Below are 72,089 nucleotides of genomic sequence, written 5' to 3' on the forward strand. Positions count from 1 at the left end.
GTGTCTATTATACAAGCTCCGTGACAGGGCATAAGCCCAGTGAGTGCATATAAGCTCCGTGAAAGGGCATAGCCCACTGTGTCTATTATACAAGCTCCGTGAAAGGGCATAAGCCCACTGAGTGTATTATACAAGCTCCATGACAGGGCATAAACCCAGTGAGTGCATACAAGCTCCGTGAAAGGGCATAGCCCACTGTCTCTATTATACAAGCTCCTTGAAAGGGCATAAGCCCACTGAGTGTATTATGCAAGCTCCGTGACAGGGCATAAGCCCAGTGAGTGCATACAAGCTCCGTGAAAGGGCATATCCCACTGTGTCTATTATACAAGCTCCATGAAAGGGCATAGCCCACTGTGTCTATTCTACAAGCTCCGTGACAGGGCATAAGCCCAGCGAGTGCATACAAGCTCCGTGAAAGGGCATAAGCCCACTGTGTCTATTATACAAGCTCCGTTAAAAGGGTATAAGCTCACTGTGTCTATTATACAAGTTCCGTGACAGGGCATAAGCCCAGTGAGTGCATACAAGCTCTGTGAAATGGCATAGCCCACTGTGTCTATTATACAAGCTCCGTGAAAGGGCATAAGCCCACTGAGTGTATTATACATGCTCCGAGACAGGGCATAAGCCCAGTGAGTGCATACAAGCTCCATGAAAGGGCATAGCCCACTGTGTCTATTATACAAGCTCCGTGAAAGGGCATAAGCCCAGTGAGTGCATACAAGCTCCGTGAAAGGGCATAGCCCACTATGTCTATTCTACAAGCTCTGTGACAGGGCATAAGCCCAGTGAGTGCATACAAGCTCCGTGAAAGGGCATAGCCCACTGTGTCTATTATACAAGCTCCGTGACAGGGCATAAGCCCAGTGAGTGCATATAAGCTCCGTGAAAGGGCATAGCCCACTGTGTCTATTATACAAGCTCCGTGAAAGGGCATAAGCCCACTGAGTGTATTATACATGCTCCGTGACAGGGCATAAGCCCTGTGAGTGCATACAAGCTCTGTGAAATGGCATAGACCACTGTGTCTATGATACAAGCTCTGTGAAAGGGCATAAGCCCACTGTGTCTATTATACAAGCTCCGGGAAAGGGCATAAGCCCAGTGAGGGCATACAAGCTCCGTGAAAGGGCATAGCCCACTCTGTCTATTCTACAAGCTCCGTGACAGGGCATAAACCCAGTGAGTGCATACAAGCTCCGTGAAAGGGCATAAGCCCACTGTGTCTATTATACAAGCTCCGTGAAAGGGCATAAGCTCACTGTGTCTATTATAAAAGCTCCGTGACAGGGCATAAGCCCAGTGAGTGCATACAAGCTCTGAGAAATGGCATAGCCCAATTTGTCTATTATACAAGCTCTGTGAAAGGGCATAAGCCCACTGAGTGTATTATACAAGCTCCGTGACAGGGCATAAGCCCCCTTAGTGTATTATACAAGCTCCGTGAGAGGGCATAAGCCCACTGAGTGTATTATACAAGCTCTGTGACAGGGCATAAGCCCACTGAGTGTATTATACAAGCTCTGTGATAGGGCATAAGCCCACTGAGGGTATTATACAAGCTCTGTGACAGGGCATAAGCCCACTGAGTGTATTATACAAGCTCTGTGACAGGGCATAAGCCCAGTGAGTGCATACAAGCTCCATGAAAGGGCATAGCCCACTGTGTCTATTATACAAGCTCCGTGAAAGGGCATAAGCCCAGTGAGTGCATACAAGCTCCGTGAAAGGGCATAGCCCACTATGTCTATTCTACAAGCTCCGTGACAGGGCATAAGCCCACTGAGTGCATACAAGCTCCGTGAAAGGGCATAGCCCACTGTGTCTATTATACAAGCTCCGTGACAGGGCATAAGCCCAGTGAGTGCATACAAGCTCCGTGAAAGGGCATAAGCCCACTGAGTGTATTATACAAGCTCCATGACAGGGCATAAGTCCAGTGACTGCATACAAGCTCCGTGAAAGGGCATAGCCCACTGTCTCTATTATACAAGTTCCTTGAAAGGGCATAAGCCCACTGAGTGTATTATGCAAGCTCCGTGACAGGGCATAAGCCCAGTGAGTGGATACAAGCTCTGTGAAAGGGCATATCCCACTGTGTCTATTATACAAGCTCCGTGAAAGGGCATAGCCCACTGTGTCTATTCTACAAGCTCCGTGACAGGGCATAAGCCCAGTGAGTGCATACAAGCTCCGTGAAAGGGCATAAGCCCACTGTGTCTATTATACAAGCTCCGTTAAAAGGGTATAAGCTCACTGTGTCTATTATACAAGCTCCGTGACAGGGCATAAGCCCAGTGAGTGCATACAAGCTCTGTGAAATGGCATAGCCCACTGTGTCTATTATACAAGCTCCGTGAAAGGGCATAAGCCCACTGAGTGTATTATACATGCTCCGTGACAGGGTATAAGCCCTGTGAGTGCATACAAGCTCTGTGAAATGGCATAGCCCACTGTGTCTATGATACAAGCTCTGTGAAAGGGCATAAGCCCACTGTGTCTATTATACAAGCTCCGTGAAAGGGCATAAGCCCAGTGAGTGCATACAAGCTCCGTGAAAGGGCATAGCCCACTATGTCTATTCTACAAGCTCCGTGACAGGGCATAAGCCCAGTGAGTGCATACAAGCTCCGTGAAAGGGCATAAGCCCACTGTGTCTATTATACAAGTTCCGTGAAAGGGCATAAGCTCACTGTGTCTATTATACAAGCTCCGTGACAGGGCATAAGCCCAGTGAGTGCATACAAGCTCTGTGAAATGGCATAGCCCAATGTGTCTATTATCCAAGCTCTGTGAAAGGGCATAAGCCCACTGAGTGTATTATACAAGCTCCGTGACAGGGCATAAGCCCCCTTAGTGTATTATACAAGCTCCGTGACAGGGCATAAGCCCACTGAGTGTATTATACAAGCTCTGTGACAGGGCATAAGCCCACTGAGTGTATTATACAAGCTCTGTGATATGGCATAAGCCCACTGAGTGTATTATACAAGCTCTGTGACAGGGCATAAGCCCACTGAGTGTATTATACAAGCTCTGTGACAGGGCATAAGCCCAGTGAGTGCATACAAGCTCCATGAAAGGGCATAGCCCACTGTGTCTATTATACAAGCTCCGTGAAAGGGCATAAGCCCAGTGAGTGCATACAAGCTCCGTGAAAGGGCATAGCCCACTATGTCTATTCTACAAGCTCCGTGACAGGGCATAAGCCCAGTGAGTGCATACAAGCTCCGTGAAAGGGCATAGCCCACTGTGTCTATTATACAAGCTCCGTGACAGGGCATAAGCCCAGTGAGTGCATATAAGCTCCGTGAAAGGGCATAGCCCACTGTGTCTATTATACAAGCTCCGTGAAAGGGCATAAGCCCACTGAGTGTATTATACAAGCTCCATGACAGGGCATAAACCCAGTGAGTGCATACAAGCTCCGTGAAAGGGCATAGCCCACTGTCTCTATTATACAAGCTCCTTGAAAGGGCATAAGCCCACTGAGTGTATTATGCAAGCTCCGTGACAGGGCATAAGCCCAGTGAGTGCATACAAGCTCCGTGAAAGGGCATATCCCACTGTGTCTATTATACAAGCTCCATGAAAGGGCATAGCCCACTGTGTCTATTCTACAAGCTCCGTGACAGGGCATAAGCCCAGCGAGTGCATACAAGCTCCGTGAAAGGGCATAAGCCCACTGTGTCTATTATACAAGCTCCGTTAAAAGGGTATAAGCTCACTGTGTCTATTATACAAGTTCCGTGACAGGGCATAAGCCCAGTGAGTGCATACAAGCTCTGTGAAATGGCATAGCCCACTGTGTCTATTATACAAGCTCCGTGAAAGGGCATAAGCCCACTGAGTGTATTATACATGCTCCGAGACAGGGCATAAGCCCAGTGAGTGCATACAAGCTCCATGAAAGGGCATAGCCCACTGTGTCTATTATACAAGCTCCGTGAAAGGGCATAAGCCCAGTGAGTGCATACAAGCTCCGTGAAAGGGCATAGCCCACTATGTCTATTCTACAAGCTCTGTGACAGGGCATAAGCCCAGTGAGTGCATACAAGCTCCGTGAAAGGGCATAGCCCACTGTGTCTATTATACAAGCTCCGTGACAGGGCATAAGCCCAGTGAGTGCATATAAGCTCCGTGAAAGGGCATAGCCCACTGTGTCTATTATACAAGCTCCGTGAAAGGGCATAAGCCCACTGAGTGTATTATACAAGCTCCATGACAGGGCATAAACCCAGTGAGTGCATACAAGCTCCGTGAAAGGGCATAGCCCACTGTCTCTATTATACAAGCTCCTTGAAAGGGCATAAGCCCACTGAGTGTATTATGCAAGCTCCGTGACAGGGCATAAGCCCAGTGAGTGCATACAAGCTCCGTGAAAGGGCATATCCCACTGTGTCTATTATACAAGCTCCATGAAAGGGCATAGCCCACTGTGTCTATTCTACAAGCTCCGTGACAGGGCATAAGCCCAGTGAGTGCATACAAGCTCCGTGAAAGGGCATAAGCCCACTGTGTCTATTATACAAGCTCCGTTAAAAGGGTATAAGCTCACTGTGTCTATTATACAAGCTCCGTGACAGGGCATAAGCCCAGTGAGTGCATACAAGCTCTGTGAAATGGCATAGCCCACTGTGTCTATTATACAAGCTCCGTGAAAGGGCATAAGCCCACTGAGTGTATTATACATGCTCCGAGACAGGGCATAAGCCCTGTGAGTGCATACAAGCTCTGTGAAATGGCATAGCCCACTGTGTCTATGATACAATCTCTGTGAAAGGGCATAAGCCCACTGAGTGTATTATACAAGCTCTGTGACAGGGCATAAGCCCCCTTAGTGTATTATACAAGTTCCGTGACAGGGCATAAGTCCACTGAGTGTATTATACAAGCTCTGTGACAGGGCATAAGCCCACTGAGTGTATTATACAAGCTCTGTGATAGGGCATAAGCCCTCTGAGTGTATTATACAAGCTCCGTGACAGGGCATAAGCCCACTGAGTGTATTATACAATCTCCGTGACAGGGCTTAAGCCCAGTGAGTGCACACAAGCTTCGTGAAAGGGCATAGCCCACTGTGTCTATTGTACAAGCTCTGTGAAAGGGCATCAGCCCACTGAGTTTATTATACAAGCTCCATGACAGGGCATAAGCCCAGTGAGTGCATACAAGCTCCTTGAAAGGGCATAGCCCACTGTGTCTATTCTACAAGCTCCGTGACAGGGCATAAGCCCAGTGAGTGCATACAAGCTCCATGAAAGGGCTTAGCCCACTGTGTCTATTATACAAGCTCCGTGAAAGGGCATAAGCCCACTGAGTGTATTATAGAAGCTCCGTGATAGGGCATAAGCCCACTGTGTCTATTCTACAAGCTCCGTGAAAGAGCATAAGCCCACTGAGTGTATTATACAAGCTCCGTGACAGGGCACAAACCCAGTGAGTGCATACAAGCTCTGTGAAAGGGCATAACTCACTGTGTCTATTCTACATGCTCCGTGAAAGGGCATAAGCCCAGTGAGTGCATGCAAGCTCCGTGAAAGGGCATAAGCCCACTGAGTGTATAATACAAGCACCGTGAAAGGGCATATGCCCACTGAGTGTATTATACAAGCTCCATGAAAGGGCATAAGCCCAGTGAGTGCATACAAGCTCCGTGAAAGGGCATAAGCCCGTTAAGTGTATTATACATGCTCTGTGACAGGGCATAGCCGACTGTGTGTATACAAGCTCCGTGACTCCAGTTCATAGTGATAAATTAATATGGATCACGAGAATGAACCAAGAGGAAAGCAGAAACAACAAGCAAATGCTAGCATTGCAGCGGCTGGAAGTCCATCACTTTCATCTAAAGCTGATGCTCAAGGGCGTAGAGGCTTTAAAAACTTAGGGAACCTGAAATCAAAAAATTTAGATTTCACAGGGGTAAAGACAAAAAAAAACCCTCTAAAGACTACTACTACGGTATTACAGAAAGACAGAAAATTGGCAACATACCTTTCACCACACGTAGCGGCAAGGAAAGACTCAGGCTTTGCCTTTTATTTCTGAGTGGTGGTTCTGCAACTGTCAGTAAGGCATCTTGTGCCTCTCATGACGATATAAGACCTTTTCAAACAGACTATAGAAGTGTGAAAATATTTAAAACCAATAAGGCAGTAGATCAAACTGTGTTTTTTGAAACACAAATGTCAGAAATCCCTGAGGAGAGTCTAGGTGGGTCCACGAGTGGCATTGCTATTTGTAAACTTTCAGAGAAGCTGCCCTCCACAGTTTCTTTTCCATCTGTAGTTGTGGGGATGAGCAGTATTGCCGAGGACATAGAAATTGAGGATACAACCCTGGAATTGCAAGAGGATGAGGGGAATATATGTGCAGCTGACCTTGGCACTAATGAGGATGTTGAGGATGAGGATATTGTTTGTATAAGTCAGGCACCAGTGGAAGCAGCTCTTGGCCAAGATAAGAAGGCCATTGCCATGCCTGGGCATAGAACCAACAAATCCACATCTTTTGTGTGGAATTACTTTTACCCAAACCCTTACAACGTTTGTCAAGCCATTTGTAGCCTCTGTGGGACCACAGTTAGCAGAGGTAGGGACGATAAGCATCTAGGAACCTCCACACTATTACATCATCTGCAGCGAGCTCATAACAGGTGTTTGATAACAGAAACTACTGCTAAAAAAATAACAACAAGCAGTCCAGCATTAGCTAGATGCCTTCTCTCTACTAAATCCCAGCACCTGCAATCTCCGCCGACAACACCTTCTTCCTCAATATCCTCAGGGATGATCAGTGGTAGTACAGCATCCAATTTGTTAATGCTAAGTCACGGTGACTCCTCCACTTTCCAGGACACCTCAGAAGAAACTGAATCTTTGAGCGCTAGGCCTGCTTCTGCTGCTGCTGGTGGATCTTCATCCCAGAAGTGGACCAAGAAGATTACTAGTAGTATACCAAAAAAACAATTGACTGTTAAAGAATCTCTTGCAAGGGGAAACAAGTATGACAGCTCTCACCCTGTCGCACAGCGGATCACTGACGCCATGACAGCTATGCTAATATTAGATCTGCGTTCAATATCCGCAAATAATGCAGTGGGATTTACACAGTTAATTGAGGTCATGTGTCCCTGGTACCAAATTCCATCTCGGTTTCATTTTACCCGAAAAGCCATTCCTCAGCTTTACCAGGACGTTAAACAGAACCTAATTATTGGCCTGCAAAATGCTATTGTACCCACTGTCCACTTAACCACAGATATGTGGACAAGCGGTAGTGGACAAACTAAAGATTACATGACTGTGACAGCCCACTGGGTGGGTGAATCACCTTCAGCAGCAGCAGCAGCAGCAGCAGCAGCAGCAGTATCTAACAAACAACACCAGCTCATTCAGAGGCAGGCAACTCTGTGCATCACTGGATTCAATAAGAGGCATACCGCTGACAACCTCTTAGAAAAACTAAGAGATGTCATTGAAACATGGCTTACCCCACTTGGGTTCTTGTCAGGATATGTGATTTCTGACAACGCTACAAATATAGTGAAAGCATTACAGCTGGGTGAATTCCAACACATCCCCTGTTTTGCTCACACAATAAACTTAGTGGTGCAGGGTTTTTAAAAAAAACGACAGGGGCGTGCAGGAGATGCTGTCTGTGGCCCGAAAAATTTCAGGACATTTTCGGCATTCAGCAACAGTGTGCAGGAGATTGCAGTACCTGCAAGAGCAGTTTAATTTGCTCTGCCATCAACTGAAGCAAGAAGTGGTAACGAGGTGGAACTCAACCCTGTATATGCTTCAGCGGATTTAGGAGCAGCAAAAAGCCATCCATAGCTATACGACAAGCCATGACATTGGGAGAGGAGGGGGAATGTACCTTAGCCCAGCACAGTGGAGAATACTTTCTGTCTTGTGCAAGGTGCTCAAACCATTTGAAGTTGCCACATGTGAAGTGAGTGCTGACACTGATAGCTTGAATAAGGTGATTCCCCTGATTTCACTTTTGGAAAAGCAGCTGGAGAAATTGAAGGATGAGATTAAACAAAGTGATTCCGCAAAGTATGCTGGACTGATAGATCAAGTCCTTTGTTCGCTTCGCCAGGATCCACGGGTGGCCAAGATCTTGAAATCTGATCATTATATTTTAGCAACCATGCTTGATCCTAGGTTCAAGTTGTATGCTGTGTCTTTCTTTACAACTGACACAGATCTTAAAAGAACCAAAGCGTTCCTGGTGAGCAAGTTGGCAGCTGAAGTGACACATGGCACTACGATGACGTCTCCTCCTTCGGTTTCTCCAGCAGCAGCCAGAAAAAAAAATCACCTTTTCCAAAAGACCCAGTGGTGATGCAGATAAGTCAAATCAACATTTTGACATCTGGTCAGGTCTAAAAGATTTGCCCAACACCAGTGACACCTCTGCCGTAACTCCATCTAATACGATTACCATCCAAAGAATGGTGGAGGATTATTTTCAGGACACCATACACGTAGACATGTCACAGAGTCCCTTCGAATATTGGAAGAAAAAAAAGGCAATTTGGAGACCCTTGTATAAACTGGCTTTGCATTACTTAAGCTGCCCACCCTCCAGTGTGTACTCGGAGAGAGTTTTCAGTACAGCCGGGAACCTTGTGAGTGAACGACGAAGGAGGCTACTTCCACAAAATGTAGAAAAAATGATGTTCATTAAAATGAACTGGAAATTTCACGAGGAAAACCTTTCCCGTCAATCACGTCACAGTACAGATACTTCTGTAATGGTGGATTCCAGCGGGGATGAACTGATATTGTGTGAGGAATCGGATGATGTACACACTGATGAGGGAGAGTATGGCAATGATGGCAACAATGATGATGTAGACCTGTTGCCTTTAGTAGATTGGAAGATTTTTATGAGGGGGCCCAAACAAACCAAGCACTTCAGCCACAAAGTGCCAGTACCTGTCGCTGAAATGCTTGGTTTGTTAAAGTGTGCATGTCCTTTTTAAGATCCAATATAAGGGTGGGTGGGAGGGCCCAAGGACAATTCCATCTAGCACTACCTTTCATTTCTGCCACTGCTGTGTGGCATAGTTTCATAGATGTGCTTTAAACTGTGGTGTCTGTGCCACTGTGCCGCTGCTCTGACGCTTGGTAATCAGTCAGCTCACTGCAACCCTTGGCCAATAATGTTGAAAACAATAATTTATGCTGTGAGGTGGTCTAAATTGACTGTAAATTACTGGAAATTAATGTTATTGAGGTAAATAACACTCTAGGAAGAAAAAAAAGGCCAATTTATGTAATTTTCGATTTTTTTGCCAATTTTGGCAAAAAATCCAAATCCAAAGCCAGTCACCGCAGTTTGGCAAATCCAAATCCAAAGCCGGACGATGAATTAGAACCAAATCCAAATCCGGCAAAAATGGTCCGGCGCTCATCCCTAGTAAATAGCAGACATGCGGAGGGGGGGCAGCAGCAGTGGGGGCAGCAGCAGAGCCCTGGAATGCCCCTAGGCATTCCAACTGTCCTAGGAATTTGCTTAGAATGCCTATGCCTAGGGCCGGGTCTGAGTGCGGGACACACTGTAGATTGAATACACTGCAGGTCGAATACAGTGCAGGGTTCAGTGTGAGTCAATTACAGTGCGGGTCAGATACAGTGTGGGTTGAATACAGTATGGGCGGATACAGTGCAGGATACATAGTGGGTTGGATACAGTGCAGGTTGGCTATAGTGTGGGATACAATGCGGGTCTGATATAGGCCATCATTCAGACCCGCTCGCAAGTGCTATGCGCTCACAAACGATGGGGCACTGCGCGTGCGCAAGCTCCGGTGCGAGAGAGAAATTCTCTCGCTCCGGGGTTCACTACAAATGGAATGGCTGTAGATCGACAGCTCGCCCCATTTTGAAGGTGGGGAGGGGGGTGCCTGGCCAAACGGAGGCGTTCCCGAAGGAATGCCTGCCATTTGGGGGGGCCCTACTGACATCACGAGTGATGTCAGTAGTGAGCTTCCAGCTCTATTAGAGCCGAAAGCTCACTGGGGCTTGCGGCAGACGTGACCCTACCACAAGGGTCTTGTTGCAAGCCCCAATGGTCGCGATGGTCAAGGTGTCAGTAGTGCATGGGTGCCAGTGGTGTCCTCAATGCAAAGTGCCAGCAGTGTGGGCAGCATGGGGGTGGTGTTGGTGTTGGCAGTGGGGGTGCCGGCAGCCAGCAGTGTTGAGGAGCAGCGTTTGCAGACAAGGGGGCTGGGCGGCATCTTCCTTCCCTCCTGTGCCCTTTGAATTCAATGGGCTTAACGCTAATTGGGTGAGTGCCTTGACAGACGGCTCTCTCATCCAATCAGCGGTAAACCCATTGAAATTAATGGGACTCTGTAAAATGGCCGCTCAAGGCAAAACCTTGAGATCCAACAGCGGGATTGTGAGGTTTTGCCTCGATTAGGGATTCGGGTGGGCTCAGTTCTCTGAGAAGGAAGCCCGCTCATCTCTAGTTGAAAGTAAATCCCAAGAGATGTGATTTTTAAGGGTTAGGCATAAAGAAAAGTATTTGTATTGTTATTTATTTGAAACTACTATACTTTATATCCTTTAATAAAATTACACACACCCTTTTTGTGTACTTGTGTATTACATTATCTTATCTATTGGGAGAAAGAAGAAACAAAGTTCGCTACATTTACACAATACACTATAGAGATTCATTGTTCTGATTCCTGATGAAACTCCCTTTCCTTGGAAGACATAAGATAGCTCATGTGGGGGCACTGCCAAGAAGAAATTCATCCATAAAAATCCCATAGTTAATCCCACAAATCACAATCTTTAGAATAAGCGACAAAGTGTGTGTGTGTGTGTGTCTGTTTGTCCTTTATGCACGGCCAGAGTTTTGTATGCAGCTCTATCAAATTGTGGTGTTACTTGACAAGAATTAGGTTTTGGGCTATGTTTGAAGTTCAGCAGCGCTATGGAGGTCTACATGGTGCCTGCCAAGTAGGCTGTGGAGTCTCTGATTTGAAATTTTTATTTAAGCAAGTTAGCTCAGGATGTCTTCCAGTGCCTAAAACTGCACTGATCTGAAGGCACAGGCTGATATGTACCAGTGGGGGGCAGCGCCAACAGAAAAGCAGTGAGTCTGAGGATCAACTGTCACACTGCACCTGCACTGACAGTTACTAATTTCCTCCAAGCACATTTTCATATGTCATGGTAGTGTTGAAATGCTCACCTGACTAGTTTCACTGTAAATCCAGCAGCTTTTTCAAGGGATATAGGCCCTGATTCAGAGCCGAACGCTCTGACCAGAGCGCTCGCTCTGAATCAGGGCCCTCCTCCATTAAAATGGAGCGTCCTCCTGGACGCTCGTATAGCTGTGGGTCACCACCCACAGCATATACGAGCATCCAACAAGATGGTCGCGATGGTCTTGAGCCAAAATCACTCCCACTGACATCACCGGCTTCAGACGGTAGGTGTTCCCATGGGAACGCCTCCGTCTGGCAGGGACACCCCCGGCACGCCCACCAAAGGGGGCATGCTGTCAATCAACATCAACAGCATGCCCCCTTTGGTGTGAGACCCAGAGCAATGGAAAGTCCTTTGCTCGCCGGGTCTCGCGCATGCGCACGACGGAGCTCCCTCCGTCGTGCGCATGCGCAGTGGGGACCATCGACCCACTTGCGAGCATACTGCTGCTCGCGAGTGGGTCTGAATGACCCCCATAGAGTGAAACTAGTCAGTTGGGCAATTTGACACTATGGGACAAATGTAATAGGGTGAGAGTTTAGAAAATGTGAGAGTTTAGCAGTAAACTCTTACACTATTACATTGGTCGAATTGTATTTTCAAAATGGGAAAACATCTGGATGAGAGTTTATTACGTGAGTTTTCTAGTCTGATAAACATGCGAGTTTGCATGTTCTCTGACTATTATATTGGCCGAGTAAAAAAAGTGTAAGAAAACTCTCACATTTTCTAAACGCTCAGTATAGTATATTCTAATTAGAGATGTGCAGGCTTGGATAGGTTAGAATTTTCCCGCCAAGTTCGGATTTTTCCCACCAAAAATCGGGTCTCAGAAAGAGGCAAAACGTCATCTTTCATGTACAAACTTCATCTTCCATGGACAAAATTCATGGTGTGTCATTTTATATAATTTTTTTTATCACAGTATGATATGTTAATATCTGTCTATTTTATGAGATTTAATATGAAGAATGCCCCCCCACACACACACACAGAAAATTAAATGTGAGCAACGAAGGCGCGCTGCAAAAAATGGGTGTGGTCACATACCCGTTTCTCATCACTCTGGGAACATTCCTTTCCATATGAACCTTAGCTATATGGTGGTTTCTCACAACGTGGAACCACTGAAGAATTGTATCCTTCCTGTGAAGACGGCGTCTTCAGTCGGTATTCACTATTCATGTAGGTCACATCATCTGGAAGATGCCTCTTTATGTAGAAATATTAACAAGGACATCATCATACAATATCATTTCAACCTTACTTGTGCCCCTTGTGTAACTTCCTGCCCCCTGCATCTCTCAGCCACACCATCTCCCCCTGCATTGTCTCTCAGCATACCATCATCACCCCCCTGCAATGTCTCTCTGCACACCATCACCTCCCACCCTGCATTTCTCAGCCACACCATCATCTCCCCCCTGCATGTCTCAGCCACACCATCTCCATCTCTCAGCCACACCATCTCCCCCCTGCATCTCTCAGTCACACCATCTGCCCCCTGCATCTCTCAGCCACACCATCTCCCCCTTATGTCTCTCAGCCACACAATCTCCCCCTTGCATCTCTCAGCTACATAATCTCCCCATTGCATCTCTCAGCCACACAATCTCCTTCTTGCATCTCTCAGCCACACCATCATCTCCCCCTGTGTCGTCTCTCAGCATACCATTACCTCCCAACTGCGTTGTCTCTCAGTCACACCATCATATTCCCCTCTGAATCATCTCTCAGGACACCATCATAACCCCCTACATTGTCCCTCAGAACACCATCATCTACCTCCCTGCATCCCCCCCACTTCATTCTATGTTTCTGTATGTCTCTCCTCCCCCCTTCATTCTATGTCTCTGTGAGTGTTTCTCCCCTCTTCATTCTATGTCTCTGTGTGTCTCTGAGACCCATTTATCATTGCATATTTCCTGCTTAATCCCTGAAAACAACCGTATTCGGGGGTTTACCTCAATTATTAGGTTTCCACTAGATGTATGAAGGAGAGATAACAGCAGGTATCTCCGATACCTGCTATGATCCCTCCATTCCGGCAGGCAGCCGCATCCCCCACAGGTTTCTATGGGGGATGTGATGCTGCCAGATTTCGGATATTGCATTCCGAATATTGGCCCCTGCAACTAACGCCATCTGAAGATGGTGTTAGCTACTGTAACCTATGTGCTGCACTGCACATAATTAGCCAGCGGAGGGTTCCTCCTGAACCCTCCCCCGGCAATGGCGGCCATGCATGTGCAGTCCACAGGACTGTGCATGCGCAGCATCCCCGGGAGCACTCAGGGCACATCACACTTTCGGAGCCCCTGTCCCTGCATGCGCCAGATGGTACATTCATGTGATATGATCACATCTTGCAATGCGATCATGGGCGGTGCTATCATGCCCAGATCGCATTGCAAATGCAATCAATAATAAATGGGCCCCTCAGTGTGTGTGTCCCCCCTTCAGTCTATATGTCGCTGTGTGTCTTCTCCCCCTGTTCAGTCTATGGGCTGTATTCAATTAGAGGCGAGAAGCCATTTTCGCCCATTTTTTGGAGATAATTTTGCCTAAAAATGTATCTCCGTAATTCAATTCCAGTCCGTTTGCGCCTAAGCGAAAAGTCAATGCACTGAAATATGTAACAAATAAAGAGCGCTTGTGAATAAACATGTATGAATGTAACGCAATACCTGTAAAAAAAAAAAAAAAAGGGGATTAGTAAAAGATGTTTAAAACCCTTTTTTAATATTTAGGGAAGTCCATAATTGACATCAGGGTTCCGATAACATGCCTTGCAGTGCGGTGTGATACTGGAGTCAGACGTGAAAAACTAACTGTCTCTCCCTATATCTGCCTACCTTTAACGGCTTCCGCTCCGTCCGGCTGGTTCCCTGCACGGGGTGATAGTCTTCTTCGTCCGTGTAAACGGCCCGATGCTGCAAAGGTGCAGTGTGATGACGTCACTATGTCTCCGCTGTGTGTCAGATGTGCGCTAAAACCAACGCGTTTCAGGCTCCTGGCCCTTTTTCAAGGATAGCGTTCCATCCTGTGTGCTCCATTTTATTGAAAGATTTAATTGATTCAATTAAAAACCTAATTCTATAATTAGGTATAATTAGGTATAATTTCCTTTTAGAAATAAATAAAAATTAAGGTATTGCTTTTTTGTGTTTTTATTATGAGAATGGTATTATATTTTAAAAAGTGATGTAAAAATTAGAGAAATTTAAGCAATGTATAGAATTAATTGATTAATAGGTATTTAAAGGAAAGCATTTATCTCTATATCCATATTTAAACCTGCAGGTTGCAAGGTTTGCATCCAGAAAATCCATTTTGTTTCCTTTTTTCTCAATTCTTTTGACATGTCACCTCCTCTCCAGTTAGGGCAGATTTTCTGTATGCCCATAAATGACAAACCAGAGGGATTTCGGTTGTGATGGTCTAGAAAGTGTTTGGACACGCTATGTGTCTGTAAACCTTTCTTGATGTTGAAAATATGCTCAGCAATTCTTATTTTTAGTTTTCTTTTTGTCTGACCAATATATTGGAATCCACAGGGACATTCAAGTAAATAAATTACTGCTTCTGTATCACAAGTGATAGTATCCATAATTTTGTAACTCTTATTTGATACATTTGATTTGAATCCAGTTAATGGTTGTGTCGATTGTTTTCTTAAAGTTTTGCATGGTAAACAGTTCAAACAGAAAAAATGACCTTTCTTTTTGTTCCCAAAGTTGGCTCCATTATTTAAATGATTATGACTTTTCACCAATTGATGCTTGAGGTTGCATGCTTTTTTGTAAATAATTTTTGGTTTTGTTGGAATGACTGATTTCAATTTATTGTCCAGAAGCAATATATGCCAATGCTTATTCAATATATATTCAATTACATTATGTTGACTATTAAATTGTGTGACAAAGGCTATATTGAAATCCTCCTTTGTATTGCGTTCTTTATACAAAAGTGTATCCTTCCTCTCTTTAAGCGATATCTCTTCTAAGGCCTCTTGTAATTTCTGTTCATCATATCCTTTTTTCAAGAACTTGTTTTTCATTGTTTCACTTTGTTGTAAAAAGATGTCATGTTGTGAACAATTCCTTTTTAATCTACTAAATTGTCCTTTTGGGATATTCTGAATCCATTTCGTGTGATGATTACTGGTATATAACAAGGTATTGTTTCCACTGATGTCTTTCGTGTGGGTTCTTGTTTGTATGGTGTTATTGAAAATGAAGATTTCCAAATCCAAATAAACTATCATGTTCTTGCTAAAAGTTGAGATAAATTCAAGCCCAAAACTGTTATTATTAAGATACGAGAAGAAATCAGCTAAGAGATCCTCAGGGCCATCCCAGATGAAAAATAAGTCATCTATATATCGTTTCCAAGATATGATGTTTTTCTGATAGGGGTTATTCTGCCAAATGTATTGCTCCTCCCATTTTGCCACAAAGAGGTTGGCGTAGCTGGGTGCGAAAGCGGACGTCATCACACTGCACCTTTGCAGCATCGGGCCGTTTACACGGACGAAGAAGACGATCACCCCGTGCAGGGAACCAGCCGGACGGAGCGGAAGCCGTTAAAGGTAGGCAGATATAGGGAGAGACAGTTAGTTTTTCACGTCTGACTCCAGTATCACACCGCACTGCAAGGCATGTTATCGGAACCCTGATGTCAATTATGGACTTTCCTAAATATTAAAAAAGGGTTTTAAACATCTTTTACTAATCCCCTTTTCTTTTTCTTTTTTTTACAGGTATTGCGTTACATTCATACATGTTTATTCACAAGCGCTCTTTATTTGTTACATATTGAAATTATTTTATTAGGAGCTGCTTTCAAAATAACATCCATAGCGCAGAATATATATTTTTTTATCAATGCACTGAAATAGGCAAAAATTTTCTCCACAGAATAGCAGGAGAAACTGCAAAATCTATATTTTGGGGTGCAGATGTTGGGAAACCACCCAGAACCCTTAGTACACCCCCCCCAAAGGACAATTCAAAAGGAAAACAAACTCCCAGAACACCCCAAAAAAAGTATTTGAAATTTGGGCCGAAAATGAAGAAAGTGGGGGACAACTTAAAAAACTAGCGAAATAAGCTTCTGGGGGTGCTTTAAGAAGGGGCCAAGTGTTTTGGGGGTTGCAGGTGCTTGTATGATGGAGGAATTTCACTTTTTATAAAATTTCACTTTAGAGACATAAAGATATGCTAGTACCCATTTTCAAGCACCCCAAATTTGATGGGGCTACTTATTTTTCCAAAAAACACTGCTTTATGCCATTCTTCAACACTTTTACCTAGACGCTAATAGCAACCAATTACCACCACTTATATACCCTAACTAGTTCCATTATGGCTAATACTAAACTTCCATAATGATTTCCGAAGTCAGACCATCTTTTTCTGGGGTACAGAGTGATTCCCCCAATTCATCCTGCACTTTTCGCCTGGTTCACATTCGCCGGGTCCCTTTTTCGCCTGTTTGGGAATTGAACTTGGAGTAAATCGGGAGCGTGCATGAAAAGTTTTCGCCTCCAAAGCAGGCGAAGGCGGCGAAAGTCGGGTAGGCGGAACTTTATAGCCGAGGCAAAACTAATTGAAACGGGCCAATATGTCTATTTGTGTGTCCTCCCCTCAGTCTATAGCTCTCTGAATGTGTGTCTTCTCCCGCTCCCACCTCCCTTGGCTCATTTTTGTCTCTGTCTCTTCCCGGGTCTCCCCCCTCTCCTTCTCTGTCTCTCCTCTGGTCTTCCCCTCTACTTACCTTCAGTCGGGAGCCAGCGGGGACAGCGAGGCCAGGCAGCGCCGCTGCAGGCTGAAGCTCTGGGTCCAGGGAGCGTGACACTGGCATCGCGGTCACGCTCCCGGCAGCAGCCCCATTAGTGTGTGCTGCTGCACTGCAGTAATGCTGCCAAGCATGGTCCTTGCACAGCGGCAGAATGGGGGCGGATGGCTGCGGCAGAATGGTGGTGGGGGGTGGGTAATGATGCCCTGGTCGGCGATGCCCCCCTCTGCTGGACCGGCTACGGCACCCAGGGAACGTGCCCCGCTTGACCCCTCCTGGTTACGCCACTGCTTAAGAGTGAATTACTTTTATACAGCCGCTTTTAGAGAAACACCCTAAGCAGTCGCTTGGAAAGTTATCTTGCATAACCCCTTTCTGTTACACTGAGAGGGGGCTTGCCAAGGCTCCTGCGTTTGAATCAAATGATGCCCAAGGTCATACTTGGTTGGGGTTTAAGTCATGGACTGGCTTGCTAAGAAGCATATATTCATCTAACAAGCCAAAGAACAGCTGTGGACCCATCCAGTAAGGGCATTGCCTTTTAATTGGAAGGATAAACGGTAAGAGAAGGGTGATAAGCATATTATTACAGTGCACCTACTTCCAATACAGAAACATTTTTGCGCCTATCACACAAACAGCCTCCCTCGCTGCCTACTCCTCTCTGTCTTGGCTGTTCTGGTCTGTGATTCTCTTGTCTTAGAATAGAGTGGATTGTGTGAGACTGAGCCATACTAAGCTTGCCTATACATTAGAGAAGTTGTGGCAGCCTAAGCGCAGAGAATACTCCATGCCCTCCATTGCCATCTCATTTCCCAGGAGGACTCTTTCTCCCATATAACAAACCTCACCATGGAGAAATCATATTGAAGAACTTCATCACAGGCACAGAAACCAAGGCATTTGTATAACTGTATTTATTAGAAGAACATGCTGTAGAATCAAGGTACAGACTGAGCTCTAATGTAAATGCAATGGCGCAGGACCAAGTATTTCGCTCACTATGTTAAGTTGAACTCCTAGTAATAGTTATTTTTCCATACACACTGACAGCTGCTCAGTACCACTTTTTTTTTGTTTTCAGCGTTGCTTGTGCTGTTCAGCATTTTCTCTGGACAAGTGCTCTGCACAACACCTATTGTCTGGAATGCCGATTTTAGTTTTTGTTCTGCATATAAGGACAGGTGCAAGGGCATTTTAATAGAGGAGAGGTCCATGTGCAGCCTCCGATTGGGCCCCCTCCTCTCTGTCGGTGCAGTAGATTCTGGCTCATACCAAAATGTACTGTGCATGCGCGAGTCACTGGGAAAATGTCCGCCACCATTTTCCCTGTGATTTTTTGCTGCTCAGCAGCGCCATCCGAGGCTGCAGAGCAGGACACCGGAATCTGCGGAGAGGTAAGTATAACTAACTATGGGTGCAGGGTGTGCGGTGTGGGCCCCCCTGGACCCAGGGGCCCGTAGGCACCCATTATAAATACGCTCCTGGACAGACGGCTCATTAACTTAAAAAGTATGTCACAACAAATCATTTTTGTTTATTATTGCAATGCCCTACTAATTGGGGAATACTTTTATATTAATATACTACATTAATATAAAAGGAATGAAATTATATAGACTGTTGGTATACAGACCTTATGAAAATGTGCATTTATGTTCAGGATACGTAGCGCAATGCATATACTTGTAAACATATAGCATTTGAGAGACAGAAGTGGTATGATTGACTATGAGAGCACCAACATTGTAACTTATTTTTTAAGTCATTTAACTGTATAGATGATAATAATATGTAAGTATTGATTTATCTTTATAGATTTACTGAATTAAATGAATACTTCAAAGCAGCAATCCTATGAAAGAATGTGTTTTAACTTTTTATTGTAAATCACTGAGTATTTTTCAGTTTTCCGTGATTTGTTCTGCAGGCTGCTATTTTCAGAATTATGCGCAGTGTTATGGCAACCACAGTCACACTGTTTCAAAGTGGGCGGCTCTCTTCTGAAGCAGGAATGAAACAGTCAACCACCTGATAAGATCGCCACATTTTGTAATGCGCCATTCAATAAGTTAGACGGAAAAACATGCATAAGATGACAGATGGGCAATATTTATCACTATATATCGACGTGAACAGTGCAAAATAAATCTGTGGGGGACTCAAGAGTTCCACAGTCTAGAAAAGGTGATATTGCCCATAGCAACCAGACATTTACTGGACTTCCAATTTTTAATCTGTTCTAAAATATGTCACACTCTGGTTTCTATTGACAATTTCTATGAATGTTCAGAATATGTTTCATTCTACAAATGTACAGTATTTCATTTGCTTTTTAGTGTCATCAATTTCAATAAATAGCTCATAATTATGATTTTTTAATTCAGTCTAATGAGCCGGTGGAGAAAAGCTGCTGCTATATTGGCTACTTAGTAAGCCTTGTCCTGCCCTCCCCCCAGCCCCTGGTCTCCCCTATGCACACAATTTTACATATAGAATGATGTACCAACTCATTGTTTCATACTCTAGCAGTGTTTTTCACTTTGGCCTGTTTACAACAGATGCCAGGGGCAATCACCCCCTTATATGGGGTGCAGGTGGAAAGGAGCCAGGTGACAAACAACTCATCTCAAAGTCTCCATCCTGTTTTCATCCTGTGTGTAATTTAAGTCATGGTGTGACTGGTGCACTCTAGAATTAGCTACCCAGATTTTATTTCTACATGACCAATAGGGTCACCATCAGAACTGATAATGATTGAGCCAGGATGGGTGCTGCTATAAATGAGCTTATATCTCTCATAACTCTGGTGACCCTTGGTTTAAGGAATTGATCCAAAGAAGTCCTTGGTCAAATAAAATGAAACACATTGTGTTTCTTAAACTCATCTCCTAACCGAGGAAATAATGGTAATTCAAGAGGAAGCACAAATTTAGTATTCGGTAATCAGAGTAAACAAAAATTTTTTTAGTCGTATGCTCTATTTTAGATGCATTTGCCCATTGTGTTTTGTAAAAGGTATGGAAGATCATTAATTTGACCCTTGCTGTTCTATTGCTGGGTACACACTAGACGATATATATCGTCCGATCCGGTAGATCGGTGCAACGTATCTGGCACATCATCTAGTGTGTACACGCTATCTTGCTGACGATATCGTTAAGGAGGGCCATGCTTCTGATGCAGAAGGGCCCTCCGCCATCGCTCCGTCGCTGCCGGCATCGACAAGTGTGTATGCACTTGCCGATACCGGTTCCCCCCGGTAAAGATGTCGGGCACACAGGCACACTAGACATTGGCTAGTGTGTATCCAGCTTTAGCCTGATTACAGGTGCCCAGAATTTCCCTAAACCAATTATGCTCAAAAGATGCCAAGATATTAGAAACAAACAACACTTATAACTAAATGAGCATTACAGCGCTCTTCCATTCAAATCAAACATTTATTGTACAAAGTTTACAATACCTATGTGTATAAATAAAATTGATATGTAGCATCTGATGAAAAAATAAGGATTGAATGGTGCCCTTAAATTTCGTTTCTACCCCTGTGATAGCTCCGATTGCATTTGCGTTCACCCCTGCCGTACCACATCTCAGTGAGTAAACACAGTAGTATTAATTTTGACAAAAAGAGCACACAAGAATCCTTCCTTGTAATGAATTAGTACAGGCTCACATTAATCATAGCCAGTAAATGCAGACACATATATACTATACGTACAAGCCTTATTTGATGGAAGACTTTCTTATACAGTACTATCTAGATTTAAAATCTTCCAAACTGCACAGAATGGCTTTTACCTAGTACTTTTTACTGCTGACCTTATCCAACCCTAAAATAATGTTTGAGTCTGGGTTCTGTTATGCATATAGGGGTGGGCTGTGTGATGTGCAATTTAACATTCTGTAGCATTAAAATAGTGCGAGGCATTTTGTAGAATCTGGACGTAAGAAACTAATTGGCTACAGAGACGGTAAACTGGAGCCAAACTTACAGTGAACTTTTAAACAAGTGACTTTAGTGAGAGTGGGGGCAAAATAAAGACATCTTTGTTCCTCGGTCAAATTAGCTGATTAAAAATACAAACTTTATATGTCTTAAATGTAGTATTAATTATTTATGTGAGAAATAAAGCCAGTGCATGTGAATTACTTCTTGTATTTCAATTAAAAGTTATGGGAATAATGATCCTTCGGCTTCTAAACTTCACTCCATTAAATGAATTTTGGGCTTTAAGGGCTCCATTCATTGAAACAAAATACGTTTTAGTCACTTCATATTTTTCCTGGGATGTTTGTGAACTGGCAATTTGGTTGATGCTAAAACCAATTTGTAGTGAAAAGAGGTTTCCTACTTTCAAACAGTAATCCAATGCATAAACTACAGTATGTTATTTTTTTCCCAGATCCTGCTTACTTAGATAAACAGATGTCAAAATGAAATATCACAAAAAAATGTTTATTTTTAGTGGATGTGAATTATTTTCTAATTAACAGAGACCCGCAAATACCTTGTGGTGGCTTGTGAACTGTCAAGTGTGTGTTCAGACTTTTAATGTGTCATATTCAGTCCTGAAGATAGAGGTGTCTGGGCCCCAATGCAAAGCTGGCATACTGTATCCTCGTAGGTCCTGGAATGTTTTCATAAGCCATATGCAGCTGTACAAGGTTGAATATGGTATCACAGCACAGATTATAATTCACAGGTATAATCTAGAAATCAGATTAATCTATATCACATTAAGAGAAATAGAGATCATATACATTTTTAGTACATACTGCATGCATCAAGGTAAACACAATACAGGCCTGTATGGACATATTCGTATGAATGCCTATTCGTATGAATGCAGTAAAAAGATGACCAATAATAAACAGATCACAATGAATTCAACATGTACTGGATGTGTTGCTAAATAGGGTTGACTAACAGGCCCTAATGTGTTTTAAAGTTATCTAGCTGATTGGTATGAATGCTCAAATGGATGGAACTTATCTAATCTCGTCAACAGGTAGGATTGGTCCATGTGTGGGCAGATAAAAGACGACTAGAAAATGCAAATGTTAAAAGGTAAAAAGAAGACATGCATGCTCAAACAATTTTAAAATCTTCATCTGTGAGTTACAAGAAATGCAAATTTGATTTGACTAAAATAGAAAATTAAAATCAGGTTACTAAAGAGAGCAATATAAATGTACGAGAACTTCTTATATAACCATATCAATAGTTAAGAAACAAACATTGACCACCAAAAACCTTAAAATACAGCATTGGCCATAAATGACAATGAGAAAGTAAAGTCCTTAGATGTATTTTTGTCTTTCTATATAAATGAACATGCTGGTGTTGACATGTTACAACACCAAATGTACCACAGTGACTGACAGAAGTTGGTCCCCTCCCTCCACGCAATTCCTCCCACTTTCATTCTCTACAATCTGGGTTCTTCCACAAATTCCACACTCACACCCTTCACTTCAGTGGCCTCTGTTTGCTTCCAACCCATTCACCTGGTACCTCAGTGTCTCCACCTTTGGCCCATCATTAGCTCCACTATCACTATGTGTTGGAGTCCCACTATATTCTACTTGCGGCCCTCATTTTTTCACTGTATACCTCTCCCACAGGGGAACTAGTTAGCTCATTCAGCCTCCAGTAGCCCCCTCCTAGTTGATGTCACCCAAATCTAATATATTGTGTAACCAACTGTCCCTCTGCCATATCCACATCCTCCCCTCCACTACCATTTTATCTAGTAGGGTACCAGTAGTTCTCTTCTTAGCCCGCTGCTTGTTACTTTGTAAAGTATACCTCTTTGCTTGGTGACCTAATTCTTTAATTTGTTCTCCAGTAGCATAATCTACCACTCAGCTATTGCCTTGTGTAACCAATTGTCTTTATATCTACATTGATATTGCCAACATACCTACAGCTCAACATATCAAAAACAGAGCTCATCATCTTCCTTCCTTCCAAAGTCACTACCTTCCCTCAATATCCCTCACAATAAACCACACCACAAATCCTTCAGTCTCCCAAGTCTGCTCCTTTCTGTCACCCTTGCCTTCACTCTCTGCTTTACACCTCACATCCATTTCTCTTGTACCGATGACACCACTTTCAAAATATTGCTAAATATTTTTTTTTACCTAAAATTCAACCAAATCTCATCTATATTCTAATCTCCCACTTTAACCTCTAATGATAGCACACACAAGTAGAAAGGCAATGAGTGGCTTTCTACCCCTATGTATCATAGTTTACAGAATTTGTCCTAGTACATTTCACAACTTGCAGGTAATGATCATCCAATATAACTATAACATGGCATCTCACTCATTGGTTCTTTACTCTATTGTCTGGATGATGCTATATGTACGCTATGTATTATTACACTACTGTGTGTAATGATTTTTTGTCATGGATATTTGCACTGTTGTTCACTAGAATGTTTGTATATGTGGCACTTGATGCTTCAATAAAAATAAGTTTTATAAAAAATAAAGAAGGGCAATGAGTGTACACACAGACAAATAAACAATGAGTAGACACCATCAGCAAGTTAAGTGGCAGGTTCAACAGGAGTAAATATGCTGATAACAAGAGGAACATGGACTGCAGGGATGGGGATAAAGAACCTTCAAGAACCAAAGTAAGACAAAACGTCCTCACATATTGCATGTGGCACTCCCTAGTCTAACAGGATAGGTAGGCTCTCCTGGGGATAAGGAATGGAAGATGACACGCCCTACTGGACATTGTTATAGGAAAGGATACTTTATGGTCCAGGGTGCTTTAACTGTATTATTTATACTGATGGACATAGTCATACATGGCATTAATTGGGTTGATTGTGGAATAATCACTCTTATGTGACACTACAGTCAGAGAAGGCTACAGTTTTATTTCTCTCTTAAATTGGAAAATAAACAGGGACAGGAACCATTGGGATTCACCACTGATGTAATGGTACAGGACTCTGTGCTTGAGTACAAAACTCTACTACAACATCAGTAGTGTTGTCCAGCAACAGATGGAAGTTTTTATGATAGCAGGGCCCAGTCCCAAGCCTCTTACCGATGGTAAAAATTGGCCATGAGTTGTTCCTCTCCTCCTCTGCCATCTAAATCTGCAGGGGGCTCCTTTTGTCCTTACTGCGCAAAGCTGCTGTCCGCTGTGAGGCGTTATCACTTGCAGACGCAGGTTACTCACAATGGGGGAGATGTATTAAGCCTTACAAAAAGTGTAGGAGTGAGTGGAGAAGTTGGCCTTAGAAACCAATCACCTTTGAGATAGCATTTGGTAAATACAGTCTAAAAAATGATAGGTAGAAGCTGTTTGGCTGCTATGGGCAACTTCTCTACTTGTCCCCTTCTTAACTCTTTAGAGGCTTGATAAATCTCCCCCAATAACTGGATGTTCCTGGAAGTCCCTGACACAGATGCCACAAATCAGTGGAGCACCGGCAGTGTGTTAGATCAGATAAATACACCTTCATCACAGAACTTCTTAAAATAATACTGCCAGTGGTAATACCCTTGTTTTAAACAGTAATACATATGCTTTTCTCGGTGCATACATATAGTCTATTTAACTATTTGTCAGAGTACATATTTCCTTTCTGCCCCTTTTATGTGACTGCACAACTTGACCTTGGCTCACGTCAGCCTTCTGCTTCCAAGCATAGCCTTTTTTTAGCTGCACTATACCATAGAAAGTTCATTATTCATAAGTCCATCAAGAAGAAGTTGTACAGTTTAAAAAACAACAGCAACTCAACAACTTTACTCTGTTAACTATATATAAATATACATATATACACATACTATATATATTATATATATATATATTAGGGGTGTGCACCGGCCACTTTTCGTGTTTTGTGTTTTGGTTTTGGATCTGGATCTTTCTTCGTGTTTTGGATCTGGATTGGTTTTGCCAAAACCACCCTTCGGTGTTTTGGGTTCTGATTTTGTGTTTTGGATCTGTATTTTTTTTTAAAAAAGCATAAAAACAGCTAAATTCACAGAATGTGTTGATTTTTCTGCTCCTATATTATTATTAACCTCAAAAACCTTAATTTCCACTCATTTCCAGTTTATTCTGAACACCTCACACCTCACAATAGTGTTTTTATGTCCAAAAGGTTGCACCGAGGTAGATGGATGACTATGCTAAGCGACACGAGTGGGCGGCACAAACACGTGGCCCATCTAGGAGTGACACTGCAGTGGCAGACAGGATGGCAGTTTGAAAAACTAGGCCCCAAACAGTACATAATGCAAAGAAAAAAAAGAGGTGCAAGATGGAATTGTCCTTGGGCCCTCCCACCCACCCTTATGTTGTATAAACAGGACATGCACACTTTAACAAACCAATCATTTCAGCGCCAGGGTCTGCCACACGACTGTGGCTGAAATGATTGGTTCGTTTGGGCCCCCACAAAACAAGCTGGCAATTAATCTGGCCCTGCACAAACTGGCTCTATGGAGGCAAGATGTCATCCTCATCCTCCTCATTCACCGATTCCTCACCCTCTTCAGTGTTGTGTACATCCTCATCCTCACAGAGTATTAATTCATCCCCGCTGGAATCCACCGCCACAGGTCCCTCTGTACGTTCTGGAGGCTGATCTCCCTGGAAAAGTTGATAATTAATTTTTATGAACATCATCTCCACATTTTGTGGAAGCAACCTCCTACGCCTTTTGCTGACAAGGTTCCCGGCTGCACTAAACACTCTTTCGGAGTGCACACTGGAGGGGGGGCAACTCAGGTAAAATAGAGCCAGTTTGTACAGGGGCCTCCAAATTGCCTCTTTTTCCTGCCAGTACATGTACGGACTGTCTGACATGCCTACTTGGATGCTGTCACAGATGTAATCCTTTAACAGACAGACGCACGCTTGTCGCTGCTGCTTTGAGGATGAAGGTGCGGCTACAGCCCACAAAATTCACAAAGACAGGAAAAAAAAGAAGAATTTTTTTATTGATTGTGGAGCGCACTTTGAGGGTTACACCACCCTTTAACAGACAGACGCACGCTTGTCGCTGCTGCTTTAAGGATACAGGTGCGGCTACAGCCCACACATTTCACAAAGACAGAAAAAAAGAAGAATTTTTATTTTGTTTGTGGAGCACACTTTGAGGGTTACACCACCCTTTAACAGACAGACACACGCTTGTCGCTGCTGCTTTAAGGATGCAGGTGTGGCTACAGCCCACACATTTCACAAAGACAGAAAAAAAAGAAGAATTTTTTTATTGTTTGTGGAGCGCACTTTGAGGTTTACACCACCCTTTAACAGACAGACGCACGCTTGTCGCTGCTGCTTTAAGGATGCAGGTGCGGCTACAGCCCACACATTTCACAAAGACAGAAAAAAAAGGAAGAATTTTTTTATTGTTTGTGGAGCGCACTTTGAGGGTTACACCACCCTTTAACAGACAGATGCACACTTGTCGCTGCTGCTTTGAGGATGAAGGTGGAATCTAGACGGATTTCTAACCGGGGACACACTACCTCCATCAATTGTCTAAATCTCACTGCACTAATGGCGGATACCGGACGCACGTCTAACACCAACATAGCAGTCAAGGCCTCAGTTATACGTTTTGCTTCTGGATGACTGCTGTCGTACTTCATCCTCCTCGCTAGGGACTGTTGGAGGGTCAATTGTTTAGTAAAAGTAGTGGTGTTCCTACTTCCTCTCTGGGATGATGAACAACTCCCAGCAGCAGCAACAGCACTAGGAGGAAGTGGTTCTTGATCTTTCCCTATTTTATTTTTATCGGAGAAAGTTTGGTCCTCCATTTATGTTATATTGATATATACGTGCGGCTAAGGCGCACACAAACGCAGAAAATATTTTTTTATTTTTGCTGGAGAGTAGTGCACTTTGTGGGTTACACCACCCTTTAAGAAATGAGCCAGCCGGCCCTTTACTTATGGGACACAGGCGCACGCTTGGCACTACTTTGTTGATGCACGTGCGGCTACTGCGCACACAATTCACAAACACAAAAAAATATATTTTTTTATTTTGTTTGGAGTGCCCTTTGGGGGTTACAGCACCCTTTAGTGGTCAATCCAGCCAGCCCTTTATTTATGGGACACAGGCGCACGCTTGGCACTACTTTGTTGATGCATGTGCGGCTACTGCGCACACAATTCACAAACAGAAAATATTTTTTTATTTTGTTTGGAGTGTACTTTGGGGGTTACAGCACCCTTTAATGGGCAAGCCAGCCGGCCCTTTACTTATGACACAGGCGCACGCTTGGCACTACTTTGTTGATGCACGTGCGGCTACTGCGCACACAATTCACAAACACAGAAAATATATATTTTTTTTGTTTGGAGTGCACTTTGGGGGTTACAGCACCCTTTAATGGTCAAGCCAGCCGGCCCTTTACTTATGACACAGGCGCACGCTTGGCACTACTTTGTTGATGCACGTGCGGCTACTGCGCACACAATTCACAAACACAGAAAATATTTTTTTATTTGGTTTGGAGTGTACTTTGGGGATTACAGCACCCTTTAACGGTCAAGCCAGCCGGCCCTTTACTTATGACACAGGCGCACGCTTGACACTACTTTGTTGATGCACGTGCGGCTACTGCGCACACAATTCACAAACACAGAAAATATATATTTTTTTGTTTGGAGTGCACTTTGGGGGTTACAGCAACCTTTACAAGCCAGCCGGCCCTTTACTAATGGGACACAGGCGCACGCTTGGTGCTGCTCCTTTGTTGATGCACGTGCAGCCACAGTGCACACAATTCACAAACACAGAAAAAAAATATTTTTTTTAGCACTTGGGGGGAGCACCCCTGACGACAGAGCACCCCCTGGACAACACTACTGCATCCCTTTAGGACTGGGGCACTGCACAGGACTTTGGAGTGGACACAGCCCCTATGGACAACTGACTGCACAACACAGTCCAGCCAGCCCCTATGGACTTTGAAGTAGTGGACACAGCCCCTATGGACAACAGCAGCACAGCACAACACAGCCAAGCCCCTATGGACTTTGAAGTAGTGGACACAGCCCCTATGGACAACAGCAGCACAGCGCAGCACAGCACAGCACAACACTACTCTGCACTACACTACACAGCCTAGCCAGCCCTAACTCCCACCCTCCCTCTTCACTGTCCACAGCCGAGTGAGAAAATGTCGCCGACGCACATGTCGCCGACGCAGTCCAGCCAGCCCCTATGGACTTTGAAGTAGTGGACACAGCCCCTATTAACAACAGCAGCACAGCACAACACAGCCAGCCCCTATGGACTTTGAAGTAGTGGACAACAGCAGCACTACACTACACTACACTACACAGCCCAGCCAGCCCTAACTCCCACCCTCCCTCTTCACTGTCCACAGCCGAGTGAGAAAATGTCGCCGACGCAGGTACCTTATATAGGATCCAAAACCCGCGAGACCCGGAAGGCGGGATGATGACGTTTTGCCTCGATTTCAGATCCGAGTCAGGTGGGAAAAGTCGAGCCTGACTCGGATCGGCCTCGGATCGGGGGGGCTCGGGGGGGTTCGGATTTCAGAAATCCGAACCCGCTCACCCCTAATATATATATATATATATATATATATATATATATATATATGCATAACAATGGATGTCACTCGGATAAAAGACCATATAACAAACTGTGGTAGATCAAGACACACAAACAAATAAACACATACCTTATAAAGTCTCCATACAAAGTGCTCCCCGTTCACCAGTCCAAGCTGCTGCTCCCGTCTGAGACCCGATGACGTCACGTGTGCGCCGTAGCGCTGGCGTCTCGGTCGTCTCCAGGGGGGTGTGGTTAATCACCATGGTGACAATGTCAACTAAAGAAAAACAATAACAATAAATAACAATAAATAATCAAGATACTAAGCTGATACATAAAAACCGTAAAACTCAAAAACAGAAGGGGACAGAATTCCCAGGTCAGAAGTATCTAAACCATGCTGAGGAAGACAACTAACCGGACCTACTAATATATAAAGAAGCAGACAAAAAGACTCTGCTCTGTGTTATGTGTGGAAACATGCATGCTGGGACAAAGGAGAACAGATGGAATGCTAGGACTAATTAAAGAAAACTAGAAAAACTAAGTATTTCATTAAGTCCATGAGGATTCACAGTCTGTAAAGATCCACCATGCTTCTCTTTGTAAAAGTAAGCAGTCCCTATTACCTCCTCTTCCAATCGATCATTTTATATCTAATTGTAGATAAATGCTTGATTGTGCGAAAATGTCTCGCAACTGGATGGTCCGACGGTTTGCCTTCCAAGGCTGCTCTAATATTAGACCTATGAAGGGCCATCCTCTCTTTAAATTGTCGTGAAGTTTTTCCGATATAGAGGAGACCACAGGGGCACCTAATATAATACACAACAAATTTACTTGAACAGGTCAGGGAATATCTGATCTTAAAAGTTTTACCTGAATGGGGGTGAACAAAAGTATTGCCTATCTCAAGAAAACTGCATGTGACACAGCCCGTACATTTGAAATTGCCTGCTTTAAATGTAAGGAAATGTTCCAAAGGACATATATCATTCCTGATATATCGTTATGAACAACTATATCTCTAATATTTCTCCCCCTCTTAAAGGAGGGTAAAAAGGAACTTTTTCAAATCCGGGCAGTTGATGATCCAATGTAATGACCGGCCAAGCTTTTTTAGCTAAATGTATAATTGATTGACTGACCGGAGTATAGTCCTGTGTCCAGATGATTTTATTAGGGGCCATATTCTTCTTATTGCTTCTTGTCAATGCTTCCCGACGTGATAGACTGAGTGCTTTTTCTTTAGCTTTTTTTTATTCTTTAGGAGAGTATCCCCTAATGAGGAATTTGTTGAGTATTAAATTCATTTTGGTTTCTGCATCTTGATTGTCACTGCAGATCCTTTTGATCCGTAAAAATTGTGAAAGAGGAAGTCCATACTTGGTGGAATTGGGATGATAACTATTGCTGTGTAATAAAGTATTGCGATCCGTTGGTTTAGTGTACAAGGTAGTATGTAACTCCAACCTCTGATTGACTGAAACTTCCACATCCAGATAATGTATTTTGGATGTACTGACTTGCCAAGTAAATTTAATAGCAGTGTCTTTTTGGTTAATGTCCTCCATTGCTTCCTGGAAGCTATCTTCATCCCCTGTCCACAATATAAAGATATCATCTATATAACGGCAATACCACTGTATGTGGTCAGAGATGGACTTGTTGGAAAAGAAAAGTTCTTTTTCCACTTTAGACAGGAAGATATTAGCAAAGCTAGGGGCCACACAGGACCCCATAGCACATCCAGTCCATTGAAGGTATATTTTAGAGTCAAACAGAAAATAATTCCCTGTTAAAGTAATTTCTAATAAACTCATAAATAAATCCAAATCTGGACCTTTATAGAGGACATTGTCTGTTAATATAGATCACATTGTCTCCAAGCCTCACGAATGTGGAATACAGGTATATAAATTGACTACGTCAATAGTACATAATAACGTGCCTGCTGGGATGGGTGATAGCTCCATTAATTTCAGCAAGAAGCTTGTAGTGTCCTTTAAAATGGTGTCTTGAGCCTGAACGATGGGCTGTAAAAAATGGTCAAGATATTGCGCCACTGTATAATCGAGAGAGTCTCTAGCCACTATAATGGGCCTGCCTGGTGGTACTTGTGCGTTCTTGTGCTTTTTGGGGATGGTATAAAATACAGGGATAATGGGCCAATCTGTGGACATGGCATCACAAATTATTTGAGGGATGATATGTTCTGATATTGCATTCATCAGAATTTGGTCCAATTCCTTTTTAAAGGTCTCCGTAGGGTCCTTGTGGAGTATGGAATATGTATTCTTGTCCAACAGGTGCCGATATACCTCATCCTTATATTTACTGAGATCCTGAATTACTATGCCCCCGCCTTTGTCGGCGGGGCAAATTACAATGTCTTGATAAGTGCCTAAATTCTTTACGGCTTGTTTTTCTTTAGTGGAAAGATTGTGAAAAGAAGGAATATATCCTCCAATTTTTTCTGTCAGATTATGATCAATATGTGTGGTCAAATATTTAATTGATTGATTCTGTGACGGAGGGTCAAAGTTTGATTTCTTAGAAATCGGAAGATGTTCATCTATCCGTTCATCAGTGTTGGCAAAATGTTCCTTTAATCGTAATCTACGGTTAAATTTATGAAGATCCACTTTGGATTTAAAAAGATCTGGATGGTTCGTGGGGACAAAAGAGAGACCCTTATTGAGAACATTGTATTCATCCTGAGAGAGAATCCTTGAGGATAAGTTAAATACTAAATCCTCCGTTTGTAAGTTCTTTTTCCTCTCCCTCGCCCATTGGCCGCTCCTACGTGTCTGGGATCGTCTATGGGCCCAGTCCTGGCTCTGGTGGAAACACCTGTTGGAGGTTTCAAGGTGACTTTGTTGGTCGCTCAACGTTGCTCCCCCACTTGAGGTCTCCGTATCTAAAAAAAACTTGTTTATGTCGTGAATTAAGTCCTCGTTGTCTATCTGGTCTCTGTTCCCTGTGGAATGCCCAGCTGTACACTCTGAATTCTGTGTAGTCCTGGTTTACTGTTTGGAGCTTAGCCTGTTTAAATTGCATTAAGTCGGCTTTATATTTATCTATTTGGCTTTATTAAATGTGTTACATTTACAGAAAAGTTTTCATCTTATTGTATAAAACACTTTTTTCCAAATATGTCCACCAAATTGTTGTTTTTTAAATGATCAAATTACATAATTAAAAGTTATATAATCTTTAATCAGTATAGTTATATAAACAAATCTGCATATTTGTTTACAAAAAATTATACTGAATCACTCTAAATACCTAATATTTATGAAATGTGATAATAAAACAACTTGACAATTTTGGGGACATTTTTTGGGAAAAAAATATTAGCCAGTTAAGTAGTTAAAGCACTGATTAATCTGAGGGTCTAATACAGTGATTCCCAACCTCGGTCCTCAAGGCACACCAACAGTCTTGGTTTTAGTGATACCCATGCTTGAGCACAGATGGTTAAATCAAAGTAACTGAGGTACTAATTAAGTCACCTGTGCTCAAGTATGGCTGTCCTTAAAACCTGGTCTGTTAGTGTGCCTTGAGGACAGTGGTTGGGGACCCCTGGTCTAATAGTTCAGCAAATTTGCTAGTGACCATTTATAACTAAAATGATTAATCAATTAAACACTTGTCAAGGTAATTTCCATTAATTTTCTACTCTAATAACCACTAACAATGATACTCAATTAATGATCTTCATATCTCAGGAGAAGTATGTAATTAGAGATGTGCACTGTCCCCCGTGTTTTGATTTTGGTTTTGGAACTGGATCTCTCTTGGTTTTGGATCTGGATTGGTTTTGCCAAAACCTCACCTTCGTGTTTTGTTTTTCGGTTTTGGATCTGGATTTTTTCTTTAAAAATCATAAAAACAGCTAAAATCACATAAAATTGGCCTTTTTTTGTTCCTACAGTATTATTAACCTCAATAACATTTATTTCCACTTGTTTCCAGTCAATTTTGACCACCTCACAGCTCACTATATTGTTTTCATGCAGTTTAGGCCCAAAACTTGCACCAAGCTAGCTCGCTGACTAAGCTGAGTGGCAGCAGTGAGCGGCACAAACACATGGCAGTTCAACTTCAAACATGGCACATCAGGAAACATTTTTATTATTCAAGAGAGGCCTGAGGGAGTTGGAGAATGTATGTCGTTGAAGGCAGGGCAGGGACAGGAAGGGTTGGTTGGTAGTAAATTTAATTTCATTATTTGATTCCGAAGAAAATTTATGAGGGAGAAGGGGAGGGGAGGAGGCATTTACAAAAAAATTTTTATACATTCACTTCAGTCCTTGTCACAGAATAATCCTTGAGCATGGCTGCTGCTGCTACTGCTGGGAGTGGACCAGGAAGAGTGCTTTCCAAAAACCAACAAACAATTGACTTAAATAATCCTTTGCCAACCTTCTGTAAAAGCATTTCCCAACCTGTACAGGGACATTAAAAAAACAGAGTTAGTTAGTGGCCTCAAGCGTACAATCCATGATTTTAGGCAGGAGTAGCCAATCCTAAGAGCTACCAACAGAGCATGTTTTTCAGGTCTCCAGGTCTCCTCACAGAATACCAAAGATTATCACAAGCAAAAGATTTATCTCTCCGGAATCTGTCTGGGAATTCATGGATTGCATCTGGCCTGAATGCACTAAGACATCCAGTAATTCTGTGTTCTGTATCCGATTTTATTCCTACATGAATCGCAAACTGAAATACGGAATAGTGAGCATAGACAACATGGGGGCCTTTGTTATTCCGCTGCCTGCATGCCAACCAATACCTCCCAGACTAGACCCACTGGGGTGACCAGGTCTTGATAATGACCATCCCCATCTATTGCTAGGCCTTCTTCTTCCAAACCATCCATCCTGGACTTCCTGTCAAAAAAGGGTGAGCAGGGTACAGAAAGAGGAGCTAGATGTCCCCAATGACATTTTTTTCTTCTATAATAGATGATGTGGAGAGAGAAGAGCTTCAGATGCTGGAACAGGGGCTTCCATCTATTTGGCTTCCCTCCAGAGTGCAGAGCTCTGTTCCTCAGGAAATGTCTATGCCTGAGCTGATAGGTAGTCTCTGTCTTTTGGTAAACACCCTTCAGGAGATGGCAACCCAAAATAACAACTATAATAATGTGTCCTGCCTGATCCCTTAACAGCAACATACCCCATATGGCCAACTCATAACATGACACCCAGTTTGCATTCTCCTCTCTCTTATGACACTAATCCAATCGCCATGGTTGATCAATCATCCATGTGTGGTCCACCCCATTTTTGGCTTTCTATATTCTAACATCATAATAACACACTAGAACACACTAGACTAATAATCTTTGTTTTGTTTACGTTTTTGAATTGAACAGTTTTAGAATTTAGGATGTCCACTCTATATAGGTTTGTAAATAAGTATAGGCTTTAGTTTTTTAGAGCATATAACTTTATATGCTGTTAGGGTCACATTTCTATGACATACGTGACATTTCTATGTTTAAGATAAAAAAAAAAACTTTTTGTAACCAAATAACTTTAAAAAAAAAATGTCATTGCAATATTCATGCAGCCCCTTGACAGACAGCAGCACAGCACCCCTGCATAGCTTCGCCAATGATTGTGTGCGTGGCTAACACGCACACAAAATATATTGTTTATTTTTTGGGCAGCAGCCCTTTGGCAGACAGCAGCACTACACCCCTGCGCAGCTACTCCGAAGACAGGTGTGGCTAATATGCACACAAAAAAATTGTTTATTTATTTTTTGGGCAGCAGCCCTTGACGCCACACACAAAAAAAAATTGTTTATATATATTTTTTTAACACTGGGGTGAACCCCTGAAAGAGGCAGCAGCCCCTTAACAGACAGCAGTACAGCACCCCTGCACTGATGACAAGTGTGGCTAACACTATTTCTTTTCTTTTTTTCCACCCTGGGGGTGGATGAAGAGCACCCCTGAAGGACAGAGCACCCCCTGGACAACACAGCACTTCAGCCAGCCAGCCCCTATGGACAGGACAACTGCCAGCCCTATGGACAGGACAATGACAGCCATACAGTCCCTATGGAGATGACAATAGCCAGCCAGCCCTCTATAGACAACAGCCAGCCCCTCTATTTACAACAGCCAGCCCTTATGGACAACAGTAGCCAGCCCCAACAACAGCACAGCACAGGTCCCAGCTCCCTCCCTTTTCACTCTCCACAGCCGGAATGAAAAATTCAAGTGATCACTGGACCTCGTTTTCTGATCTGAGTCAGGCGGGGAAAACCGACTGGGATCCCCAAAGTTCGGGTGGGTTCAGTAATAGCCTGCAATTTGCAGATAGCAGCACGATTTTGGTGATTTAGCCTCTAGATTTAAAGAGGCAATAATTTAAAAGGCAAAACAATGTTGGTTTTGCAGACTATTGCATTTACACCTAGATGTAGCTTCATTTAAAATATTTTACACTCTCATTAAGGCCAGGATGTACTAAAGGAAAAATGCTTTCCATATGTACTAAGCCCCGGCCGCCCTTTTTTCGGTGTGGACGGTAACGGGCGAAAAACCTGACGTTACCCTATAGAAGCCTATGGGCTTCTTACCGCACCCCGCACGAGACGCTTCGCTGCTGCCTCGCCACCCCAGCGCTGGCCCCCACTCCCCTGCTCTCCATGGTTGCCGTCCAGTGTTCCTGCTGGGTCCTCTGCCTCCTCCTAATCTTCTGGGTGCAGGGAGGGGGAGGAGGAGCCCAGGGCTTCCTGCACAGCTGACCAGCAGGAAGCTCCAGGGGCTCGGAGGGGGAAGGGTCCAATGGAGACCCCGTCACCCGGCGTCTGCTGCTTCGCAAAAGGCAGCTCTTATTGCAAGAGCTATCCTTTGTGATACTAATCGCATATGTTAGTACATATGCGATTAGTAAGGTTGCGGCAACTGGCGGAATAGTCACCGCAACCTTAGTACATCCCGGCCAAACATTGAGTTTAGTAAATCCTTGCATAATGTAAAACAGTAGCACATATGATATAATGCACAGGTTCTCACACTCGGTTCTCAGGACCCCAAACAGGTCACATTGTCCAGGTCGCCCAGCAGTACACAGGTGTATTCATTACTCACTGACACATTTTAAAAGATCTACAGGTGGAGATAATTATATCACTTTTGATTCTGTGAGGAGACCTGGAAAACAAGCACTGTTTGGGGTCCTGAGGACCGAGTTTGAGAACCTGTGATATGACACGCTCCAGACTATTAAAACCACTTTCTTACAGCTCCAATGCGTGTCCAGGGTAGCACAGAGGTCCGCTCATGCTGCACATCGCTCCTGGCTGGTGCTGAGGTCTGTTTGTGCTGCTCCTGCCCCGTCTGCTCAGTGTCCTGTTATTGAGAATGAAGATGGCTCTCTGCAGCCTCTTGCTCACAGCGTGTCTTTCCAGCATGATGGCACACAGGCCGCATGCCATAGTTCCCTCCTAAACAACAGTGTGGACGCAGCCATGTTGGACTCTGTCACCTGATGCTCTTCCACCACTCACAGCGCTGCTCCCAAACCAGTTGATTGCAGCATCCACATCCCTGGGGATCCTCCCCTATAAATTCCATTTCCAGACTAGCCTCTGTTGCCAGTACAACGTTGCTTCTTGCTGAAGTTACAGCTCAGTGCTGAGATCCCAGGTATTCTGTATCTGAATGTTTCCAGTCAGTTATATCCAGTTTCTATATCTGGTAAACAAGTCTCCTATACCAACTTGCACACCTGTTTGGTTTTTACCACCAAGACTTGTTCTTGCAGCCACCATCAGTTCCAGCCAATACCTCCATCCATCGGTCTCGATGCTTCCAACATTGGACATATTAATTTAGTTCCACAATTCATCAGCATCGGTCCTAACCGACCAAGTTCATCAATACATCAACATTGGACTCTAATCAATTAAGTTTTTCAATTCTTTAACATCGGTCCCAACCGATCAAGTTCATTAATATCGGATACATATCAATGAAGTTCTTCAATTCTTCAACATCGGTCTCAAAATAATCAAGTTCATCAATTCTTCAACATTGGATTCAAATCCATCAAGTTCTTCAAATCATTAACATCAGTCTCAAACCGATCCAGCTCTCAATCCAGCATCATCAGTCCCAATCCGATTCTGCATATTCATTCAGTATTATCATCTCCAGTTCTCATTCCAACCTGTTGTTTAATAAAGACATTCCATTCTTGTTCACGCCTTCGGGCCCATCATCCTCTGCAGCTCCTATACCTCCTTACAGCAATATTTGAGGAAGCCTTATCTCAAGCCACCCAGGTTCATTCACACCTTCCAAGTCTCCCCTTCAGCCTCCCATGCTTGTTCCAGCCCAAGCCAACACTCAGGCATATTGTGCAGTGGTTCCGGCACTTCCTGTGATCTAATGAAAATCTTTTCTTTTTGGTATTTTTCTCCAAAAAATACATGAAAAAGAAAAAGAAAATATATAGTATAGAACTGTAACAAAAAAAGGAGAAATGAATGAGTGGAGGATTCTAATAATGAATACCTAGCAACATGTTTCTCAGATCCTACGTCTGCTTCCTCAGGCGTGACAATAGATATGGTAATATAATATTACATAATACATTGGTAATATAATATTATATTATATGTCTGTTTTATATGTGTGTGTTTGTGGTAAAGGGGGGTGGGAGGTGTAAGAGACTACTACCGATTGTGTGTGAAGAGACTACTACCGATTGTGTGTGAGGGTGTATCTCAAAACAAAGAAGATTTACATTATGAGGTCGATGCGGACTCCATTACAAGCTTAGCCTTAGTCACCATTTTGTCTTCATAAAGTCAAATAAGATCAATGTAACTATACTATATGCTCATAACAACAGTATACATTAGGGGTGAGCGGGTTCGGATTTCTGAAATCCGAACCCCCCCGAGCCCCCCCGATCCGAGGCCGATCCGAGTCAGGCTCGACTTTTCCCGCCTGACTCGGATCTGAAATCGAGGCAAAACGTCATCATCCCGCCTTCCGAGTCTCGCGGGTTTTGGATCCTATATAAGGTACCCGCGACGGCGCCATTTTCTCACTCGGCTGTGGACAGTGAAGAGGGAGGGTGGGAGTTAGGGCTGGCTGGGCTGTGTAGTGTAGTGTAGTGAAGTGCTGCTGTTGTCCACTACTTCAAAGTCCATAGGGGCTGGCTGTGTTGTACTGTGCTGCTGTTGTTAATAGGGGCTGTGTCCACTACTTCAAAGTCCATAGGGGCTGGCTGGACTGTGTTGTGCAGTCAGTTCTCCATAGGAGCTGTGTCCACTCCAAAGTCCTGTGCAGTGTCCCAGTCCAAAAGGGGTGCTGTAGTGTTGTCCAGGGGGTGCTCTGTCCATCAGGGGTGCTAAAAAATTAATATATTTTCTGTGTTTGTGAATTGTGTGCGCAGTAGCCTCACGTGCATCAACAAAGTAGTGCCAAGCGTGCGCCTGTGTCATAAAAAAAAGGGCCGGCTGGCTTGACCGTTAAAGGGTGCTATAACCCCCAAAGTACACTCCAGTCCAAACCAAAAAATATATATTTTCTGTGTTTGTGAATTGTGTGCGCAGTAGCTGCACGTGCATCAACAAAGTAGTGCCAAGCGTGCGCCTGTGTCATAAGTAAAGGGCCGGCTGGCTTGACCGTTAAAGGGTGCTGTAACCCCCAAAGTACACTCCAGTCCAAACCAAAAAAAAAATTATTTTCTGTGTTTGTGAATTGTGTGCGCAGTAGCCGCACGTGCATCAACAAAGTAGTGCCAAGCGTGCGCCTGTGTCATAAGTAAAGGGCCGACTGGCTTGACCGTTAAAGGGTGCTGTAACCCCCAAAGTACACTCCAGTCCAAACCAAAAAAAAAATTATTTTCTGTGTTTGTGAATTGTGTGCACAGTAGCCGCACGTGCATCAACAAAGTAGTGCCAAGCGTGCGCCTGTGTCATAAGTAAAGGGCCGGCTGGCTTGACCGTTAAAGGGTGCTATAACCCCCAAAGTACACTCCAGTCCAAACCAAAAAAAAAATTATTTTCTGTGTTTGTGAATTGTGTGCGCAGTAGCCGCACGTGCATCAACAAAGTAGTGCCAAGCGTGCGCCTGTGTCATAAGTAAAGGGCCGGCTGGCTTGACCGTTCAAGGGTGCTGTAACCCCCAATGTACACTCCAGTCCAAACCAAAAAAAAAATTATTTTCTGTGTTTGTGAATTGTGTGCGCAGTAGCCGCACGTGCATCAACAAAGTAGTGCCAAGCGTGCGCCTGTGTAATAAGTAAAGGGCCAGCTGGCTTGACCGTTCAAGGGTGCTGTAACCCCCAAAGTACACTCCAGTCCAAACCAAAAAAAAAATAATTTTCAGTGTTTGTGAATTGTGTGCTCAGTAGCCGCACGTGCATCAACAAAGTAGTGCCAAGCGTGCGCCTGTGTCATAAGTAAAGGGCCGGCTGGCTTGACCGTTAAAGGGTGCTGTAACCCCCAAAGTACACTCCAGTCCAAACCAAAAAAAAAATTATTGTCTGTGTTTGTGAATTGTGTGCGCAGTAGCCGCACGTGCATCAACAAAGTAGTGCCAAGCGTGCGCCTGTGTCATAAGTAAAGGGCCGGCTGGCTTGAACGTTAAAGGGTGCTGTAACCCCCAAAGTACACTCCAGTCCAAACCAAAAAACAAATTATTTTCTGTGTTTGTGAATTGTGTGCGCAGTAGCCGCACGTGCATCAACAAAGTAGTGCCAAGCGTGCGCCTGTGTCATAAGTAAAGGGCCAGCTGGCTTGACCGTTAAAGGGTGCTGTAACCCCCAAAGTACACTCCAGTCCAAACCAAAAAAAAAATTATTTTCTGTGTTTGTGAATTGAGTGCGCAGGAGCCGCACGTGCATCAACAAAGGAGCAGCGCCAATTGTGCGCCTGTGTCCCATAAGTAAAGAGCCGGCTGGCTCATTTCTTAAAGGCTGGTGTAACCCACAAAGTGCACTACTCTCCAGCAAAAATAAAAAAATATTTTATGTGTTTTGCCGCACGTATATATCAAATCGATATAACATAAATGGAGGACCAAACTTTCTCCGATAAAAATAAAATAGAGAAAGATCAAGAACCACTTCCTCCTAGTGCTGAAGCTGCTGCCACTAGTCATGACATAGATGATAACATGCCATCAACGTCGTCTGCCAAGGCCGATGCCCAATGTCATAATAGAGGGCACATACAATCCCAAATGACAAAGTTCAGGAAAATGACCTTGAAAAAAACATTTAAATCAGCTGAAGAGAAACGTAAACTTGCCAATATGCCATTTACGACACGGAGTGGCAAGGAACGGCTAAGGTCGATCCCTAGTATGTTCATGACTAGTGGTTCAGCTTCACATGACGATGGAAGCCCTCCTCCCACTAAAAAAATCAAAAGAGTTAAGCTGGCAAAAGCACAGCAAAGAACTGTGCTTTCTAAGAAGATATCACAAATCCCCAAGGAGAGTCCAAGTGTGGTGGTGGTTGCGATGCCTGACCTTCCCAGCACTGGACGGGAAGAGGTGGCTCTTTCCACCATTTGCACGCCCCCTGCAAGTGCTGAAAGGAGCACCCACAGTCCACTTGCTGATATGCAAATTGAAGATGTCACTGTTGAAGTACAACAGGATGAGGATACTGGTGTAGCGGCGCTGAGGAGGAAGTTGGCAAGGAGGATTCTGATGGTGATGTGGTTTGTTTAAATCAGACTCCGGGGGAGACAGTTGTTGTCCGTGGGATGAAAAAGCCCATCACGGTCATGCCTGGGCAGAAGACCAAACATTCCACCTCTTTGGTCTGGCAATATTTCTATCCAAATCCGGACAACAACTGTCTTGCCATATGTACCATATGTAAAGGTGAAATAAGTAGGGGTAGGGACGTCAACCACCTAGGAACATCCTCCCTTATACGGCACCTGCAGCGCGTTCATAAAAAGTTACTGTCAAGTTCAGAAACTTTGGCTAAGACCGTAAGCAGTCCAGGGACACCTAAATCCCGTTGTCCTGTTGTATCCAAGCGCCTGCAAACCACACCGTCAACTCCCTCCTCGTCAATTTCCCCCTTAGTCAGGATCGGAAGTAGTCCTGCAGGCCATGTCACTGGCATGACTGACTCTCCTATCCGGGATTCCTCCGGAGGATCTTGCATTGCTACGCCTACTACTGCCGCTGCTGCTGTTGCTGCTGCTGGGAGTCGTTCATCATCCCAGAGAGGAAGTAGGAACACCACTACTGTTACTAAACAATTGACCCTCCAACAGTCCTTAGCGAGGAGGATGAAGTACGACAGCAGTCATCCTGAAGCAAAATGTATAACTGAGGCCTTGACTGCTATGTTGGTGTTAGATGTGCGTCCGGTATCCGCCATTAGTGCAGTGGGATTTAGACAATTGATGGAGGTAGTGTGTCCCCAGTTCCAAATCCCGTCTAGATTCCACTTCACTAGGCAGGCGATACCGAGACTGTACAGAAACGTCAGAAAAAGTGTCCTCAGTGTCCTGAAAAATGCCGTTGTACACAATGTCCACTTAACCACGGACATGTGGACAAGTGGAACAGGGCAGACTAAGGACTATATGACTGTGACAGCCCACTGGGTAGATGTATCACCGCAGCAACAGCAGCAGCGTCACCAGTAGCAGCATCTCAGAAACGCCAGCTCGTTCCAAGGCAGGCTACGCTGTGTATCACCGGTTTCAGTAAGAGGCACACTGCCGACAACCTCTTAGAGAAACTGAGGGAAATCATCGCCCAGTGGCTTACCCCACTTAGACTCTCCTGGGGATTTGTGATATCTGACAACGCCACCAATATTGTGCTGGCATTACATCTGGGCAAATTCCAGCATGTCCCATGTTTTGCTCACACAATAAACTTGGTGGTGCAGAATTTTCTGAAAAGCGACAGGGGCGTGCAGGAGACGCTTTGGGTGGCCCGAAAAATTTCTGGCCACTTTCGCCATTCAGCGACTGCGTGCCGAAGACTGGAGCGCCAGCAAACACTCTTGAACCTGCCCCGCCATCACCTGAAGCAAGAGGTTGTGACGCGGTGGAACTCAACGCTCTATATGCTTCAGAGGATGGAGGAGCAGCAAAAGGCCATACAAGCCTATACATCCACCTATGACATAGGCAAAGGAGGGGGTATGCACCTGACTCAAGCGCAGTGGAGAATGATTTCCGTGTTGTGCAAGGTTCTCCAGCCCTTCGAACTTGCCACACGTGAAGTCAGTTCAGACACTGCCAGCTTGAGTCAGGTCATTCTCCTCATCAGGCTTTTGCAGAAGCAGCTGGAGAAAGTGAAGGAGGAGCTAAGACGGAGCGATTCCGCTCGGCATGTGGGACTTGTGGATGAAGCCCTTCATTCGCTTTGCCAGGATTCCAGGGTGGTCAATCTGTTGAAATCAGACCACTACATTTTGGCCACCGTGCTCGATCCTAGGTTTAAAGCCTATGTGGTGTCTCTCTTTCCGGCCGACACAAGCCTGCAGAGGTGCAAAGACCTGCTGGTGAACACACTGTCAGCTGAAGCGGAACGTGACACGTCAACAGCTCCTTCTTCTTTTTCTCCCGCAACTGGGGCTGCCAGGAAAAAACTTAGGTATCCTAAGCAACCCGCTGGCGGTGATGCAGGGCAGGCAGGACCAAGTTTGGACATCTGGTCCGGACTGAAGGACCTGGCAACAATTTCTGACATGTCTACTGTCACTGCATATGATACTGTCACCATTGACAGAATGGTGGAGGATTACATCGGTGACAGCATCCAAGTAGGCATGTCAGACAGTCCATACCTGTACTGGCCGGAAAAAGAGGCAATTTGGAGGCCCCTGTACAAACTGGCTCTATTTTACCTGAGTTGCCCCCCCTCCAGTGTGTACTCCGAAAGAGTGTTTAGTGCAGCCGGGAACCTTGTCAGCGAAAGGCGTAGGAGGTTGCTTCCACAGAATGTGGAGAAGATGATGTTCATCAAAATGAATTATCAGCTCTTCCAGGGAGACCAGCCTCCAGAATGTACAGAGGGACCTGTGGTGGTGGATTCAAGTGGGGACGAGTTAATACTTTGTGAGGATGAGGATGTACACACTGAAGAGGGTGAGGAATCGGTGGATGAGGAGGATGAGGATGACATCTTGCCTCCGTAGAGCCAGTTTGTGCAGGGACAGATTAATTGCCAGCTTGTTTTGTGGGGGCCCAAACGAACCAATCATTTCAGCCACAGTTGTGTGGCAGACCCTGGCGCTGAAATGATTGGCTTGTTAAAGTGTGCATGTCCTGTTTATACAACATAAGGGTGGGTGGGAGGGCCCAAGGACAATTCCATCTTGCACCTCTTTTTTTTCTTTGCATTATGTACTGTTTGGGGCCTAGTTTTTCAAACTGCCATCCTGTCTGCCATTGCAGTATCACGCCTAGATGGGTCACGTGTTTGTGCCGCCTACTCATGTCGCTTAGCATAGTCATCCAGCTACCTCGGTGCAACCTTTTGGACATAAAAACTCTATTGTGAGGTGTGAGGTGTTCAGAATAGACTGGAAATGAGTGGAAATTAAGGTTATTGAGGTTAATAATAGCATAGGAGCAGAAAAACCTACAAATTCTGTGATTTTAGCTGTTTTTATGCTTTTTTTCAAAAAAATACAGATCCAAAACACAAAACCCAGAACCCAAAACACGCAAGGGTGGTTTTGGCTAAACCAATCCAGATCCAAAACACGAAGAAAGATCCAGATCCAAAACCAAAACACAAAACACAAAAAGTGGCCGGTGCACACCCCTAGTATACATATAGTATAACTATCAAACTCCACTTACACACAATTCGAATTATTATATACACCATCTCACCTCACTGTTTACCATATAATTAAGCTCCATTAAGCTAGTTAGACTAGATGAAGGCTGTATAAGCATGAGACTATATAAGAGTCCTCAATTTTTTGTGATGGGTAGTTTTATGGAATCTGTTGCTAGGCAGCTTTCTATTTTGTGAGGCCTTTTTTCATTAGTTTGCGGTCAGCCAATTGGGGTTTAAGGGGGCGGATACATTTAGGGTTTCCTATTTACAGCCTCTTTTTCAGTTGGAAGCCCCTTCCTCCCTACCCAAAACTGTGTGTTTGTCTGTGTTTTTGTTTGTCTTTACCAAACATTCTTAAACCAGTGGGCGGGAAGGCGCTACTAACCAGCGGCCACATGTGGCATAAGCGGTTGTTGTGGGGCACTTGCCCCTTTGAAGGACAGCGAGTGGATCCTACCTATGTGGGTTGGACAATTGGGCGCTCTCTTTGTGGATGCGTTCAGACTGTGCCAAAGTAAGGGGTGGTGAGACTCGCACAGCGCAGGTTACGCAGATTGAAAGGGGGGGCATTTAAGTTGTTCCCCATTTTTATGGTAAGAGGTATTTTGGCTGGAGCTGGGTTGTGGTAGTGCCTTCTTTTGCCACCCTCTTTTATTAAAATAAATTTGCAATTAATAAATACATTAATTCTGATTTGAACCAAGCTGTTGTTGTCAGTGTCATTACTTCTTTTAGAAGTAAGCTAAGCATAGGAGGTTATAATGTTTTTCACCATAAATGAATGGACGCCTTATAGCTTTCCACAAATACCCACATACCCATAGGCTATAAATTCAGATACCATGTATCACTATCACTGTCATTATTTCAGTTCAAGTGACTCAAAGGGGCAAATGTGACTCAATGCAATGTGGGGCTGGCTGCTTACATTGTGAATATATCTGCCAGTTATGCTAGGAAGATTCTGCTCGGACCTCCATAGGCTGCGAGCAGAGGGCCTGATTCAGAGCCGGGCGCTCTTTCAGAGCGCTCGCAGATCCAAAACCCAGAACCCAAAACACGGAAGGGTGGTTTTGGCAAAAAAAGATCCAGATCCAAAACACAAAACACGAAAAGTGGCCGGTGCACACCCCTAATATAGATATTTATGGTAGAGATGAGCGGGTTCGGTTCTCAGAGAACCGAGGCCACCCGAATTTAGCATATCCGAGTCAAATCCAAGCAGACTTGGAGGCTCCCGCCTTACTCGGTTCTCCAAACTGAGGCAAACCATAGAGACTGAAATCTCGCGGTTCGCGAGCTTTCGTCTCTATGATCAATGTAGTATATAAGGGACCACGCGACAGACGCCATTTCTACTCTGGCTGTGTAAAGTGAACAGGGAGGGTGGGTAGTGTAGGGCTGGGAGAGTACTGGTGCTATCTGCTGTGTCCTGGGCTGGTGACTGCTGATCCATTCTGGTCTCTGGTCACGGTGCTGTCACTATCACTGTCATTGTGCTGTCTGTGCTGATCCATTCTGGTCTCTGGTCATGGTGCTGTCTGGTGATCCATCTGGGCTGTCTGCTGTGTCCTGGGCTTGTGCTGTGTCCATCTCTGGGCCCAAGTTCTGGACTCCAAAAAAAAAAAAAGTGTCTTTTTAAGTTTTTATATTATTCTGGGTGTGCATGCGTGTTAGGCAGGCTTAACCACAGTAGCGCACAAGAGCCAGCCAGCAACACACGTTGCGCTTGCAACCTTGTACTGCCCGACTCCAGTCGATATTAAAAAAAAAAACAATACAAGTGTCACTGTCTTATATATTTTTTTCTTCTGTGTGTGCGTGGTTGTTATTCTTAACCACATTAGCGCACAAGATACAGCGACTGCTGTCGTGCTCAATTAAAAAAAAAATACAATTAAATTGTCATATTTTTTTCTTGTTTGTGTGGGTGGGTTTTCGGCTTAACCGTAGTAGTGGACAAGATCCAGAAAGTAATGCAAGTTGCAACCTTGTGCTGACAGACTCCAGTCATTATCAATCGTTACTCTGGGGCCAAGTTCTTCAGGAGCTGACAAAAATATAAATCATCATTTGTCGTTTTTTTCTAATATTTTTGTGTGTGCGCACGACTGCACGTGTATTAATTTTGTAACCGCACCTTGGCTACACTATTGGTGATTGTGACACTGCTTCTAGACTGCAGAAAAAATATGGAGGGCTGTCACATGACAGGAGAGCAAGGCCAAAAACCTCATGTTGTAGCTGCCGGCAGTAGTGCAAGGCCGTCAACTTCCTCGACCTCTAGGAAGGCCCATGCCCCAGGGCTTAAGTCACGCCATCGATATGGTAAAGCAGGTTTTAATGAAATTAAGAAAAAAAAATTGAAAGGATATTTGACTTTAGATAAACAATGAATTGGCAATATGCCATTCACTACACGAAGTGGCAAGGAAAGGATAAGGCCTTGGCCTTCTTACTTTATGAAGAAGACTGCTGATTCTGATAGCCCTTCTGCTTGTAGTAGTAGTGGTGGTGGTCCAATTAAAACTGTGAAAGTTGTTAAGATAGCTCTGGAAAAACCAACTGTGTGCCCTGAGAAATCGAAATCACAAATCCCCGAGGAGAGTGCAAGTGTGTCCGTGGTTGCCATGTGTGAGCCCGACCTAAATACTAGTGTACTGGAGGATCCTCCAAGTTCCAACATTTGTGTGCCCTCTGTAAATGTGGGGAAGGGCAGTCAACATCTTGCACACGTAGTCATTGAGAATGCTTCTGTGGAATTGCACATGGAGGAGGAGGATATTTTGGTGCATGAAGGCGCTAAGGATGATGAGGATGTTGATGATGAAGATGTTGGTGTTGGTGATGAGGATGTTGATGCCGATGATGTCCTTTGTGTAAGTAAGGCAACAGCTGTTGGCCATGGTTTGAAAAAGCCAAAGCCCATTGTTGTCATGCCGGGAGAAAAGACAAAAAAATCTACTTCTCACGTGTGGAATTATTTCCATCCCGATCCGGACAACAGTTGTCAAGCCATATGTGCCCGTTGCCATGCAAGAGTGAGTAGAGGGAGGGACCTAAGCCACCTAGGAACCTCCTCCTTGTTACATCACTTGGAGCGCATTCATCAAATATCAAAGTTTACGTTACCAAGTTCCAAAACTCAAAATGTAACAAGTCCAGTGTCACCTACCTGCTCCCTCTCTGTGAGATCCATGTGCCTTCGATCTCCAACACCAACACCTGCATCATCAACATCCTCATTCATCATCGGGAGTAGTCCTGCTGCATCCAATGTTGGTATTCCAAACATGATTGACGTCTCTCCTATCCGTGATTCCTCAGAAGGATCCTTGATGACTACGCCTGTTGCTGCTGCTGCTGTTACTGTCAGTGGATCTTCATCCCAGAAGGGGACCAGAAGGAAGGCTACTTGTAGCGTATCCTCCAAAATACAATTAACTGTTAAACAATCGTTTGCAAGGGCAAACAAGTATAACAGCAATCACACAGTTGCACAGCGGATTACTGACGCCATAACAGCTATGCTGGTATTAACTGTGTGTCCGGTATGCGCCATTACTGCAGTGGGTTTTCAACAATTAATTCAGGTCCTGTGTCCTCGCTACCAGATCCCTTATAGATTCCACTTCACTAGAAGAGCAATTCCAAATCAGTACAAGGACATTAAAAAAAAGCTTATAAATGTCCTCAGAAATGCTGTTGTACCCACTGTCCACTTGACCACTGATATGTGGACAAGAGGGACAGGGCAAACTAAGGATTACATGACTGTGACAGCCCGCTGGGTAGGTGTATTGCCTACAACAGCAACAGCAGCAGCAACATCTCCCAAAAGACAGCTGATACAGAGGCAGGCTACTCTTTGTATAACTGGTTTCACTAAGAGGCATTCTGCTGAGAACCTCTTAGAAAAACTCAGGGAAATCATTGCTAATTGGCTTACCCCACTTGGACTCTCCTCGGGATTTGTGATTTCGGACAATGCCACCAATATTGTGAGAGCATTACATCTGGGCAAATTGCAACACATCCCATATTTTGCTCACACAATTAATTTGGTGGTGCAACATTTTTTAAAAAGTGACAGGGGCGTGCAGGAGATGTTCTTGGTGGCACACAAAATATCCGGACATTTTAGACATTTGGCGACCGCTTGTCAAAGATTGCATGACCAGCAGGTACAGTTAAATTTGCCCTTCCATCAGCTGAAGCAAGAGGTAGTAACTCAGGGAATTCTACTCTCTATATGCTTCAGCGGATGGAGGAACAGCAAAAGGCCATCCAGGCCTATACAGAGGACTATGACATAGGCCGTGGAGGGGGAATGCACCTTACTCAAGCGCAGTGGAGAATAATTTCCGTGTTGTGCAAGGTTCTCAAACCCTTTGAACTTGCCACACGTGAAGTTAGCTCAGACACTGCCAGTTTGAGTCAGGTCATTCCCCTCATCAGACTTTTTCAAAAACAGCTGGAGAAACTGAAGGAGGAGCTGAAATAGAGTAATTGCGCAAAGTGTGTCGGACTGGTGGATCAAGCCCTTGATTCACTTCACCAGGATCCAAGAGTCGTCAATCTATTAAAATTTGAAAAATATATTTTGCCCACCATTCTGGATCCTAGGTTTCAGTCCTACCTTTTAAGTTTTTTTTCCAAAAGACCAAAATCTAAAACTATGCAAAGAGCTGTTGGTCAAAAAATTATCAGCTGCAGCCGCATGTGAAATGCCTTCATCTCCTCCTTCAGTTTCAACAGCTGCCAGGAAAAAACTACATTTTCCTTACAGAATGCCTGCTGGTCATACAGATCAGTCACCGAAAAATGACATCTGGTCGGGCCTGAGAGAACTGCCTACTAGTGACATGTCTTCTACCGTGACTATGTGTGATACGGTCTCCATTCACAGAATGGTGGAGGACTTTTTCAGAGATAACATCCTAATAGACATGTCAGACAGTCCCTTTCAGTACTGACAGGAAATAGAGGCAATTTGGAGTCCCATACACAAACTGGCTTTGCATTACTTAAGTTGCCAACCCTCCAGCGTGTACTCTTTCAGTGCAGCTGGCAACCTTGTCAGTGATCGGCGTAGGAGGTTACTTCCTCAAAATGTGGAAAAGATGATGTTCATTAAAATGAATTACAAATTCCACGAGGAAGACCTCGACCAACAATTACTTAGAAAAATGACAGAGGCGGCTATGGTGGAATCCAGTGCTGATGAATTGATATTGTGTGAAGAAGAGGATGTACACACTGATGGGGAGGACGAGGTTAAGGAAGATGACAACTTGTAATGTAAAGCCAGTTTGTGTATGGGATTATTTTCTTTTCCATGTCCAAAGCACATTGGCAACTTGTTTTATGGGGGTCCAAACAAACCAATCATTTCAGCCACAATTGGCAGTCCTTGTCGCTGAAATGATTGGTTTGTTAAACTGTCCTGTTGCGTAAACAACATAAGGGTGGGTGGGAGGGCCCAAGGACTATTCCATCTTGCACCTTTTCCATTCCATTACATGCTGATTGGGCATTGCTGCCTGATATTTTAAATTAATGTTATGGTTGGTTTAGGAACCAATGATTGTTTAAAATTAATTTATGATCAATTTAACAGCCAGGGCCTGCAACCAATAAATTGTTTTTTAATTAATGTATTATCAATTTAACAGCCAGGGGCTGCAATCAATGAATTGTTTTTTCATTAATTTATGATCAATTTAACAGCCAGGGGCTGCAACCAATGAATTGTTTTTTAATTATTTTATTATCAATTTTACACCTGGCTGTCACTGTCATCGGTGTAGCTGCGCAGGGGTGCTGTGCTCCTGTCTGTCGAGGGGCTGCTGCCCAAAATAATAAATAAATAATATTTTTATGTGCGTGTCAGCCACACCTGTCATCGGTATAGCTGCGCAGGGGTGCTGTGCTGCTGTCTGGCAAGGGGTTGCATGAATATTGCAATGAAAACTTTTTTTTAAGTTATTGGGCTACAAAAAGTTTATTTTGTTTTAATCTTAAACATAGCAGAAATGTTATCCTAACAGCCTATAAAGTTATATGCTCTAAAAAACGAAAGCCTATATTTATAATATTTGTAAAAAACTAAAGCCTAATTCAGCCAAAAGAGAGACTGACACCGCGGCTAAACATAAGAGTCACCTTCTGGATGTGAATTGTCTCATTTGCATGGGGAAAACACAACCTCAACCCTCAGATGAGATGGATCTCAGCCAGTGGACAAAATTGAAATCACCATTAAAAAGTCACAATGGAAGACTACAGTGTGGAAAATCTTTCTTCACAGTCAGGAGAGGCCTCAGAGAACATGAAAAAAGATGCTCTAGGTGCTGAACTTCAAGGGATTTCTCCATCATGTTCTGCAGTATGGAAAGGTTTCATTCACATGTTTTCTATAAAACAGTTCAAAGTTACAGCCTTCAATGTGTCTGGTAATTCCTGGCAAAGGTGGGTGTAATAGATAGCCAAAGATTATTACAAGCAAAGGATTCATATGTCCGGAATCTGTCTGGGAATTCATGGATCGTATTTGGCCTGAATGCACTAAGACATCCAGTGATTCTGTCACTGTGTTCTGTAGCCCACTAGTTTATTCCTACCTGAATGGCAAACTGAAATACGGAATAGTAAGCACAGACAACATGGAGGCCTTTGTTATTCCGCTGCCTGCATGCCAACCAATACCTCCCAGACTACACCCACTTGGGGGACCAGGTCTTGATAATGACCATCCCCATCTGTTGCTAGGCCTTCTTCCAAACCATCCATGCTGGACTTACTGTCCAAAAAGGGTAAGAAGGGTACAGAAAGAGGAGCTAGATGCCCCCAATGACATTTTTTTTCTTCTCTCATAGATGATGTGGAGAGAATAAGAGCTTCAAATGTTGGACTTGGAACAGGGGCTCCCACCTATTTGGCTTCCATCCAGAGAACAGAGCTCTGTTCCTCAGGAACTGTCTATGCCTGAGCTGATAGGTAGGTAGTCTCTGTCTGTTGGTAAACACCCTTCAGGAGATGGAAACCCAGAATAACAAAAACTATAATTAATGTGTCCACTGATATAACCAGCCTGATTCCTTATCAGCAACATACCCCATATGGCCAACTCTTATAACATGACACCCAGTTTGCAGCCTCCACAAGTTATGACACTAATTCATTCGCCATGATTGCTCCAGTCTAAGAATAAGTGGACAGTGGGAACAATGGCAATTTGAAGGCCACTAACTAACTCTGTTTTTTTTAATGTCCCTTTACAGGTTGGAAAAATTCCGTTACAGAACAGAAGATTTATTTTTGGAAAGCATGCTTCCTGGTCCCCTTCTGGGATGAAAAAAAAATGGCAGCAAGCAGGCATGGCGCAGCCGCACAACGTAATACTTAAACCTTTGGTCAGAAATGTTGCATTTGCTGCTCAGTTCCACTTGTTCACAATATATCTCTTAAGTGGACAGTGGAAACAACGGCAATTTGAACTATGGACCTCATTCAGAGCCGGACGCTATGAGCCGTTCGCTCGTACGCATTCGATTGTTTTAAACCACGCATGCGTCCGGTTCTCATTGCGCATGTGCGGCCGGATAATTGCGGGCATTTTTCGTTTGCTCGTATACACAGCGAACAGGAAGTGACCTATGTCATTTGATTGACAGAATATTCTGTTTATGGGTGGTAACGGGGGTGGAGATGAGAAAACGCAGGCGTGGCAAGGCGTTTTTTGGGTGTACATGTATTATCTTGTGTGAACGTCCAATGTGGACGCTATTTTGTACACGTCACTGTGTGATCCAATTTCCATTAAGACTGCTCGCTCAGCTTGTGGTCTACCGCAATGACGATGGTCTCCTCGTTCTTCCCCGGACTCATCGATGGTGTTGCGATTAATCAAGTGAGGCAACAAAACAATTAACTTTTAATAGACCTTTTTTAGTAGCTAAAAACCGAACGCAGGTGAACTACTCAGCTGCTAATTTCTGGGCATACAATCAATTAGCTAACAAATTTTTTTGTTTTTTGTATGCTTTTGGCATATTTGTAAGTGTTTATTTTTAATGCAACAATATTGTATGCATGTTTGTTTTTTTTAAATTTTATTTTTTGACCAAGAAAACACTCGTCCTTTTGTTTTTGGATAATTGTTAATAAAAACTCATAAATTGTTTTTAACCCTTTTTTTGACCCAAAATATTAAATATTTCTATTTCCGTTGTATTGTTTGTAAGTTTGTTAGAGGGATTACCTTTTAACCAGTTTGTGAATAAATCAACAATAGAATTTGGCAAATTTGGTTCCAAAGTTTTTATTTTTTTATTATTTGGGTTTAAAGTTTTTTTTAAAGTAAACATATTTTTTTTCAGGGAACAAAATGTAGAAATCATTTTGGCCACACCCCAACAATATAAGTGGCATTTGAACACAAATAGAACAAATAAAAACAATTCACAAGAAAGGAGAGGGAGGTTTTTGGCATGCAGGAATATGGGGCAAACACAGAGATGGATTGTGGGGAAATTAGCCAGTGCTGTCATCGCCTTTTAGGTGTTTGGCCGGGGGTTGGAGGGAGCCTGAACGGGTCCGGGAAGTCTTCGGCTGGGCTGGCCAGAGGCAGATGTTGTGGCCTCTGGACTAGGCATAGGGCTAGGCACATTTGGAGGGATGGCTGTTGTTGTGCCAGAGGTGGAGGGTCCTGATGTTCTGGCAGGAAGGGAGGCCGGCTCCAACATTTGCTGGCGAACGAGCTGCTCCAGGGCATTTGCTATTCGCACGTTGGCCCCAGTATTTTCCGCCAGGGCCTTAGCAATGGTCACGTTGGCCACAGCATTTTGCTCCAGGGCGTCCACCACCCATAGCAGATTGGCGTCCATCCTCAGCAGAATCTCGGTCTGCTGATCCATTTTAACATTGAGATCAGTGAGGAGGGCCACTGCCTGCGAGGGGGAATGCCCTGGACTGTCTTCTACAGGGTCCCCAGCCGGATCCACTGCTTCCTCCCCTGCAGAGCCAGAAGAAATTCTGCGGCCAAAGCTCACCTCTGGAGCAGACTCATCCACCTGTGTCTCTGTGAGAAAAAAGAGAAAAGAGTAAAATTATAATCTAGATATTGTCAAAAACACATTTCTGAGTTGTTAACATTACAACATTTACCTGGGGCAACATGAGGAGCCGCAAAGTCTGGCATGTCGGTATCCATGTTCGACACGCCAAACACCTCCTCATCCTGCACACACCCCTTGGCCAGCTCCTCCAAATCTGTGAGCTCAAGTGACACAGGGGTGGGACCCCCACCTGTCCCACCTGCATGCCTAGCCCTATCAGCCAGTTTTTGGTTAAGCCGATATTTGAAGTCGCTCCATCTGTTGGTTTAAAATTTGGCATTATTCCTGCAGTATTTTGACCTGTTAACACTTTTTACTAAAATGTAGTTTTTACGTACCGGCGTTTGACCTCCCGGGTTGAACGTTCAAACTCACCCACACCATTGACAGCACTGGTTATGTCGTCCCACAGTTTCCATCTCTGGGTTGCACCCATATTCCTTGGTGCCTGTGCCAGGTTGTCATTGCACATTTGCACCAAAACCTCCATCTCCTTCCTTGTGAATTGTGGCTGCCTTTTTTTTTTGGCCCTAGTTTGCCTACTAGGGCCAGCAGCCTCTTCCATGGCATCCATCACACCTTTTTTTAAAAATGTAAAAAAAATTTTTTAGTAAAATGTTTTAAAATGTAATGTTAAACATACGCATTTTCCCATCAAAAATAAAAACACTTACATGGTGCCTGTTGGCTAGTACTTTGCTGCTCTGTACTCAATGTAGCAGACCGATTTGGGCCTTCAGCGACATTTTTAGACATGCATCAGCATTATTCGGCCGCATCATTCCTTGTGCGCTCCTATTGTCCGTCCTTAATTTGAGCGGGAAAATAAAGCCTATTTATGGCTTGGTGTGACTCAAGTTGAGGTGGCATTTTATGATTGTTGGAGGTTTTGCGGTGTAGTGGATTGTTGGTGATTTGTGGTTGTGTAGAAGGAGTAGTTTTTTTTTTTTATATTTTTGCTTTTTTTCTTACTTGTTTTTTTTCGTTAGCATTTTTGTATATTTTTTGGCTTTTTTTATTTGAATTTTTCAGTAAGTATTTCAAAAATCCACCTAAAAAATAATAGTAAATAGTTTCCATTTTTTTTTATATTTTTTTTTTTACAGTTATTTTGGCAGTGACCCAGTGACGTTTTATAACTTTGGGATATTTGTCTGTTTTTGGTAAGTGTTTTTTTTTTCATGAATTTACAAATTCGATGTGTTGGTCTTAGCATATGTTTCGCTAAGTAATGTTTTTTTTTTCTGTGAACAATCATGTCTTACCACTAAATGTAGTGTACTATTTAGCGAATTAATGTGTTTTTTTAACTGTAAAAGTAGCATACTATTTAGCGAACTAATGTTTTAGTGGTTTTAACTGTAAAAGTAGTGTACTATTTAGCGAACTAATGTTTGAGTGGTTTTAACTGTAAAAGTAGCGTACTATTTTGCGAACTAATGTGTCCTTATTTAACTGTAAAAGTAGCTTACTATTTAGCACACTAATGTTTTAGTGGTTTTAACTGTAAAAGTAGCGTACTATTTTGCGAACTAATGTTTTTGTTGTTTTTATCTGTAAAATGACCGTACTATTTAGCAAACTAATGTTTTTTTAATTTTTCTGTTTAAAATCATGTCTTACCACTAAATGTAGCGTACTATTTTGAGAACTAATGTGTGCTCCCTTCTCTATTTTTTCGAAAATGATATTTGTTTTCAATCATAGTCTATTAAATTAATCTTAAAAATATTTTCTACTTTTGAAATGTAGGTTGGTTTGCACATGACACATCCCAGGCCTGTAAGCATCTTTGGTTTGCTTGGAAAATATAAGTATATTTTTCTTAACACATTTGTCTAAAACAATAACTACCTGGCTTAACATTTCAGGTTGATGTTGGTCGTATTATATTGGCCATGGTTCCAGAACCCGACCAACCTCCACTTCATCCCAGGCATAGGCCTCGTAGGCATGCAAGGCCCCAGATATATAGAACACGTGTCACCCTTTTTGGAATGCCAGATGATGAGGTGTTAAGGTGATACCGTCTTCCGCCACAACTCATCATAGACACTCTCTCATTAATAGAGAGTGATCTTGAACGGCAAATTGACAGTCCTACAGCAATACCACCACTTACGCAATTAATGTCGGTGTTACATTTTTGTGCCTCAGGATCCTTTCAAACCACCATGGGAATAGTCGCTGGAATATTCCAATCCTCCTTTTCAAGGATCCTGAGGGCAGTGATGGAGGCACTCTTTAAACACCTCCATCATTTTATTAAAATGCCATTGGATATGGGTTCCCTTAATGTGGCGAAGGCTAATATTTACCAAATTGCTGGCTTCCCACACATCATAGGGGTTGTGGATGGCACTCACATACCACTTCAGCCTCCAGCAAAGCTGGAGGCTATATTTAGGAATTGAAAGCACTTTCACTCGATGAATGTAATGGTGGTATGTGATGCCTCCCTCCAGATCCTGTCCATGAATGCCAAATTCCCCGGCAGTGCACATGATTCCTTCGTCATCCGGTAATCAGGGATTTGGCACAAATTAAACAACCTACAAGCTGGTGATGCATGGCTTCTGGGTAAGTTGACACCTTCTGTTGAAACCAATGCAAAGCTTGTTACACAATGGTCCTGATGTTTTTTTATATATTTTCACAGGAGACAGTGGTTACCCTTGCATGCCCTGGCTGCTCACTCCTTATTTGGCTCCCACACCAGGGCCACAAAGTCAGTATAATTTCACACTTACAGCCACCAGGCAGGTGGTGGAGTGCTGTATCGGCCTTTTAAAAGGCCGATTCAGATGCCTCCACCGCTCTGGTTGCGACCTCATGTATTTGCCGGCTATGGTTTCGAAAATTTGTGGTCCTGTGTGGGATATTTCGCAACATCGCCATAAGGAGTGGTGTCCCAATGCAGCCAGAGGATGCCTTGCCTGAGGACGGCCCCCCGAGGTTGGTCGGAGGTCAGTATGTGGGGGGGCCATATGCGATGAAGTTGTGGCCAGATTTTTTAGGTAATTATTTACACAATTTTTTTTATTGCCACAATGTAGACATGTAATATTTTAAAGTACACTTTAACTGTTTTTTTTTTGTTTGTTTTTAATCCCTCAAATGACCCTAAAAATCCATGCCTACTACCTGATCAACACAAATGACTTTATGTGGACACATTGGATATAACTTCGGGAACAATGATTTCTTCTCCTCATTTGTGGATTCATGCTGGCATGCTACTTCTTCAAACAGTTCCTGATTCTTGATTTAATTTGGGGTTTTTGGGGTTGTTTGGACTTGTGTGTGTGTTTTCAATGTTTGATTTTATTGTGTCAATTCAATTGGTGTTTATTATTTGTGTGCATTACATTTTTTTTTTACGTTAAACAAACATTTCCTTGGTAAATTACAAGCAAGTGTAACCTGGTCCAAAAAATGCAAACTTGCTTAATGGCTAATCCTGTCATTTCTTAAATTGTAAACGTTTTTACCCTGCTTTGTGGCTAAAAACAAACACCAAAGGTATTATGGTGAATCAGTATGTTTTCTAATCTAGGCCTAAGCAGGTTTGTTTTAATTTTTACATTACCCCCAAAAAAGAAAAAACTATTTTTGCCGTTAATTCTACAAACCTATTGGTATTGTTAGGTGTTTAATGTGCCAGCTTACATACTTACTTGAGCTTTCTACAATCAAATTTACATTTCCTAAAAACTCAGGGTAAAAGAGTAGACTTATGTAAGGTTCAACAATCTAAGATTTACAGACAAGGAATGAGACTTAAATTAATCAAAATACATTTTATGTTTTTTATAATTTTTTTACCTAAATAAAAGAAATTAGTGGCATAGGAGTGCAAAAATATGGTCCAATGCCACAAGCATGGCAACGACATGGCCCCTCAGAATCACCAAGCCAGCAGAAATTTCAGCGTTACGCCTCTGGTCCTCTGTGGGTTTAAAAAATGTGCGGATTACTAAAATGACACCTTAATTTAGATGTTAAAAAACCACTTAAAAATCAGACTATACAAAAAAAAACATGACCAACAAAAAAAGGAAGGCAAAACGAAGAGATTCTAAAAAAAAAATGGACAAAAAATAAGAAACAAAATAAAAAAAACTAGATTTCCAACTACTCAAAAATACGTCATTTGTTGGTACCGTAAACAAGAAAGACACAAGTATGAGTGTTTGGACATGTGTCATATGTGTAAGGGGAAAACATCCTGGACATTGTTTCACAAAGATATATATAAAAATCATTAGAAATACTTTACAGTTTTGAACTGCACAGGCAAAAGGACAACATCAACCAAAATTAAAATAATGAAAAAACAAGTTTAAAAGGGAAACATACCGGTCAAAATGCTGACTGGGCCTGTGGCCCCGAAATCCTCCTCATAAGAGGTGGGCCAGTGGATCACGGATAGAGGAGGGGTAATTTGGGTGGAAGTTGAGGGTGAGGAAAAGAGAGGGGGGATGGAGGGGAGGGTGAAGTTGGAGAGATGTGAATGTGAGAGGAGGGAGGGGACTCACGGTCAGCCAGGTCTGGGGTGGAGGGGGAATTTGGGGAAGAGTGGGCAGAGGATGTTTGGGTGGGAGTGGGGGATAGGGGATGAGCCCGACATCAGCGCCGTCGTAGTCTGTGCTCAGCCCCTAAATGATGTTGAAAAAATTATTTTTATTTAAATTTTCAATTTTAGTGCAAACATTTTAGACACACACAAAAAAAAGGCTATACTGTAAACATGCACATGCAGGTAGGTCCAAATAAAGAAACAGGGCTATACTGTAAACATGCACACGCAGGTAGGTTCAAAATAAAGAAACAGGGCTATACGGTAAACATGCACACGCAGGTAAGTCCAAAATAAAGAAACAGGGCTATACGGTAAACATGCACACACAGGTAGGTCCAAAATAAAGAAACAGGACTATACTGTAAACATGCACACGCAGGTAGGTCCAAAATAAAGAAACAGGGCTATACGGTAAACATGCACATGCAGGTAGGTACAAAATAAAGAAACAGGGCTATACGGTAAACATGCACACGCAGGTATGCTTAAATTTTAAAATTACAAAAAAAACCACTTACTTTGATGTATCTGCAGACGCAAATTGACCAACAGGCGTGGGGATCTGCGCCTCAGATCCGACCACCTGCGCTCCAGTTGGCTGATATTTCGGTGATAGCCGACGGAATGCAGGCGGCGGTGCACCTCCGCGTAGGCCAGATGCTTGCGGAGGTTGGTGATGGGGGGCGGATGGTCGGTGATTCTCTGGTCCATCACCTCAGTGAGGACCAGGAGCTCACGCCTACAAAACGCGGAGGCTCTCATGATGGCAATGATTTTTTTTACACAAAACAGTTTTAATAAAGGTCCTAGAAACATTTTGATTGGCTAATGTACTTTGTAAATTAACAGGAACCATTCTATTGGTTATTGTATGAGTCATGTGACCTACACCCTCACAAATATAATGTGAGTTATGATAGGCTTGATGCAGTGACATGCGTAAGCTAATTTAAATATAAAAAATAAAGTTGTAAAATCGGCCTAAAAAAAACCGCTAAACAATAGTAGCATTCAAACAAACTTTTAATTTTGAACAACCATCCCCTTGGTCCAACCGTACGTATTCTGCGGAAGCAATGACACACACTAACAATAATAAAGTTTATTGACATTGAAAAAAAAAAACGGATTGCAAACATGTGAATAACAATTAAGCTAATTAATATAGTGATTGCCATTAATCGATTCAAGCATGTTTGCTGAATGAAATAGCAGGCAATCCAAAACTGACAGGGCCACTTCCGGAAGTGACTTGTGCGAGCGTTCCCTGCAACCCAAGAGGAGACGGACGGTCGCTATTTTGAACGTTCGCTAGCTAGAGGAGGGGTTGGGAGACTATGGGGCGGAAAATTAGCTACGAGCGAACATACGACCGAACGCTTGAATTTAAATATTTCCGCTCGTACGGCGGACGAGCGAACGGCCACTTGCGTCCGGGTCTGAATCAGGCCCTATGTTTTTTTATGTCCCTATACAACCTATACAGGTTGGGAAATGCCAGTTTATAGAAGATTTGCAAAGCATTATTTAAGTCATTTGTTTATTTATTTTTTGGAAAGCACACTTCCTGGTCCCCTTGTGAGCTGTGAGATGGTCAAAAGTGACTGGAAACGAGTGGAAATTAATGTTATTGAGGTTATTAATACTGTAGGAACAAAAAAAGGCCAGTTTTATGTGATTTCAGCTGTTTTTTTGATTTTTTAAGAAAAGATCCAGATCCAAAACCAAAACCAAAACACGAAAACAAAACACGGTGGTGAGGTTTTGTCAAAACCAATCCAGATCCAAAACCAAAACCAAAACATGGGGGTCGGCGCACATCTCTAATAAATGGATATACATACATGTGTGTGTATACATATACATGGATAAATATATGTGTGTGTGTGTGTATATATGAATATATATATATATATATATATATATACAGTCAGGTCCATAAATATTGGGACATTGACAGAATTTTCAGATTTTGGCCTCTATTCACCACCACAATGGCTTTGAAATGAAACAAACAAGATGTGCTTTAACTACAGACTTTCAGATTTAATTTGAGGGTAATTACATCCAAATCGGGTGAACGGTGTAGGAATTACAACAGTTTCAATATGTGCCTCCCACTTTTTAAGGGGCCAAAAGTAATGGGACTATCAACTCAAAAGCTATTTCATGGACAGGTGTGGGCTATTCTCTCGTTATTTCATTATCAATTAAGCAGGTAAAAGGTCTGGAGTTGACTCTAGGTGTGACATTTGCATTTGGAATCAGTTGCTGTCAACTCTCAATATGAGATCCAAAGAGCTGTCACTATTAGCGAAGCAAGCCATCATTAGGCTGAAAAATCAAAACAAACCCATCAGAGAGATAGCAAAAACATTAGGTGTGGCCAAATCAACTGTTTGGAACATTCTTAAAAAGAAAGAACGCACCGGAGAGCTCAGCAACACCAAAAGACCCGGAAGACCACGGAAAACAACTGTGGTGGATGACAAAAGAATTATTTCCCTGGTGAAGAAAAACCCCTTCAGAACAGTTGGCCAAATCAAGAACATTCTCCAGGAGGTAGATGTATATGTGTCAAAGTCAACAATCAAGAGAAGACTTCACAAGAGTGAATATAGAGGGTTCACCACAAGATGCAAAGCATTGGTGAGCCACAAAAACAGGAAGACCAGATTACAGTTTGCCAAACAACATCTAAAAAAGCCATTACAGTTCTGGAACAACATCCTATGGACAGATGAGACAAAGATCAACTTGTACCAGAGTGATGGGAAGAGAAGAGAAGGAAAGGAACTGCTCATAATCCAAAACATACCACCTCATCAGTGAAGCATGGTGGTGGTAGTGTCATAGCGTGGGCATGTATGGCTGCCAATGGAACTGGTTCCCTTGTATTTATTGATGATGTGACTGCTGACAAAAGCAGCAGAATGAATTATGAAGTGTTTCAGGCAATATTATATGCTCATATTCAGACAAATGCTTCAGAACTCATTGGACAGTGCTTCACAGTGCAGATGGACAATGACCCGAAGCATACTGCAAAAGCAACCAAAGAGTTTTTTAAGGCTAAAAAGTGGAATGTTATGCAATGGCCAAGTCAATCCCCTGACCTGAATCCGATTGAGCATGCATTTCACTTGATGAAGACAAAACTGAAGGGAAAATGCCCCAAGAACAAGCAGGAACTGAAGACATTTGCAGTAGAGGCCTGGCAGAGCATCACCAGGGATGAAACCCAGCGTCTGGTGATGTCTATGCGTTCCAGACTTCAGGCTGTAATTGCCTGCAAAGGATTTGCAACAAAGTATTAAAAAGTGAAAGTTAGATTTAGGATTGTTTAGTTTGTCCCATTACTTTTGGCCCCTTAAAAAGGGGGAGGCACATATAGAAACCGTTGTAATTCCTACACCGTTCACCTGATTTGGATGTAATTACCCTCAAATTAAATCTGAAAGTCTGCAGTTAAATCACATTTTGTTTGCTTCATTTCAAAGCCATTGTGGTGGTGAATAGAGGACATGAAAATTCTGTCAATGTCCCAATATTTATGGACCTGACTGTATATATATATATATATATATACAGTATATATAATTATAATTGGTGTTGGGATTATCTTCTAGGGGGGTTCAGTCAAAATTTTACCTAGGGCACCAAATCGGTTAGGGTCGGCTCTGAGAATGACACATGCGACGTGGGGGTGCTTTGCACATCACTCTGTGAAAAGAGGCCCTTCTATAGGGAGCGGAGCTTGGCTTGGTGCATATGAGAAATGACGTCAAACCCTCAAAAATGCAATTTTCAGGGGGTTGACCGCATTTCTGACATTGCTGCATCCCGTCCATTGTCTGGCTTAAGTCTATATGTTTGCTCTGTTTTTTTGAAACCTGTGTATGTGAGAGGAGCCTTATGCTGGAAGGCATATTTGGGTGTGTGAGTTCCTGTGGCCAAAGTGAAATCAAAGACCAGGGGGGAGATGTACTAAGCATCGCTTCCGCGATGCGGTACATCCCCTCTGACTTTGCGTACATACCGCGGTTCATCATCGCGGTATGTACTAAGGAATTCGCAAAGGACAGCTCTCCCGATAAGAGCTGTCCTTTGCGATGCCGCCGGGCAGAGGGACATCCGGGTTGAACGCAGGCCACAGGCCGCAGGGGCTCATAGGAAGGATCCAATTGGATCCCTCCAAGCCAGGAGCGTCGCGTTAAGAAGCCCATAGGCTTCTATTCGGTAAGGTGGCGTTGCCTAGCGACCCGAAGCAGCAGAATGCAATGCATTTTGCTGCTTAGTACATACGGGGAATGCGGTAAAACTCCCGAAAACTGCATTTTCGGGGGCTTTACCGCATTTTCCCCTTTAGTACATCTCCCCCCAGGTGGTTTGTTTTTTGCAGTGTGGTGGGTAAAACAGGTCCACAAACTGGTTTCACACTGGGAGCTTCAAAGCCCATGTAACTGCTGGAGAAGGGGGGAGCAATGCATCCTCAATATGGCCCTTCAGTCAAAGCTGTTTTGTTATGTATTTAACAATTGGTGAGCAAAGAGAGTATATGCTAATCAATGCATACGCACGGCATCCGCAGCACAAGGATGCAGACGCCCAGCAATACATAGTGCCTTCCATCTCCCTTTACTCAATGCTCAATCAGTATTCAGGATAGCACAAACATTGGTAACATCGAGAACCATCAGACCCAGATGCACAATAGAGGATGACCTGACCTTGCACTGGATTTTGGCTACTTATTGGCTGCGTATGCCGCCACACTGCATTAATTATGCACTCCCCTATAACGGCATCCCAATGCACAGGCATGCCTGCAATCGCTCAAACCCCCCCCCCCCCGTCACCACCCACAAACGGCACTTGCTGTCAATCAATATTGGAAGGGTCTGCGTTCACACTGCGTGTAGTCTGCATACCATTACCCGATCGCACTGGCTAGTTTGCGCACACGCGGTGCTATGCATTCGCATGCGCAGTGCGAAAACATGGGCCGAGTGCGTGCGTTCTCTCACTTGCGTTCTTTGCTGAATCAGGCCCTAAGACAACTTTGTGGTTGCAAAGATTCCTAGCAAGACATGGGCTATGTATGACCACATGCAAAAATTATTTTGAGTAGTAGCATTCGTTATTTAAAGATTGGAGATTGTACATTTTAGGGTGCATTTCAAAGTTATTAGGTGACTACAGAACCTCCATCCCTTAGCACATGACCTGCGTTTGATGGGTTATCTGAAGGTTGTAGTAAGCAAGTGTCACTCTATTCTTTTAGTGTGACAGATGCAACACCGAAAGCTTTTCATGCAGAAAAGAACATTGTTATGTGCACAATACCTAAGGTACTAATAATTACATTATGAAACCCTTTATGTGATCTTTATGGTTATGTTCTTACATTATCACTTTTATGATTTGCAATTAAATTAAATTGAATATATAGTGTGGAAAAAGGTAGTATGTTGTAATATTATTGGCAAATGCGTATTAGAAATTTTAATTTCATGTAAAATATATTTTTAAAAATCCTTCAGTGAAAAATATGTGACAAGAGGAGTGTATCTATGAAACCATGGGAATAGAAAAGGGTTTATGAAATAAATGTCAGTAAAAAGAAGATTAAACACAAACCGGTATCGAGAAAAGAAGTAAAATTTATGAAAGTCATTCGGTTATATATCAGTGAGGAATCCACAGGCACTCCAGTGATTCCATAATTTAAGATGAAAATAGTAAAAAAACAGAATGAAAAAATACATAATGCTATCTGTTTCAAAAACTTTCAATTCACAAGTATTTTTGTAAATTGATATGACATGTTTTTATTATGCTACTGTCGAAGCCGGATAATTGGCTGAGACAGGATCAGTTTAAAATCAGATTTGCGCGACGCCATCTTGCAAATGGCAACAAGACCCCATCTTAGAAATAGGTCACACAGCGCCATTTTGTCAAATCCACATAGTACAAAGAAACACAATGCTAAATTGCTAATTAATAGCAATTCAAGACTTTTAACAATCTTCCCCAAACACATACCGACAGTCTTCAACATACATAAAAATGACTTTCCAACACATTAAAATCACCACAGACTTAAATATGAACAGCCAAAATAGTAGCAAATTAGTGTTGTTTTTCCCTGCATTCACATTAACACATACATGTGATGTTAAACAGTGCACAATGCAAAATAGCTAATGATTAGCATGAGAACACTTTTATTAATCCTTCTCAAAATCATACTGCCAGTAGTCAAAACACCTAAGGATAACATTCCATCACACTGCAACACTTACACTGCACTCTCAGAAAAACACATAGCCGCAAGGTTAACACAAATCTCATAGTGCAGAGAGTGTAATATAGTTAAACTGTGCTGTGCATCTGAAACGCATTAGAACACTTTATACAATCCCTACACAACCAATACTGACTTAGTCCCACACACTCAAAGATACCTTCTCAGCCTAGCGATGCTCGCTAAGTACCCCACAGACTCCCAGACACACAACGCTATTTAGCGTTGTTTTCCCTTGCATACATACACTTAAAGCAATAGTTTCGTAGTACAAAAGGGTTATTATTATGCGATTCATTCACAATGCCAGCATGCAAAGAAATGACTGTCTTCGGGAAATAAGGTTTAGTACATGGTAAGCAGACTGTGTCTGGTGTTGTACTGATCCACTGTGTCTCCACAGATTTCCGGTACAATTGGTGAGAAGATCGGAACAGACGTCTGCAAACTATGGACTATAGAGAGTTAAAACATTAAAATATACTCTGTAATGTTAGCAGCTTAGATTTGCATGCAGTGGGAAAAAGGATACAAAGGGCAATAAATGATCCTGTAACCAAGACACCTTTAAGAAGAACCAATGGAATCATGCCAAACATACCTATTGTATTTCCAATCCCTGAAAGAGTATATATGTGCGCCCTCTAACCCCAGTCTGGAGTCTTCTTGCTGATGCTGTTGACGGAGGTTTCTTGCTGATGCCGGTATCTGGTCCCAGAGCGCGTCCGTATGTAACAACTGTACTTTGGGTGTGTATGATTTATTTGCGCTAGTTGTCTTTAGATCACAGCGAGTAACCATCTGTTTTATATGTTGAATAATAACTTTTTGTGCTTTGGAAACACATTCAAAGTCTGAAGACATTTATTTACTGTGCGAATCATTAGGCTAAATTGCAACAATTCTAGAAGGTATAGGTAGGATTTAGAAGGTATAGGAAGGATTTAGAAGGTATAGGCAGGATCATACTGAGGTTTTAATTAGGTATCGATAATACTCATGTTTATTTTGTGAGATAGAAGTGCAAAAGATTTAGGGTTCTATTTATTATCATTATTTTTACTAAAATAAAGTGAAAAAGGGTGTTTCACACCCTTTACACATTATTTTAGTATCACCTAAAGTTACTAAAGGGCAATTGGAGTAGAATTGGTAAAATTCTACTCCAAGCCCTAATTATCACATATTTTTAGTTAACAGATCACATTTCCCATAATTGTAATGGGAAATGCAATCTATCTGGTAGTTACTAAAAATAAATTGTGAAAAAATACCTGGGGAAGCCCTGTGATAATAATGCCACCTGGAGGTGGAGTTATCCAGGATCTCCCCTGGTTACCGGACTCCTGCGCTGCTCTAACAGGCAGAGTAGAGCCCGGAGCCGGCCCCAGTGATCAGCTGTGTGGTCTAAACAGAACACCTGCTGATCACTGCTAACAAAAAAAAAAATAGTAAAAAAAATAAAATAACTTACCAGGAACAGGAGATCAGGGCTCCGGTGATGTCCTCACTCCAGTCAGCTGGTCTCCCATTCTGCACTGCACAGTGCAGGATGGGAGATCAGCTGACCAGAGCCAAGGAGGACATCACCGGAGCCCTGATCACTGGAGGTAAGTGCAATTAAGGGAGGGGAGGTTGCGGGGGGTCGCAATCATGGGGGCGGGGCTCAGCGGTAGCCAGTTGGGGCATGCGTGGGCACTTGTCACAGTAGTTTTTGCAGAAATACCATGATAAGTGTGCTGAGGAGATTCGCAGGGACAGAGCTTGATCACATGCTCTGTGCCTGCAAGGGATTTTTAGTAAATCCCTGTGATATTGCCTGAATTCGCAATACAAATTCAGTCGGTAATATCACACTACAATCTGCATTCTAAATGCGGATTGTAGTAAATAGGGCCCTTAAAGTGGTCCCAAATTCTTTGAGCCAAATGTAATAGGGTGCAAGTTTTTTGTGCGAGTCAAACTCACACATTCTCGCACATTTAGAATGTGAGAGTTTGTCCCGCATCTCGCAAATGTAATAGGATGTGAGTAATTGGGTCGCATTTGTGTGAATGTGAGTTAAAACTGCAGGTAAACTCGCACCTTGTAATGCTACTTTTATCAGTGAGATCTGTGCATGCTTCTGTGTTAAAAAACCTATAAAAGTGTAAAAAATACATTTTTTAAATGACGTGTTGTCCACCCTAAAAGCACAACTAGCACCAAGCTTATTTGAGCCAGTCCTGGTTTTGAAAATACAGGGGAATAAAGATGTAGGGTTTCCCCATATTTTCATCAACTAGCAGCAGGCTTAGTGAGTAAGTTCTGGTGGTGGATATACAGGGGAAAAAATGAGTAGGGGTCCCCTGTATTATCCACAACCAACATCAGACTCTTTCTAGCAGAGGTGTAATGCCACAGCCATGGGACACGATTCACGGGGTCCCCCGGCCAAAGCATTATCACCTCACGCTTGTCAGCCCAGGCAGGGGATCCATGTGGAGGTGGGGATCCCCCAATAAATGGGTTCCTCTTCTCCAGGGTACCCCAGGCCTTGGCTGATAGCCCGGGGCTATCCACAGCATCCCTGGGCTGTGGGTGCCAGGTTGATTGTATCAAAAAATTTAATAAATAATATTGTCTATCTTTTACAAGAGAACTAGAGGTCCAAGCAAGCCTCCCTCGCATGCTGGTACTTGGAGAACCATAAGTACCAGCATGCTGGGTATTAAGGGCCCGCTGGTACCTCTAGTTCCCTTGTAAAATAAATATTAAAGAAACAATAGGACAAGGTTTTATTGTTTTATTGTTTACTCACTCATTCACTCACTCACTTACACTCACCTGCACTCACACTACATACTTACCTAGTCCCTAGCACCAGTCTGTCCCCTTCTCCAGTAGAAACTTAGATCGGGACCTGTAAAAAAAAAATCTATACTCATTGTGTCGTGTCCTCTTCTGTCCATGCAGGCAACCACCATCAGAAGATAAGAAACCGAAAAATCGCGACCCCAATGACAGAAATACTGTGGCTGAGCGAATGATGGCTCAGCCGCGGCATTTCCCATAGAGAGTCCGAAGATGCAGCATTGAATCTACATCATGACCAATTATAACATTGGGTTATAATTTATTTACATTGTATATGTCATTGATTCAAATATGCACATAATCAGAGGTCCTTATTTTGTATAATCTAATATTACATTGGTAATCCATTCTGGACCTAGGTCTTTTGACTGAGCGCAGTGTATACCTCATTGTATTTATGTTTATAGAGTCAGCTATCATACACAGCAGCTCGCCAATTGTTAAGTAAGTGCGCAGATACTTTCTATTATTCTTTACTCAGAATGACCGCCTCATCTTCATTACAGAGGCCAGTAAATCTGTGTGGGAAGATGCAGTCACTGTTCTCAGCACTCCCACAAAATGGAGGTAGCATGCCTCTGTTTTGGAAAAGGGTCCCTGGCTCCACCAAAAAAACGCCTGCAGCCTGTCAATCAGGGCACTGCGAGCGACATCGCAGGACGAGATCTGTACATGCGACGTGCAGCTTCTCAAACCATCAAAGAAATACGTGAACATTGGAGTTCTGTACATCTCTAAATTAGGCCCATAGTGCAATAGAAACTTTAAAAAGAACTAAAATGCATCAATAAAACATGAGATATCAGTCGGCATAGAGTCTTATTAGAATTAGGGGTGTGCACCGGACACTTTTCGTGTTTTGTGTTTTGGTTTTGGATCTGGATCTTTCTTCGTGTTTTGGATCTGGATTGGTTTTGCCAAAACCACCCTTCCGTGTTTTGGGTTCTGGGTTTTGTGTTTTGGATCTGGATTTTTTCTTAAAAAATAAAAAAAAAACGCTAAAATCACATAAATGGGCCTTTTTTTGTTCCTACGCTATTAATAACCCCAATAACATTAATTTCCACTCATTTCCACTCTATTCTGAACACCTCACACCTCACAATATTGTTTTTAGGCCAAAAGGTTGTACCGAGGAAGCTGGATGACTATGCTAAGCGACACAAGGGGGCGGCACAAACACGTGGCCCATCTAGGAGTGGCACTGCAGTGGCAGACAGGAAGCCAATCAGCGTTATGGTGCCCATTTGCATGTAGCACGAACCCGGGAGATCCGTGCTACATGCATCTGTGTGATTGGCACAGAGCAATGACAGGTCCGTGAGACCCGTCTGTGCTGCTGTGGTAAAAAAAAAAAAAAAAACCTGTGTAAAAAAAGAAAAAAATGGCGTGCACCCCCCCAAAAAAGAGCAACCAGCCCCGGGCATTAGTAACCCAGTGCTGGGTGTGCTTAAATACAGGGGACAAACGACGTAGGGGTCCCCTGTACTTAAGCACAACCAGCACCGGGCTAGTCAGAACCAGCGCTGGTTGCCAAAATACGGGGGACAAACGACGTAGGGGTCCCCTGTATTCTGCGCAACCAGCTCTGGGCTCTGATCCGGTCCTGGTTCTGGAAATATAGGGGACAAAAAATGAGTAGGGTTCCCCTGTATGTTCCAGAACCAGCACTGGACTTTTTCTAGCGGGGGGCTGATGCCACAGCCAGGGGAGCCCTTTCACCGGGCCCCCCAGCCGCAGCATCAACCCTGACCGCTAGTCAGCCCAGGCCGGGGATCCCTGGAGAGCTGGGGACCCCCCCAATAAAGGGGTCACCCTCTCCAGGGCACCCCAGGCCCAGGCTGATAGCCCGGGGCTATCCCCGCCACCCCTGGTGGCGGTGGGTGGCGGGTTGATTGTGTGGTGTGGTGTAAATAAAGAATATCAAACATTGTCTTTACAAGTAGAACTGCAAGTCCCAGCTAGCCTGCCCCGCATGCTGGTACTTGGAGAACCACAAGTACCAGCATGCAGGGCATTAAGGGCCCACTAGTACCTGTAGTTCACCTGTAAAAAAAATGTTTAAAAAAACACAGGACACACACACCGTGACAGTATAAGTTTATTAAACATACATACACACACACACATGTACACATACTCACCTATGTAACCTGTAGCATCGGTCCACTTGTCCGGTAAAGTATCCCTAGGGGACCTGTGAAAAAAAACATACTCACCATCTCCTATGCGAGGTTCTGTCCTCTTCGTTCCAAAGTAGGCATCCCCGGACTTGGCAAAAAAAAAAAACGAAAACGCGATCCACGAACTTAGTACCGTTCTATAGAACGGTACTTCCCGAATGAGAGCTTAGCGGCGGGGTATCACCATGGAAACCCCGCTGCTAAGCGTTCATTGGCTGAGAGAGGTCATCTCCCGTCTCTCAGCCAATGAACGGCTCCCTCCATTGTAGTCAATGGTGGGAACCGCAGGGTAAACTTTAATAACCTTGCGGCTCCCAGCATTGACTACAATGGAGGGAGCCGTTCATTGGCTGAGAGAGATGGGAGATGGCCTCTCTCAGCCAATGAACGCTTAGCAGCGGGGTTTCCATGGTGATACCCCGCCGCTAAGCTCTCATTCGGGAAGTACCGTTCTATAGAACGGTACTAAGTTCGTGGATCGCGTTTTCGTTTTTTTTTTTTGCCAAGTCCGGGGATGCCTACTTTGGAACGAAGAGGACAGAACCTCGCATAGGAGATGGTGAGTATGTTTTTTTTCACAGGTCCCCTAGGGATACTTTACCGGACAAGTGGACCGATGCTACAGGGTTACATAGGTGAGTATGTGTACATGTGTGTGTGTGTGTATGTATGTTTAATAAACTTATACTGTCACGGTGTGTGTGTCCTGTGTTTTTTTTAAACATTTTTTTACAGGTGAACTACAGGTACTAGTGGGCCCTTAATGCCCTGCATGCTGGTACTTGTGGTTCTCCAAGTACCAGCATGCGGGGCAGGCTTGCTGGGACTTGCAGTTCTACTTGTAAAGACAATGTTTGATATTCTTTATTTACACCACACCACACAATCAACCCGCCACCCACCGCCACCAGGGGTGGCGGGGATAGCCCCGGGCTATCAGCATGGGCCTGGGGAGCCCTGGAGAGGGTGACCCCTTTATTGGGGGGGTCCCCAGCTCTCCAGGGATCCCCGGCCTGGGCTGACTAGCGGTCAGGGCTGATGCTGCGGCTGGGGGGCCCGGTGAAAGGGCTCCCCTGGCTGTGGCATCAGCCCCCCGCTAGAAAAAGTCCAGTGCTGGTTCTGGAACATACAGGGGAACCCTACTCATTTTTTTCCCCTGTATTTCCAGAACCAGGACCGGATCAGAGCCCAGAGCTGGTTGCGCAGAATACGGGGGACCCCTACGTCGTATGTCCCCCGTATTTTGGCAACCAGCTCTGGTTCTGACTAGCCCGGTGCTGGTTGTGTTTAAGTACAGGGGACCCATATGTCGTTTGTCCCCTGTATTTAAGCACACCCAGCACTGGGTCACTAATGCCCGGGGCTGGTTGCTCTTTTTTTGGGGGGGGGCACGCCATTTTTTTCTCTTTTTACACAGGTTTTTTTTTTTTTTTTTTACCACAGCAGCACAGACGGGTCTCACGGACCCGTTAGTGCTCTGTGTCAATGACACAGATGCAAGTAGCACGGATCTCCTGGTCCGTGCGTGCATCTGTGTCATTGAAATACACAGCAGCACAGACGGGTCTCACTGACCCATCTGTGCTCTGTGTCACTGTCAATCACACAGATGCATGTAGCACGGATCTCACGAGTCCGTGCTACATGCAAATGAGCACCATAATGCTGATTGGTTGAGAGCCGTGACAGACGGCTCTGTCAGCCAATCAGCACTTTGCCCATTAAAGGCAAAGGCATTTTTTTTAAAATGGCCGCTCGAGGCAAAACCTCGAGATCCGACAGCAGATCTCGAGGTTTTGCCTCGGGAGAGGGATCCGGGGCAGACAGGGAGATCCGAGCTTGGGCTCGGATCGCCCCGGATCCCCGAAGTTCGGGTGGGTTCGGTTCTCAGGGAACCGAACCCGCTCATCCCTAATTAGAATAGGTTGTCCCTGCGTGGCCAACTGTTCTCTTCTGCTTCCAACTCCCACAACCACGTCAGTCTTCATTACTACATCAATCAAAAGGGCCGTAACTAAACTTTTTGGTGCCCTGAGCCAGAAAGAGCATAGGCGCCCCACCCCTATTTTTGAAACTGTGACATTAGACACACACACAAAACAGAGGCATGGACTCATGGGGGAGGGGCATGACAAATCTGATTTGTCCCATATGATGATGAAGGGTACTGATCCCTTTGTATCACTATTACCCAGGTGTCACTGCCATAACAGTGTGAATCCAACGGCTGCAGTGATGATACACAATTATTATGCTGTATAACTTACCAGCTCTAGATATTGGAGAGCGCTGGTGAAGCTGCACTTGAGCAGGATTTGTCCACCTTCAGAAGAACAGCTTTGCATAAGCCTGGAGCCGGCAATGTAAATCACCGAATGAAGGTATAGAAAGAGCGCTGCTTGTAGTGTATATACAGCAGATATCAGCAGCAGGGAGATCCATGTATGTACCCTGCACCGGCAGCTGAACTCACAGGCAAAGGTACTCGACACTCAGAGCCCAAGGGTGTTAGACTGAGCCTTAAGGCTGCATTACCTGGTATTTTCCTAGGAAGGCGACCCTGCATTTGTTTTGCAAGCCTTATACCCCTATGTAGGTCAGCCCCATGCTGAAAAGGCTCTGAGCTCTCCACACATTGTACCAACTTACATTAATGGTAAACAGCCCAAGCTATGTTCACTGGTGTTTAGTTCACTTTTCGGGTGAAGCTAAATTTTTTTTTAAATCCTTTGTTTAATTTCTGTTTATTTTTTTTGACACTGGAAAGGGTAGTCATCATCATCAGAGCTTTGCACCAGAAGTCGAGCACCCGGAGATATCCCTCCAGGCAGAGAAAAAAAGAGAGAGTCTAAGGAGGAGATGTATCAAACTTTTAAAAGAGAAAAGTTGGAGAAGTGGAGCTTCTAACTGTCATTTTATAGAAGGTGCTAGACAAATGTTAGTTGAAGTTAGTTCCTAAGGGCAACTTCTTCACTTTTCTACTTTAGAAGGTTTGATGTATCTCCCCCTAAGAGAGGAAGCATAAGGGTGAGAGAAAATATATGTTATCTATCAGAGCCGTTACTTACTAGACTTTTTGGTGCCCTGTGCCAGAAAGAGCATTGGCACCCCCCCTATTTTTTAAATAGGTCGATAACACCCAAAAAAGGGCCATGGCCTCATGGGGAAGGGCCAGGGAAGAGCTAGGGGAGGCCGGGAGATACTGGGGATAAAATAAGAGGAAACTACAAGTGAGAATGATAATAAACACAAAATTGACAGGCCCAAACTTTAGTCTGTCTATCCTCTTCCTCCCTGTTGTATTTGTAGAAACTGTAGCTTGTTTCTGTATATTCTGTGGGTAGTAATTGCTATTGATATCAACCCTGTAATAATTACAACTGCTGGTGTTACACTACAGTAATCTATATATAAAAATAATAATCCTAACCTGATTTTAATTAGGTCATCACGCTTGCCCAGCAGTTGAGGTCTGTAACTATTAGTTACCACATATAAACCTACTGATAATATCTGAACAGATTGGGAACATATGTGAGTACATCAAATACGGTCTGAAAGATTATGGAACCTTTTGCTGATCCATGGTAACTGG

The sequence above is a fragment of the Taudactylus pleione genome, unplaced genomic scaffold (assembly GCF_031769625.1).
Source record: "Taudactylus pleione unplaced genomic scaffold, aTauple2 ptg000017l, whole genome shotgun sequence".
NCBI lineage: Eukaryota > Metazoa > Chordata > Amphibia > Anura > Myobatrachidae > Taudactylus > Taudactylus pleione.